The 68,659-nt window shown below is 57.9% G+C and overlaps 2 protein-coding genes across 3 annotated transcripts; both read left to right on the top strand.

Annotated features, from left to right (window-relative positions):
• The first annotated feature begins 17,022 nt into the window (after nt 1-17,022).
• Nucleotides 17,023-39,551, top strand: GNA11 (G protein subunit alpha 11). The gene is made up of 7 exons (XM_028126374.2): nt 17,023-17,322; nt 29,090-29,274; nt 31,580-31,734; nt 32,251-32,379; nt 35,249-35,378; nt 35,465-35,618; nt 36,997-39,551. The coding sequence occupies exons 1-7, from the start codon at nt 17,187-17,189 to the stop codon at nt 37,185-37,187; spliced, it is 1,080 nt and encodes a 359-aa protein (XP_027982175.1). The 5' UTR covers nt 17,023-17,186; the 3' UTR covers nt 37,188-39,551.
• A 7,040-nt stretch (nt 39,552-46,591) lies between these two features.
• GNA15 (G protein subunit alpha 15) lies at nt 46,592-66,618 on the top strand. Of its 2 annotated transcripts, none has more exons than XM_028126190.2 (7): nt 46,592-47,142; nt 54,135-54,319; nt 58,395-58,549; nt 59,141-59,269; nt 61,294-61,423; nt 62,515-62,668; nt 65,700-66,618. In XM_028126190.2, exons 1-7 carry the CDS (start codon nt 46,998-47,000, stop codon nt 65,924-65,926), a joined length of 1,125 nt encoding a protein of 374 aa, XP_027981991.1. In that variant the 5' UTR covers nt 46,592-46,997; the 3' UTR covers nt 65,927-66,618. The 2 variants fall into 2 exon arrangements, with proteins under 2 accessions (XP_027981991.1, XP_087874319.1); XM_088018193.1 differs by lacking the exon at nt 46,592-47,142 and adding an exon at nt 50,445-51,000.
• Nucleotides 66,619-68,659: the final 2,041 nt, after the last annotated feature.

Below are 68,659 nucleotides of genomic sequence, written 5' to 3'. Positions count from 1 at the left end.
CGGACGTGAATCTGATGGCGGCCTTAGGCTCCAGCGGGGTAGCTCCCAACCGGGGAGATTCTGCCTGCAGGGGACGTTTGGCAACATCTGGGGACCTCTGTGGTTGTCACACCGGGACAGGGCTCCTGGTATGGAGGGGGTGGGGCCAGAGACGCCGCTCAGTCCCCCACCATGCCCGGGACGCCCCCAGAGAGTGACCCTGCCCAGTGTCAGTGTCAGCGGCGCTGGGGTGCGGGTTCTTGCTGCTCTAATGAGAGACAAATGGCAACTTTAGAGAAGGAGGCGGCGGCGGGGAGTTTCTTTCCAGGAGGGTTTATAACAATGGCACTGACCTTGGCTGGAGGCCGGGAGGTTGGTGGGGAGGGCTTCCCCCGAAAGTGAATGATGTGGGGGTTACCTAGGCGACAAGTGATGAGTTGGAGGAGGCAGCTCGTGCCAAGGCCCAGGGGCAGCGGGAGGGGCTGGAGGGGAGGCGATGGGGAGAGGAGGGGACAGGCCACCCAGGTGCTTGGACGCTGTGTTCACTTGGAGGCTGCTGGGGGGCCACCGAAGGTTTTCAGGTGTCGCGAGAGGGCAACACGGTCCCCTTTGGCTTTCGAAACCTCCCTGTGGCTGCTTCCAGGAGAGCAGGATGCGGGGTGGCACCAGGACCTCTGCGGGTCCCTTCCTCCATGGATAATATTAAAGATGGTGTTTCACGGTGGCATTGGTATACTGACAGATATAATCCAGGGCAGATGTGTGATGATATAGTCATGATTATTGTATTCATCATTTGCCTCTGATTCTGGAGGAAATGAAAACATTTTCATGGGCCCCTAAACTATCATGAGCCCAGACACTGCCTAATGGACATGCTAGGCCGGCAGCAGTAGCCCCCCGAGAGCAGAGGGGAGCTAGTTCCGGCCGGGGGTCGGGAGGGGGCGTTGATGGAGATTCCGGATGGGCAGTGCTGGGGGGCACGGGTGGAGCTGCCAAGAGGCGGGGTGGCAGGGACAAATGGCAGAGCCAGCGCCGAAGCGAGCCGGCCTGGGTGGCTCCATCGGTCAATCATCTCACTGTGAATCTCAGCTCTGGTCTTGGTCTCAGGGTCGTGAGTTCGAGCCCCGCGTTGGGCTCCACGCTGGGTGTGGAGCCGACTTAAAAAAAAAAAAAAAGTCAAGGAAGGGAAAATTAGACACACAAGACTTCACAGAAATTAAAAACTTCTGTGCATCAGAGGACGCCATCAAGAGAATGAAAAGACGACTCACAGAATGGGAGAACGTTGTTGCAAATCCTGACATAGTCCATTGTCCGAAATATATAAACACCACCACAAAATAAACCACCAGTGCCACCGTGGAACACCATTGCCGTTGCGAGATTGGGCAGAGGACCTGAACAGCCATTTCTGCAAAGATGACATACGGATGGCCAGATGTCCCTGAAAAGACGCTCCACATCACTGGCCATCCGGGAATGCACTGAAACCTTAGTGAGACACCACTCCCCGCCCCCAGGATGGTTAATAGAAGAAACCTGAAAACACCCAGTGCTGCTGAGGATGCGGAGAAGTCGGAGCCTTGGTGCGTGGCTTGGGGGAGGGGGGCAGCTACTGGGGAAGACAGTCCCATGGTTCCTTAAAAAGTTAAGCATGGAGTCACCCTCCAACCCAGCGAGTCCACCCCTGGATATGGACCCAAAAGAACTGAAAGTAGGGATTCTGCAGATGCCAATATACCCGTGTTAGCAGCAGAATTATTTACAATAGCTTGAAGCAGAAACAAATATCCACAAATAGATGACTGGATAAACAAAAATGTACCATTTCAACCATTTTTTTAAAGTAATCTCTACACTCAAGGTGGGGCTGAAACTCACAACCCTGAGATCAAGAGTCCCATGTTCTATTCACTGAGCCAGCCGGGTACCCCTCAACCGTCTCTAAGCGCACAGCTCAGCGGCGTGAAGCACACTCACACGGTCCTGCAGCCACCCCCACCCTCCGTCTCCAGAACGTTCCATCTCCCCACACGGAGACTCTGTCCCCACGAAGCAAGGACTCCCCACCCCCTGCCCCAGCCCCCACTCCCACCCTCTCCTCTCTGTCTGTGTGGACGGGACTCCTCTGGGGACCTCCTGGGAGTGGGGTCCTCCTGTGGGATGTGTCCTTCTGGGTCTGGCTCCTCTCACCGAGCGCAGTGTCCTCGGGGTCCATTCACTCTGGTTGTTAGTACATTCACTGAGTTGTGCAACCATCACTACTGTCTAATTCCAGAACATTCCATCACCTGCAAGGAATCCCTTTCCCCAGAGTAGCCCCTCCCCATACCCCCCCAGCCCCCGGCCCCCACGAGCCCCCTTCCCGTCCGCGGATGAGCCTGTTCCGGACGTGTCACCCACGTGGACGCACACCCCGCGTGGCCTTCTGTGTCTGGCTCCCTCCCTGAGCGTCGTGGGCTCGGGTCCGTCCCCGGGGCCACGCGTGTGGGCGCCTCGCTCCTGCTCGCGGCCGAGGGACGCTCCTGTGGCGGTGGACACGCCGTGTGTATCCCTTTATCCGGGTTTTTTTCCAGTTGTAGGCTGTTGTGAATCCTGCTGCTGCGAACATGGTGGGCAGGTTTTTGTGTGGACACGGGTTCTTGTTTCTCTTGGGTGGACACCGAGGAGTGGAATCTGTGGGCCAGACGGACACCCCACGTTTTAAGTCTTTTGAGGAACCGCCCGACCGCCTTCCAGAGCGGCCGCCCCCTTGTGCTCCCCCCCCCCCCCCGCCCTGGGGAGGCTCCGAGGTCCCCCATCCTCACTAGGCAGCGCTAGCCCCAAGCAGTGCTCCCGGCTCTTGTGTGCTCTGCCTGCCACTGTGAGGACCAGGAGGGACAGACAGACGGCATTCATGACAACAGGGTGGCGTGACGGTAGGGTCTCCCACGGGCCTGGAGCCTCTCTCATCTTCTCCTCTGTGTCTTAATTCACTTACTCGTAACCCATTTTGCATATGTGGGCAATAGAGGCTCAGGGAGAGTGCGGGCCTGGCTGGCAGCCACCCCGCCAGGTTGGGGGCAGGGGGGGGCCCAAGCCTCTAGGCTGGCTGCCACCAGCCGGGCTGCACCTGACAATGACTGGGCTCTGTTTTTGTGCTTCCCCCTTTCCCTGGAGCTTCTGGCTGCGCCCTTGGGAGCCAGGCGTTGGCAGGGCCGGGAGCTGCTGTTGGGGTGCTTAAGGGCTTTTAAAAGGTATTCCCAGCATTTCCCTGGGGCCGTGGGGTAATTAGGCACAGCGATTAGGAGGCTGCTGCCAGGGGGCTGGTCTCTGGGGACATATGGGGACATCTGGGGACTGTGGAGCACAGGAGGTGTGGCCGCCCACCTACCCTGCCCTCCAGAGGCCCTCGCTGCCTCCCCGAAGACACCCAAGGGCCAAGTGTCAGCTGCAGCTTTGTGACTGGTGGGCTGTGTGGCTCTGGATAAGCGTCTGTCCCTCTCTGGGAGTCTTTTTCATCCATCTAGTGGATGAGAAGATAGTGCATCTCCCGCAGGACCCAGGGCCCCAGTCCTGGCTCCCTGGTGCCCAGATGCCCCCCGCCTGTCCCCTAAGCCCATAAACACCCGCTCCATCGTAAGTGGCCGTGGCCCACCAAGCTCACTCACATCCCCAGTGTTGTTCCAAGCGCTCGAGGTGGGCACGGTTTTCTCTCCCATGTTACAGCTGAGGAAACCAAGACCCAGGGGCCCAGAGAAATTGAGCCACGGGCCCCAGAGCACACGGCTGGTGAATTGAAGAGCCAGGATTTGAACCTCAGCCGCCCTGCTCGTCCCACCGGCCAGTGATCCCTACAGAACGTGGTCAGAGTCCTCCATGGTTTGCACATGCGCTGTGTCATGAACTGGGTCCCCCACCATAGGTTCGTGTGGAAACCCTGCCCCCCTAGTGGGACGGTATTTGGAGGTCAGGCCTTTGAGAGGTGCTGAGGGTCAGGTGAGGGCATGAAGCTGGGGCCCCCCAGTGGGATTAGCGCCCTGGGAAGGGGATGAGGGACCCCCCCCATGTGAGCACACAGCAAGAAGGTGACCGCTGTCCCCCAAAGAGAGAGCCTTCACCAGACACGGCCCTCCGGACACCTTGATCTCTGGAACCAAGAGGAGACAAATGTCCCTTGTTTAAGCCACTCAGCCTGGGTTACACCACCCAGCAAACTAGGACAAGTTATCTAGTTTAATCCCCGGAATAGCCCCAGGAAGGCATGGTTACAGTTTAGGAGACCCAGAGGCTCAGAGAGGGTAAGACACCTCCGTAAGGTCACACAGCTAGGAATTGACAGAGGTGAGGTTCCAACTCCAGTTGGCCTCATTCTCAGTCCCATCTGTATACCCACCCCCCAGCCCCGCCCCGTGACCTTCCCCAGGACCCTGCAGACCACTCTAGGGAGGCACGTTAACACCATGGTTGGTACACTGATGTGGGAAATCCTCACCCTGGCATTGTTTCTTCTTTCTTTTCTTTTTTTATTAAAAAATATTTTATTTTTAAGTCATCTCTGCACCTAACATGGGGCTCAAACTCACAACCCCGAGATCAAGAGTCGCACGCTCTTCTGACCAAGCCAGCCAGGGGCCCTCACGCTGGCCTTCTGCTTGCTGAGTGAATGGGCCTGTCTCCTCCTCTGCAAAATGGGAGTCATACAAGTTCCAGAACGTTGTGGGATGGAACGAAGTAAGGCCAGAGTGTCCCTTAGCCGGGGCTTAGCCCAGAGGTATGAGCACTTGGGCCGCTGTCCTCTCTGACCCTCAGTTTCTTCTTCTATAAAATGGGCATGTTGTCAGTGCTTATTTGAGTTGAGACTTGAGGCGATGAGAGTTCAGGGCTCAGAGCAGGGTCTGGTGCCGGTACGTCCTAAATATACAAGAATTCAAAAATGTGGGCCTAAATACACACGTGTCTACCAACCCACAGATGCTACAGCCACACACACGGACCCCTGCTGCCCAAGGACAAACGTCGGCTTTCTGTACAAACTGGGCTGTAACTCGGGTCACCGCTGGGCACCTGCGGCTGTTAGCCTGTAAATGTCCATGAATTGCAATGACAAGAAACTAGAAACTCGGTTCCTCAGTTGCCCTGGCCACATCTCAAGGGCTGGGTGGCTACGAGAGGCCAGCATGTGGGACAGCCTGGAGCTAGAATATTGCCATCCCAGGAGAAAAAGATGGTGGGCCACCCCAGGTGGAGACCCTCCCCAAGGTCAGGCAGTGCGTGTGCCATGACCGTCCACACGGGGGCAGCGTGGCACAGGGACCCGAGCATCCCCGGCTTGCACAGGAGCGGCCCGGGCACTGGACCCGGCGCTGCCAGCACAGTCTGGTCCAGGGTCCTTCCCTCCACACTTGGACCTTGGGGCCGGATGTCCTCTGGGGTGGGCACTGGGGAGGGCCGAGCAGCATCCCCCACCCACTCGATGCCAGGAGCACCCCAGTCGTGATGACCATGGATGTTCCTGGACATGGTGGCCCCAGCGTCCCCTGCGGGCAGAATCAGGTCAGAAGGTCACCAACATTGCTGACTGTCTCTTGGCAAAATCGCACTCAACAGAGAATCACCATTCTAGCGAATCAGCTCATCACACATGCAAGGATTAAGTTCTGAAAAAAGAAGCAGCGGGGGGGTGGGGTGGGGTGGGGTGGGGAGCCTTCGAGCTTTTCTTGGCCATGACCTCTCTCCTCCTAGTTAAAAATGTGCTCACATATACATATGCATACGTGCACTCGCTTGGGGTGCACATTTCAACACATGCGTCACCCCAGTAAGAGGTACACGAGACGCCCCTTGCCCTCGCAAAGCATGATGCACCAGGCTCATTTCTATTCTGTGTCATTTCCAAAGAGAAATGTGGGTCTTGACTGATTACGTTGATCCTTTGACCAGCAGATGGACAAAAATGATGGCTCGGTGTACAGGCTGGGACCCAAAGGGGGGGGGCCCAGCCCGTGAAGCCCTCCGACTGCAGGAGAGGCCAGTGTAATGGGGTCACCGCATGACACATCTTACATGCATGACGCGAAGGCACGCCGGCAGCCTGATGGCACATTGGTGAGGTTTGAGAGCGAGCCAGACTAACCCAGTTAAAACGCGGGTGAGGGACTTTTCTCCAAAGGGATCTACTCATGTCCAAGAAGCACATTAAAAAATGCTCATCATCATGAGCCATCAGGGAAATGCAAATCAAAACCACAGTGAGATATCACCTCATACCCACTGGGACAGCTAGAGTAAACAAACAAACAAACAAACAAAACCAACAACAAAAAAAACAGAAAGGAAGAAGGGTTGGTGAGGACGCAGAGTCCTGGTGCTGCATGGGGAACCATGCAGCACTGCGGGAAACAGTCTGGCTGTCCCTCAAAATATTAAACACAGAGTGACTCTCTGACCAGCAACTCCTCTCCAGGTATCTACCCAGGAGAACTGAAAGCAGGGACTTGAAGACATATTTGCACACCTGTGTTCACAGCAGCATGACTCACAGCAGCCAAGAGGCAGAAACAACCTCAGTGTCCCAGCAGGTGAATGAATAAACACAGTGCAGTCCGTCCACACGCTGGAACACGCTCCAGCCTTAGAAAGGAAGGGACCCTGACACCTGCCACGACGCGGAGGGACCCCGAGGACACCGGGCTCAGTGAGAGGAGCCAGACCCAGAAGGACACATCCCGCAGGAGGACCCCACTCCCAGGAGGTCCCCAGAGGAGTCCCGTCCCCACAGACAGAGAGGAGAGGGTGGGAGCCGGGGCTGGGGCAGGGGGTGGGGAGTCCGTGCTTCGTGGGGACAGAGTCTCCGTGTGGGGAGATGGAACGTTCTGGAGACGGAAGTTGGGGTGGCTGCAGGGCCGTGTGAGTGTGCTTCATGCCGCAGAGCTGTGCACTTAGAGATGGTTAAAGTGTTAAGTTTTATGTCATGTGCATTTTACTACAACTTAACAGTATTTTTTAAAAAATATTTTATTTATTTATTTGACAGAGAGAGACACAGCAAAAGAGGGAACACAAGCAGGGGGAGCGGGAGAGGGAGAAGCAGGCTTCCCGCGGAGCAGGGAGCCCGACGCGGGGCTCGATCCCAGGACCCTGGGATCATGACCTGAGCCGAAGGCAGACGCTTAATGACTGAGCCACCCAGGCGCCCCTACAACTTAACAGTATTAAGAAAAACTATCACATGGGGCGCCTGGGTGGCTCAGTCGGTTGGACGGCTGCCTTCGGCTCAGGTCACGATCCCAGGGTCCTGGGATCGAGCCCCGCGTCGGGCTCCCTGCTCCGCGGGAAGCCTGCTTCTCCCTCTGCCTCTGTCTGCCGCTCTGCCTACTTACGCTCTCTCTTTATCTTTGTTAAATAAATAAATAAAAAATCTTAAAAAAAATTAAAGAAAAAGAAAAACTATCACAAACAAAGAAAAAGCCCAAACCTGCTTGGGTAGGGGAAAAGAGCTGCGCAGGGCTGAGGGTTGGGTTTGAGAGAGGGGCCTGGGGCCGGGACTGCGGGGCCTGGCGCTGGGGTGGGGCGCGGGTGGGGCGCGGGTGGAGCAAGGACTTTGCCTGGGCTTCTGGCTGCCAGATGGACTATGGGGCGCCCAGTTAAATGAGCAAGGGATGTGCTTACACTAAAACATTATTCGTTGTTTATCTGAAGTTGCCATGTAACTGGGCGTCGAGTAGATTTTCTCTGCTAAATTCAGCAATCCTCCCCAGGCTGCACTGTGCCCACCCTGCGTGCCCACCCCCCTGGAACCCCTTGCAGGCCTGATTCTCGGGCAAGAAGGGAAGACTGGCTGCTTCCTGCGGCAGCGGTCAGCAGGATGAGATGCGCCCGTGCACACGGTGGTGGGGAAGGAGGCTGGCTGGCAGAACGCTCCGGGGATGCTTGCTGCGCCTGCCTGCTGAGGGCGCCGGGGTCGCGCTGCCCACGTGTCTGCCCTTATCTGCCTGCAGCTCCCCACCCGCCCGTGAACCTTGGTGACTTTTATTGCTGGACACAGATAAGGAGTCATAAGGGAAGAGTTTCAAAGAAAGCTCAGAACTGAAAGTCTTTGCAGCCACGCCCTCGGGAGTTTCCAGGCCGACCAGCTGGCTGGGGAAGGATGCTGGGCCAGACCCAACTCCACCCCTCCGTGCCTCAGTTTCCCTCCCTGAAGAACAGCGCGGGGGGGAGATGAATATCACCTGAAGGCGTGCAACATGTGCTGATTGCTCTGTGATGAGCAATGGTTATCCCAGAAGTGCAGCATTGATTCTAATGTATGGGGGGGGGGTCTTATTGTTTTGGGTCGTCATATAGTGTGAGGCAGGATGTATGTACGGTCCATGCTTGTGATTCACGGCAAAGTCAAGTTGCCGTGGACGCGGAATTAGTGAGTGCCGAAGAAGGGCTCCAGGAGGAAATTTGGCGTGAGCTTCCTATGAGCCCCTGGTTACAGCACCTTTGTCAACCCATCAGTATGTGAACTTGTGTCATACGTGTGTCTGTTTCAAGACTCCGTATTTAATGTCGGCTGTGGATTCATAACACTGAACCCACGGCCAATAGCTCACCACGAACGAAGCTTGTCCTAGGGCAGCGCTTTCTCAGTAAGCCAAGTCACAGCCTTCTGGAGTTTAGGGACACCAGCCAGCATGGGAGGTTTGGGGCCCAGTGCAAACAGCAAAATCACCCCCAAAAAAGCAGAAGGATGCAAACAAATTCAATGCACCATGAAAAGGAGGCTGGTTTACAGTCTGAGCTGAAAAAACAAGAGGGCAGGGACGTCCGGTGGCTCAGTCAGTGAAGCGTCTGCCTTCGGCTCAGGTCATGATCCCAGAGTCCTGGGATTGAGTCCCACATCGGGCTCCCTGCTCAGTGGGGAGCCTGCTTCTCCCTCTGCCTGCCACTCCCCACTGCTTATGCTCTCGCTCTATCTCTCTTTCTGATAAATAAATAAATAAAATCTTTAAAAAGAAAAAGAAAAACAAGAAGGCAGATTGTCACCTTTCTCCACCCCAGCTGGGAACGTGCATGTGGGGTGGCTCATGCTTTTTGCCGCTCTGCGCACGCCCGCAAATGACTGAAAAGTGCCTCGAGTTAGTGATTTTAGGGCTGCAAATAAATGTCGGCGAGTAGGTGAATTTGTGAGATGAGGACCGGCTGTGTATACATTTATTTCCATTGATATGTTCTCCAGTTCCATTCACCAAGAGTGCTTTGGGAGAGACACCCCAGGTGCAATGAGCACCCTTAACCCAGATGTTGGCCTCTAAATACCACCCTCCTACAAAAGGATCCTGGATTCATAGTGTCTTCTTTTTCTTTTTCTTTTTAAGATTGTATTTATTTATTTGAGAGTGAGCAAGTGGGGGGACGTGGGGCTCAATCTCATGATCCCGAGAGCACGACCCTGAGATCACGAGCTGAGCTGAAACCAAGAATCGGAGGCTTAACCAACTGCACCACCCAGGCACCTTGGCTTTTTTTTTTTTTTTTTCCTTTTTTTAAGGCAAAGTCTTGGCTCGGTTATTTGCCTGAGGTCTCGGAACAGCCAGAATTAGTAAAATGCAAGACCTCAGTCAGGCATTCTCTTCCTCCCTTCCTCCCTCCCTCCTTCCCTTCCTTCCTGTTTAGTATATTCCTTGATGCCCCTTCTGTGACCAGCCACGTGGTGGGCAGATCCTGAGATCTGGCCATTTGGAGAAGGCAGAACTGGACATGGATGCTGTTAGCTCGAAGGGGCAGAAGAGGGGCCCTGAGGCTAGGGAAACCCCAGGGAAGGAACGAAGCAGTTGTCAGAAGGAGACTGGCAAAGTTTATGCAGACGTGGGTACATTTAAGCTGGGGTTTTGAAGGGTAAATAGAAGTTCAGCACTTCCAGCTATTGAGAAATCCCTAGTCTGAGGGAGACAGGGCCAGTCACAGATGCTCCCAACCCTGTGGGGTACGGCCTGGAGCAGAGGGTGGGACTTGGGGCTGGGATCCTCAAGAGCGGGGGATTGGGTTCTGTGTGTGGGGGCTAAGGAGGGAAGGCTGCCTAGAGGAGAAGATGTTGGGAAGGAGCTGTTGGAAGTTGGCAAAGCAGAGGGGGTGAGGAAGATGCTCCAGGCAGATTGTATAACATATGCAAATGCTCAAGGTATGAGCCTGCACGGAGGGTTTGTAGGGACTGCAGCAAGTTCAATCTAACCGAAAAGGATGAGGCTAGGAGGGGAGTGTCTGGGGCATGCGAGGATGGTAACATTCTCAGGAGCCTGGTCATGCAGGGCTGAGGTGGAGGGAGGGTCTGAGGCTTAGGGAGTCTGTGGGGAAGGGATGAAGTTTCTGCCAAGCATTCGAGCTGAGGTTTTGAAGGATGGGTAGGAGTTTGCTAGTCCGGGCCCTGGAGTAGCCTCTGAACTAGGGAGGAAGTTTGCATGGAAGGATCCAGGACTGAGAAAGGGACCCAGGTGGGGAGCCGGGGGGGGGGCAGGCAGGGCTCTGCTTGCAAGAGTCAGGAGACTCATCCCTTCTGCAGTGTCTCCTTCCTGATACTGGCCCCAAGCTGAGGGCTGGGGACATGAAGATGACAAAGCTCCAGCCTTTGTCCTCCAGGACTCCGCCTGGGAGTGGACCTTGAAGGTTCCCCAGGAGGCGAATTGAGGAAGGAGGGGTCAGCGTGAAACGGATCCTGGGTTGACAGCTGTAACACTGGCACACCGAGTGGTGACCATCATCATCATCATCATCATCATCATCATCATCATCATCATTATTGTAACGGAAACCAACACTCGCAGCCTGTTTCTGTGGACCAGGCCTCATTTTAAGCATTTTGCATAAATCCAATCTCCTGACATAGGTAACTGCTCTATCTGTCTTACAAAAAAGGACATGGAGAGAGATTGAGTCACAGTCTCAAGGTCGTGGCTCAAGGTCATGGAGCTGAGATGGGAGCCCAGAAATTGTGGGTGCAGAATCTGGGCCATTACTGACCAGTCCACTTCCTGCCATTCCCAAGCCTCCTCCAGGTCCAGCCTCACCCTCACGCACCTGTACCAGCGGCAGAGTCGCCTCTGTCCTGATCCCAGGCTCCGCCACCACCGCGTCCGTCCTCCCCACTGCAGCCACCAGGCGGCGCCTGTGAGCACCTGAGTCACGTCTGGCCCTCCTCTGCCCACAGTGCTCCAGGGCTCCCACTTTCCTGGGTGAAAGCCAAATCCTCCCCAAGGCCCCCGGGCCCTGCAGGACCTGCCCCACCCCCTCCTGCCGCTTTCCCCCTTGCTCACTGTGCTCTATCCACATGGGCCCCCTCACTGTTTCTCCAACACTCCAGGCCCAGTCGTGCCCCAGGACCTTTGCACTGGCTCTCTCTCTACCTGGGATGCTCTTCTCATAGATACACTTGTGCCTTCCTCACTTCCTCAGAGAACGCTTCCCTAATCCCTGTATCTAAAATTCCACTCCCTTCCTAAGCCTCCAACTCTGCTTATTTTCTTCTCTTTAGTATGTACTCCTAACATCAATATACAGTTGACTCTTGAAGAACGAGGGGGCTGAGGGGGTTGACCCCGCACACAGTAAAAAAATCTGCACGTAACTCTTGACTCCCCCCAAACCTAATTACCAATAGCCTACTGTTGATCCAAAGCCATACTTATGATGACATAAGTCAATCAACACATATTTTGTGCGTTATATGTATTATTTACTGTATTCTTACAGTAGAGTCAGTGAAAGACAATGTTAAGAAAATCATAAGCAGGAGGGACACCTGGCTGGCTCAGTCAGTGGAGTGTGTGACTTTTGATCTCGGGGTCATGAGTTTGAGCCCCATGTTGGGCATAGAGATTACTTAAGTAAATAAATGGAAAAAAATCATAAGGAGGAAAAAATACATTTGTTATTATTTTTTAAAGATTTTATTCACTTATTCAGCAGAGAGAGCGAGTGCACAAGGAGGGGGAGAGGCGGCAGAGGGAGAAGCAGGCTCCCTGCTGAGCAGGGGGCCCGACGCTGGACTCGATCCCAGGACCCTGGGATCATGACCTGAGCTGAAGGCAGACGCTTAATGACTGAGCCACCCAGGCGCCCCAGAAAATACATTTATAGTGCTGTATTTATCAGAAAAAATCATGCGAAAGTAGACCTGCGCAGTTCAAACGGGTGTTTTTCAAGGACTGACTGTATTTTAATTATTTGTTTATTATCTGTGTGACTCCACTTAGAAAGCCAGCTCCCTGAGGGCAAGGATTTGTGTCCCCAGCACCCAGATCACAGCAGGTGCTCAATAAATGTTTGTTGAATAAAAACTGGCTTCATGATGTTCATTCAGCCCATTGTAATGGCAATTCTGAGCATTTATTGAGTACCTTCTGTGTGCGAAGCTATGTGGGAAGTTTTCTTTTCATCATTGATTAATATACATATTTTAAGCTGTAGTTTACCTACCATAAAATTCAGCATTTTATTTTTAAAGATTTTATTTATTTATTTCTCAGAGAGAGGCAACAAGCAGGGAGAACAGCAGGCAGAGGGAGAAGCAGGCTCCCCGCTGAGCAAGGAGCCCGATGCGGGGCTCGATCCCAGGACCCTGGGATCATGACCTGAGCCGAAGGCAGACGCTTAACCGACTGAGCCACCCAGCCATCCCAAAATTCACCATTTTAAATAGTACGATTCAGTGGGTTGTGGTATATTTACTATGTTGTGCAACCATTACCACTAATTCCAGAACATTCCATCACCTGAAAAAGAAGCCCCGTCCCCATCAGCCATCCCCCTCCCCAGCCCCCGGCCCCCACGAGCCCCCTTCCCGTCCGTGGATGAGCCCGTTCCGGACGTGTCACCCACGTGGACTCACACCAAGTGGGCCCTTCTGTGTCTGGTTCCGTCCCTGAGCGTCGTGGGCTCGGGGTCTGTCCCCGGGGCCGCGCGTGTGGACGCCTGGCTCCTGCTCGCGGCCAAGTGACGTGCCCGTGCGTGTGGGACTCATAGTATTTATACGCTCATCCTTTGATGGACACTTGGGGTGTTCCCACCTTTTGGCCGTTATGAATCATGTTGCTGCGAACATGCGTGTACACAATTTTGTTTGTACGACCGTTTTCGGTTCTCTTGGATAGATGCCTAGGACTGGAGTTGCTGGTGGGATGGTAATTGCACGTTTACCTTTCTGAAGAAAGACCAAATTGTTTCCCCAGCAACTTCACCGTATTCCATCCCCACCAGCAGGTGCACTAGGACTCAGTTTCTCCATGTCCTCATCAGCACTCGGTGCTGTCTGTCTTTTTTATTATAGCTCTCCTCGTGGGTGTGGAATAGTATCTCAGTGTAGTTCTGATTTGCATTTCCCTGATAAATAATGATATTGGGTATCTTATTTTTTTTTTTTTTTGAATCACACAAACCAGCACTCATTGGGTGTCTGCCGTGGGCAGAGCATCTTTTCACGTGCTTATCAGTCGGTGGAAATTCTCATCATCACCCCCATGTTAACAGAAGAAGAAACAGGCTCAGAGAAGGACAGCCACTTCCCAAGTGTCACACAGCCTGCAGGGATGAAGACAGTCTGACTCTCACCCACTGACTACTTAAAGTGGGACAGCCCTGAGGATCCTTGTGCAAATGTTTATATGGACAGATGTTTTTTATTTCTGTCTGTTCATTCTAGGAATGAAATGGTTAGGTCCCTTGGTAGGTAAATGGTTCACCCTTTTAGATCCCCCCCTCCACGTCATTTTCCACAGTGGCTCTACCACTTTGCATTCCCACCAGCTGCAGATGAGCGTTCCAGTTGCCCCCTACTCTTGTCAGCACGTAGGGTGGCCGGACTTTTTCATCTTAGCCATTCCGGTACGTGGCAGCTTACTGTGGTTTTAATTTGCTTTTTCCTAAGTGCTCCTGGGCCCTCTGTATGTCTTTCTTTGGTAAAGAGTACAAACTCGTATTTATGGAGCTGTGCAGGTGTTCCTGGGTGCCTCCTGTGGACCAGGCCCGGGGTTGGGTTCTGGAAACACAGCACAGACCCAGTCTTCGTGGACGGCACTGTCTTTGAAAAAAAAAAAAAAAGAAAAAGTAAACAAACCAATAGCCTCCATGATTGCAGGTTGGGGACAATGCCGGGGGCATGGCAGGACAAAGATGCCAGACTCCCCTAGTCTCCTCTGACACTAAGTGTCCACATGATCCGGGTGATTTCTTTAATAGAAAATCAGCATGGGGCCCTGGAGAAGGTCAGGCGCTTGGGTGCTGTGACACCTGCCGCCCAATCCTGGGGCTGGCACTCTGACCCTGGGGGCCCCTGCAACCTGCCTGCGCCAGCCTGGGCCCCCTCACCTTTGCTCTGTGCCGGGAGACGGCCTGCTCCCCAGCCTCTGGACCCCTCATAAAATCGAACTCCTCAAGGCATGGGAGGCCAACTTCCAAGGACAGAGGAGGCCAGGAGGCCCCAGGGAGCCAGGAAGGCGGGGCCTCCTGGCCATGAAGATGCGGCAGCCGCGGACTTTGTCTCCCTGGGCCTCTGGGTGGGGAAGCCAAAGTCAGTGTTTAGCAACTGGCTGGGCCCCGGGGCCCAGTTCACTATCTCTCTGTGGACCTCAGTTTCCTTATCCATCAGGGCCTTCCTGGTGCCTGCCCAGCTCCCGGCCCATGGTAGGCGTGCAGCAAATGGATCAGAAGGGGGAGGCAACCCCCCTCCCCAGATCTGCTCCCTGCCACTCCCCCCACTTCCTCCTCCGGGTGTCCAGGGCAGAGCTGCAGCGGGAGGGGGTGGTGAGGCTGAAGGAGCACACCGACTCTCCCTGCCCGCAACTGCAGCCCCAACCCTGCCTGCTCCTGCCTGGGGTCCTTGTGAACATGTAAGCATCTATTAAGCACCCACTGTGTACTTTGCAAGTACCACCTCTTCGAACATTTCTTGTTTTTGCAGCTTTATGAAGGCTTAGCTGACATGCAATGAATTGCCCGTGTTTAAAATCCTCAATTAGTGGAGTTTTGTCCTATGTCGACCCCTGCGCAACCACTGGCCCAATCAAAATGGTGAAAAACACCTGCATCACCCCAGAAAGTTTCCCTGTGCCCCTGCCTGTCCCCACCCCTGTCCCCAGGCAACCAGAAACCTGCTTTTAGTCACTATGGATTTCCGTATTTGGCATTTTCCAGAATTTTATTTTATTTTTTTTATTTTAAGATTTTATTTTTATTTCTTTATTTACTTGATAGAGAGAGAGGGAGAGGGCACGAGCATGGGGAGTGGCAGGCAGAGGGAGAAGCAGGCTCCCCTCAGGCCCTGCACGAGGAGGCCGACAGCAGCAAGGAGCAGGAGCGCAGAAGGGAAGAAAGGACAGTGATTTCTTCTTCTCCAGAGAATGAGGACAAGCGTGCCAGACAGCTGGGCTTCTTCGCTGGTTTCAGAAACATTTATGGAGCACCCACTATTTGCCAGGTGCTGTGTTAGTGCTGGGGGCACCACAGGGAATGAGATGGACAAAGCTCCCCGCACACATGGGCCTTGCACAATGGGTGGGGGATTCTGCTTGTCCTATCCACCGAGCACCGGGCGCACGGGCATGTCGCTGCAGAGGGGGAGAGGACCCCCTGGTGACCCAGACTTGCCCTCCTGGAGCTCACGGTCTGCTGGTCACGGGGGCGGCCCACAACACAGGGAGCTTCTATTTGTGGGGGGAGCCCCACGGACCCCCTCCCCCACCCTGGCTGTGTGTCCAGCAAGGTGCAGCTGGAAGCCCCAGAGAGGAGAGCTTCAGGGAGCGAATCTTCCCACACACCCACTCAATTAATAAATGGAGACTTTGACCCTCCCTTCACCTCATATCTCAAGATAGGCAAGAACAGCGTGTCAAGGTGCAGCTCGGAAGGTGTGTGATGGGGTCTGGGCACGGCCAGGTGGGGAGAGGAGGTGGGGGCGGTCTCACCGGGTCAGGGCTGGGAGAGGTGCCATAGCAGGGAACCGTGCCTAGTGGAGCCTCAGCTTCCCCGTCTGTAAAATGGGTTTGCTGCGCTGGGACCACTTCAGGCTCTTTTATTCTTTTTCCATCACTCAAAACACCTTGATTGAGTATCTTCTCCGTGTTTGAACCTTGTTCTAGGTCTCTTTCTGTATGAGGCCAGATGGTAAATAGTTTAGGGCTGTTGAAACCACAGGACTGGGCGGGTGCAGGGTGAAAGCAGCTCGGCTCCACATGTAAATCGAAGGGCTTGGCTATGTTCCAGTAAAATCAACCGGGCAGTAGGGTTGGTTTAAAGGGCTTAAAGCAGCGCTTGGTATAAAGTAGGCGCCTCATTAATGCTTGTTCCCTGCCTGGAATACAGCAGGCACTGCATGGACGACTCGTACGTGGCCAGCATATAACAGGCGCCGCGCCTGGCTCGTGCCTGGTTTATAGTGGGCATTCCGTTAATGTGCTTGTTTCCTGCTTGGCATACAGCAGGCACTGCATTAGTGCTGGGCTCCGGCCCCGTATACAGGAGGCGTTCCCTTAATGCTTAACGGAGGAGAGGAAGGTTCGTTTCCGGCCTGGCGATGCCAGGGCGCCTCCCGGGAGACCGTGAGGGCTGATGCCCTAGCGTCTCGCGGGGGGCCGAGGTCCCTCAGTCCCGCCGCTGCAGCGGCGGGGTCCACACCTCTCGCCCCGGGGCCGAGCGACCCGAGCGGGGCCGAGCGGAGCCGAGCGCAGACGAGCCGGCCCGCCGAGTCCGCCACATTCCCACAATCCCGGGCGGCCCCGCCCGGCTCCCGGCTGCGCGTCCCCCTTCCCACGTCGGCGCAACCTAACCCGCGGGCGCGCCCGCCGCGCCGCGCTCCGCCCCGCCCGCGCGTCGCCCCGCCCAGCGCAGCCGCTAGTCCCGCCTCCGCAGCGGGCGCGCGGGCCGCCGCCCCCTCCCATTGGCCGCGCTGCCCGCCCGTCGGCTCTGTCCGGGCGCGGGTTAGGTTGTGCACCGCTGTCGCTTGGTCGCGGCGGCTGCGGTTGGCGGCGGCGGCGGCGGCGGCGGCGGCGGCGGCGCGGGCGCGGGGCAGCTGGGCGGGAGTGCGCGGCCACGCGGGGACCGGCGCTCGCAGGTGGCCGAGGTGGACCGGCCGGCCCGGGGGCCGAACGCCGAGGGCCAGGCGGGCGCGGCCGGGGCGGCTCCGGGCCAGGGCCGGGCCGGGGGGCGGCGGCGGCGGCGGGGGCGGCCGGCGGGCTGCCGGGGCCGGGACGATGACTCTGGAGTCCATGATGGCGTGCTGCCTCAGCGATGAGGTGAAGGAGTCCAAGCGGATCAACGCCGAGATCGAGAAGCAGCTGCGGCGGGACAAGCGCGACGCCCGGCGCGAGCTGAAGCTGCTGCTGCTCGGTGAGTGGGGCCGGGCCTGCCGGGGTCCCGCGGGCCAGCCGCGGGTGTCGGCGCGGGCCGGGTGGGGCCGAGCCTGCCGTGCTGCCCGCGGCCCGTGCCGCTCCCCGCCCGTGCTGTGTCCGCAGCACGCCCCAGGCTGCTGCGGGGCCGGCCCCCGCCTGTGCTGGCCACCGCCAGCCCTGGCCCCTGGGCGTGTGTGTGGGGGGCGGTGTCAGCCCTGACTGTGAGGTCCAGATCCGGCCCGAGGTTCCTCCAGCGTCAGCCGTGCCTGCGCTGCCCATGTGGGGCTTCCGGAGCCCCCCCAGGGCCAGCCCCTGCTTCTGCTGTGCACATCAGGTGTCCAGGCCCTTGCGGGGTCAGCCCTGCCTCGCCTGTCCAGATCAGGCTCCCGGCTTCTTCAGGGGCAGGCCCTGCCTCTGCTGTCCGGGGTGGGGGGGCGCCCCAGAACCCTCGAGGGTCGGCCCTGTGCCACTTCTCAGCCAGCGAGCCCCTTGCCCACCCAGGGCTGGCCCTTTGTCCCTGCCCTACTGGCTGTACCTCCTCGCTGCCCCAGCATCTGTTCAGGGCCAGACCGCTGGGCTGCAGTCCGCAAGCTGTGCCTCTCACCTCCCAGGATCTTGTCTTGGTTCCCCCCAGCAGGTGGAGCTCTGTTCCTGCGCCCGCAGGGTCTGTCCCCCTCTAGCACCCCATTCCCTCTGCGGGAAAACCGTTTCCCTCCTGAATGGGGTACACCCCTTGCGGGAGAAGACAGCCTTTCCTTCCCTTGGGGCTCCTGTTTTAGGCGGAGGCCAGGGCGGGGGGGGGGTCCCCCGCAGGAGCCTCTGCTGGTCCTCAGAGCCGGCCAGCTCACCACCCTTCCCCAAACCGTTTCCTTTAGTCTCGGTGGGAGCCGCTCTCCCAGGTCCTCTCCCTCCTGGAGAAAATTCCTGTCGCAGTCGCCAGGGTCCCGGTCTCCATCTCCCCAGGGCACACCTGTTGTAGGGAGCACGTCGGCCCAGCTGTTGGCAAAGTGCTGTCGCTCAGAGGAGGGTTGTTGAAGGACTCCACTGCCAAAGACAGGAAGGTCGCTTACAAAACAGAAACCCTTGCCCTGCCCTTCTCCTGAGCTCGGCTTCATTCCTGCACTGCAGGGAAGGTTGGAAATGCTTACCCGCCCTCGGAGGTAGCTTGGATGGGCTCCAGGTGGGAGGGGGCGCTGTCACAGAGGGGCGCGCTGGAAGGGTGGTGGAGGGTTCAGAGGAGCGGAGCTTGCAGGTGAATGCGCCGGGTTGGTGGCCCTGTGGGAGGCCACAGGCCTTGGCGGGAATGCATTGCTTCTCCTGCCTGCAGTGGCCCTGCTGGGCCCTCCATTTGATGAAGTACCTTCCCTGTTTTGTTTTGTTTTTTTACAGACGTGTTTCATTTTACTTAAAGACTATATAACAGGCCAACTTTGCAGAAAAGACAGGCAGAGAGTAACCTTCAAGTTTGGAGGAGACTTGCAGTGGGTTCTGGGGGGCCTCTGGGGGGACAGCGTGGCACTGGCTGGTTTTGCAGTGTGACACAGACTTGATTATGGGACAGGGACTTTAGAAGTTACTGGCGTGTTAATGATATTGCCTGACAGCCTTTGCCTAGGGGCTGCGTGACCCTCCAGATGCCCCTGCCACCTGTCCTGAGCACCCAAGGTTTGGATTGAGCTGGGGTTCAGGGAGGCAGGTCTGCAGCTCACGCTTCTGCAGCCTTGGTGTGTGTCTGCCTGTCTCCCTGGATTGGGAGACCCAGCATGGCCACCTGCCCAAAGTGTCTCGTGCCCGTCTGTGGGCTGGGATGTCGGCAGCAGGAGTATCTGTCTACGGTCCCACACTGCCGCCGCCCTGTGACCCTAGAGAGGCACCCAGCCCTCCCCCTGCCAGCCTGCACTATGGGGAATCATGCATCCGTTTCAGGGGGTTGGTAGGTTCTAGGTATCGGGGGGCAGATGGAAAAATGAGGAAGAAGTGAGCTTGCAGGTCCAAAGTGGAGGTCTGTGGCAGGAGGAAGACAGCTGTCAATGCTGGGGTGGGGGCTGAGCAGCATCCCTGGCCCGACCCACTAGATGCCAGGAGCACCCCCAGTCCTGACAGCCACAGACTCCCCCAGATACTGCCTGCCGTGCCCCCCTCCCCCCAGTGCCCCGTGGTAGTGCACGGTATCAAATGCGCCTCGTAGAACCGGGGTATAGTCAGTGGATGTTTCGTGGATGCTTACGAAGTGGGTACTTTTGTGTGCGCGTGCAAAGCCGTGTATGTGTGTGTGTGTGCGTGCAGTGTGTACTGTGAGTATGAACGTGTAGAAGGCAGGCATTCAGCTCTGTAAGGTGCTGTTGTTCCAGGCCGAGTTCTTATTAGCATGTTGTCTGGTTGGGAACGGGAGTAGGGGGCATGGCTGTGCAGTGAGTGCACAGTCCTGAGAACTCACTACCATTCTCCCATTTTAGGGAAGAGAACCCTGAGGTCGGGGGTGGGGAGGGATGCTGCAAACCCAGTTAGGAGCTCTTGGGGTGGGGGTCCCAGGCCGGCCCAGCTGGCTTCTGCCTCCCGTGACCTCTCCTGTACAAGTCCTTTGCTGTCGTGTTTCTGTCACTTGGTAGAAAACCACTGAGGAGGCCCCTTGTCTGTTCCTTAGGGCAGGTTTCCTGTTTGAAGATTGAGGTCTTCCATGGGAACGTTGGTTACTGGAGGTGCAGCACGCTGGCCCGGCTGAGCCGGCGCGTCTCTGGGATTTCTAAATAAAGCAGGGCGGTCAGTTCCACAGGCTTCCTGTCGGCTGTGCCGGCCCCCAAAGGGCAGTGAAAAGGCCCGGAATCTGGCATGGGGTGTGGTGGCTCTAGTGGGAAGGGCGCGCCTCCCAGTGCTTTGAGGCGCAGAGTGGAGTGTGGTCACTGGCTCCAGGCAGAGTGGTCAGGCTGCATCCCCTAACGCCTGGGAGAGCGGGAAGCACCCTCGGGGAGCCTCTCGTGCACCCCTGGAGGGCCCCTGAGCTGTGTTAGGACCGTGACCTGCCCCAGGATGTGCCTTAGGCCCCTTAAATTTAAATTAGGTTTCTTTTCCCCAGACGGTCCACTCTCTTTGGGCATAGTGCCTGGAAGTGCCGTGGGATTGCTCTGAGACCGCCCTCTTCCCTCAGTTTCCCTGCATGTACCCAGACGACGCCAGTGCCTGCTCACGGCTCTCTCTCCGCCTTGCCATCGGGCCTGATAGAGGTCAGCTAGCGTGGGGCCCTCTGAGCTCGGCCACCAGCGGCCATGTGTGTCCCGCCGCTGGGGTCACAGGTCACTGGGGGTCACTGGGGCCAGCGCCAGACTCTGAACTTGCATTGACACAGATGATCACAGTACTCCCCGGCTCTGCTCCCTCCCTGCGTGCCCTGGACTGGACTGCTGGTGGGCCGGTCGCTGCGGTGGGACGTGAGGAAGTGTTCCGTCTCAGATATTTAACCACAGAAGGTTTCACTTTCGTATTTTTGCGGTGGAGCCCTGCCCCGTGCAGCCCCAGGAGCATGGCCACCGGCATCGCTGCTGGTGGCCCCTGGGTGTTTGGAGCGGCGTGCAGCGAAGCCAGGCAGGAGCTTCCAGGAGACCTTGGGGAGGAGGGCTGGGGGGGTGTGTTTGTCCCTCTCTGTCCCAGATGGCGCTGGGTGCAAAGTTCAGCCCCGGGTGGGCGGGGTGGCCGGAACTGGACAGCAGTCAGGCATCCGTCGGGAGGAGCGGTCCCATCCCTGGTGCCCTGTCGGCTGCAGTGGCCTGTTAACCGAGGCCCCTGCCAGCTGGGGAGGTGAGCGGCGTGCCACGGCCCGGGAGGCGCTGCATGCAGGCTGGTCTGGGGGCGGGACTCGGGCTGCTCACAGACCCGGGATCCGGGCCTGGATGCGGGCCTCGGGCTTGCTGGTTTGGGGAGTTTGTGCGACCACTCACAGGTGTTTATAGTTCCTGTGCTCCTGGGCCTCTCTGTCATCCTGGGGGCCACCGTATCTGTCCTCTGGAGGGCATCTGGCCGGTCGTCATCGTGGCCCCACGTTGAGGCCACTCAGCTGCTGTGCGGGCTCCTGCTCGTTCCCGCCACTGCCCCCCACCTTCGGGTTGCCGCCACCCTGGCCCACAGGGCAGAGCCGTTGGCCTCAGAAATGTTTGCTGAGTGACTCCAATTTGCTTTAATCGAATTCAGACCCCCCAGGGAAGTGGGGTGGGAGTGACTTGGCATCACCGCCGCCCCAGCTTCTGGTGCTCACAGCCCGTCTGGACACACTGCTCCCTGCTCGGGCGCGCCTGTTGCCACCTGGCATGTGGCGCTCTGCTCTAATGTGAGCAGACAGGGACTCCAGGGGACAGAGCTCACAGTGGCCTTCCTCGTGAGGCCCTCCTGCAAGTGGGCGTGGGGGGCTGGATTTGAGGGCTCCCCCTGCTCTGGGGCGAGGCCGTGTCTCCCGTGCTCGCTTCCTCGTCCATCCTGTGGGCTGGCGCCCTGGGCCCGAGGCACAGTCATAGGGTTCAGTGTGATGATGCCGCGGAGGCCTGCGATACGGCGGGCGCTCGGCAGGCAGAGGGAGCTGTTTTGTCCCGTCACTGCTGGTGACGGTCCCTGTGAAAGCCACTGCGACAGCCCTGGGAGGTGCACGTCCCCACCAGCACCGAGCCAGAACGTGCTGGAGTGGGACGTCTGTTCCCGTCTGACTCCCGTGACGTGGAGATAATCACGGTGACCTTCTGGGATGATTGTGAGGGTCAGACGGGGCGGGGGGCGCCACCGGGATTGTCTGCGTCCGACCACACTGTCCGCCCTGGTCGGCGGTCCCCTCTGCTCCTGAGCAGGGCCTCCTGTCTTGAGCTTGGTCCTCAGAAAGGAGGGAGTCTCGATGCCTTTCCTCGTTGCCGTTTCTGACTGCTCGCGGCGGGGTGGCGCGGTGTGCACCGCGTAAACCCCTCCGGCGGGACCCAGCAGGAGGTGCTCTTGGCCGGCGTGCCTGGGGGCCGCGGTCACGCTGCTTCCTGAGGCCTTTGGGGCAGGGGCGTCGGCGGGAGGCAGGTGGGGCTCCAGAGGTTCTCTCCGCCTCTGCCCTCTGTCCCCTCATCTGTGCCTCCGTGAAGGAGCTCTGTCCTCAGCCCCCAGCTGGTTGGATGGGGGTCTGGGCAGGACTGTGGGCTCACAGTGTCCTGACTGTCGGGGTGCCCCAGGAAGGGCTACAAAAGTGGGGGCTCAGAGGACACGTGTTGAATGGAGGACACTCATCGAAAGCAGCAGGGACAGCCAGCCCCACCTTTGGGCCTCAGGGTACAGTAGGCGTCATGGCCCAGCTGAGGGGCGGCTAGTGTCTGCATCGCAGGGGCCCTGGCCGATTCGGCCAGGGTGGCCAACTGCCCTCCCCTCTCCGGGCAGGTTCCCCCTGGCGGCCTTTGCTCCCTCCGGAGGCCCTGCCGCTGACGCTGCACCCGAGCACCGAGGCCAGGTGGCCCCCGTCTTTGAGGTTGCTGGCTGTGTGACCTCAGCGGAGCCACTGACCCTCTCTGTGTCTGTGTTCCCGCACCTCCCCAGAGGCAGCGTGCCCTGACAGTTGTGTCACCCAGTGAGTGAGTGAGTAGGGGCATATAACCACCATCCTCAGCTGCTCTAGGGTTTTCCATGTTCTCTGTCCCCGTGGGTGGAGGACAGTGTCCCATCTGTGATCTCGGACCTGTCCACACGGCTCGAGGTCCCTGTTGGGTTTCTGGGAGTCCCAGGTCCCCCGGTGGGGGGGTGCTCCTATCGGCCTCCCGTGGTCCTGGCGGCTCCTGGCTTCACTGCCCACACCCCACAGTCATGGGCCACCTGGCTGCCTGCCCCTGGGGTCCAGGATAAAGTGGCCTACCTTGAGTCTCAGGGAGATGAGACAAGCCTCATCCTTCCTGCCCTGGAGGCCTCGGCCCTTGGAGTCTGGAGTCCCTTCCCTGCCCACCTGGGTCTGGGGCTCAGGCTTCCTTCTCCCCGGCCCCCCCTCCTAGATCTCAGGCCCCGAGGAGGGTGGGACAGCGGGTTCTCTTCCCGCTCTTCCTCTTCTTCAGCTAGTCTCTGCTGGGCATAGGTCAGACTTGGCCCTCCAGAGGGTGACGTGTCAGCGCACGCCCAGAGGGTGTCCACAGGCTCCCAGCCCATGCCATGCCCCATCTGACCCTGCGGGGCAGGTGCCAGGCTGGGCTGTACCCTCCAGGCCCCCTGTTCTTGGAGTAACGACCCATCGAGTCCCCTGCCCAACACAGGGATGCAGAGGACCCATGGGGGATGCTTGACGGAGCCAGTACGTTGGTTTGGGGCCAAGCTCGTTCTCTTCATTCATAAAACACTTGTGCCGTACTTTCCGTGAGCTGGCCTGTGCTAGGGGCCAGGGGCAGGGGGCTGTGAGCAGAGCCCCAGCCCAGTGTGCAGACACATGGGGAAGAGCAGACCTCACAGAGGGGTGACTGGGGTGGCGTCCTCTGGGGAAAGAATGGGTGGGGCATCAGGGGTGCTGGGGGCACTTCTTGGAAGCCCTGAAATTGAGTGTCTATGCAAAGCACCAGTTGTGCTGGGCAGGCGTGCTGGGATAGCTTACATTTCATGGTGGCACAGGGCCCCGTGGATGTCTCTTGGAAATGACCAGCAGCAGGCGGACCAGGGAGCCCACAGCTGGGACCTGGAGCTGCACGGTTCCTTCTGGGGAGGTGCTGCGATTTCATCGCTTGTCCCGGTGCTTGAGCCCCCCTACCGCAGGGACCCCCCTGTCACCCTTCTCTCCACGCCCCCCCGCCCCTGGCGCCCAGCAGTGTGTCCTCCATGCCATCGCGTCAGTGGTGCCGCACCGTGTGTGACATGAGTGCGTTCTCCCACGTGGCAGAGTCCCCCGGGCCCCATCCGGCTGTCCACGTGTCCACGGGGGATCCTTTTCAGTGCTGAGTAGCGCTCTGCAGTACGGCTGGGCCATTGTTGTGGCCATCTGCCTCGACCTGAAGGACATCTGGGCCAATGCCACTTCTCAGGGGCTCCGGGAACGCTGCTCTGAAAGTCACGCATGAGTGCTGGAGTGGACGTTGGTGTTCACTGCAGCGAGCGACTTGGGAGCTCCTGGGTCCCGGGCAGCTGCCCCAGCATGGCTGGGGGCAAGGTGGGGTGCTTTCGGTGGCTTGTGTGCATAGAGCAAGGCTCAGTCTTGGGAGTGTCACACACTTGGGCTTGAGGCGGGGCCTTGCTTTTTTCCCTGCTTTTGAGCCAGAAGGGCACGTGTGACCAGATCTCTTTGAGGGGGAGTGTGACTAAGGTTGGGCAGGTTGGGTCGGAGGCTGGAGACTGAGGGCCAAGGCCCCGCGCGGGTTGGCAGGAGAGCCCCATGGGAGGCGGGGCATGCTGGGCTGACCGGGCACCGGGGCATCGGCCAGGGCACAGGGGCCGGGTCAGTGGCTGGTTGCAGAGGGGCCCAGCCATGAGGTCCAGGCAGGCCTTGCCCCCAAGACACTTCTAGGCAGGTGGACATTGGGTCAGGTGCATGGCAGTTCCCGGGGCCAGGGATCCTGTCAGAGGCCCGAGTCCCAGCTCCCAGGGGACAGATGTGGCTGTGGCTCAGTTGGCCCAGGAAACAGGGCATCTGGAAAACTAACCTGGGTTGCTCTGGCCAGCTCAGCCTTGCACTGAGCCTTGTCCCCCTCCCTCCCTCTCGGACGCTGTGGTGGCCCGGCGCCTCATGGGCAGTGGGCCTGGCCCGTGCCAGGGCAGAGGGCCGTGCTGGCGCCTGCCCGCTGTACCGCCACACCTGGCCTCACGGGCTCCCTGCTCACTGGACGGCAGCCCGGGGCTTACACGACACGAGACATGCGCCTCTTTCCTCCGAGGGTGTCCGCTCCCTCCCTGCACCCGCCCCCTCCACACCCTCCCTCTCTGTCCTTCCTGGCAAGGTGGTGGCTGCCCCGGGCAGGGTCACTGATCGCCCCGTTTCCCAGTGTGCCTGGTGTTCCCTCTGGCTTCCTTCTTCCCCTCGGCTTTATTGACGTTTGATTGACATTAACATCGCGTAAGCATACGGGGTACGACCTGATGATTCGGTGCATGAATGTGCCATGAAATGATTGCCTCATCAGGTCACTTAGCACGTCCAGCACTTCACACCGTCGTGCCTTGTTTCTGTGCGTTTTGGATTTTCTGGAGCTTGACCACGGCCGTGGTCTTTGCTGTGGCTACTCTGCCGCGGGGGGGCATTAGCAGACTTGCCAGCAGGGCTTGGTAGAGACCCATGTGACCTCGGCCACACCCCTTGTCCAGGACCCCCTGACATCTCCAGGGGCTGATCCCGCAATTCAGGCTTCAGTTTTAGGGCAGTGCCCTGGACACCCCCTGTTCTCCCTTGGCCCGGCTTCTTGCTAAATGTGAGGCTGCTCTCTGGCTCGGCATCGAGGGCCCCTTCACAGACATGCCCCCCTACACCTCCCGTCCCCTCCTGGGGCTCACAGCAGGGTGTCATGCTGGTTGACAAAGTTGCTCGTGTGTGTGTGTGTGTGTGTGTGCGTGTGTGCGCACGCTCGCGCACGTGTGTGTTCACATGTGTGAGTGCATGCACGTGTGTGAGTGACCCCCCTCAGCATGTCTGCATCGTCTCTGGAGAGCTGCAGTGGGGGCTGGTTCTCTCTTTTGCCTTCATTTTTAATTTTATTTTATAAGATTTATTTGAGAGTGTGCACGCACGCTCACGCACATGAGAGGGAGGGGCAGACGGAGGGAGAGACAGAGACTCCCAAGCTGACTCCACGCTGAGCTCAGAGTCCGATGCGGGGCTCGATCCCTCGACCCTGAGATCACAACCTGAGGCGAAACCAAGAGGCAAGCTTAACCGACTGCACCCCCAGGTGCCCCTCGAGTTCCTTTGTACAAAGCGGGTGTGAGGCGGGGCCCTTTCTCCCCTGGCGTGCACAGACTCTCCTCCCTGGGTCGCCCCCACACCCTGGGTGAGAGCGTGGCCTGCCTTTCCCATGGCGGGCACCACATTGGGGTGGCGTCGGGGGGCTTCAGCATGGAGCCTGCCCCGTCTCCCCCTCAGGCTGACCTGTAGGGCTGCATCTCAAGATTTGGCTTTCGTGTGTGCGCTGTTCAGCTGTGGCCTGGGAGGAACCCTTCCAAACGGACCAGCAGGGCACTTTCCTTCCTGTAATAGCGTTTTGTCAAAACTAGGGGTTCTCACTCAGGGCCATTCTGCCTCCCAGAGGACCATGGATGGTGTCTGGAGATGTCTGGGGTTGTCACACTGGGGGTGCTCCTGGCATCCTGGGGTGGCGCTGGGGACGCTGCTCACCCCCCACAGTGCCCGGGACGTCCCCCCTCCCCCAAAGAATAACTGTGCCTGGTGTCAGCAGCGCCAAGGGGGACAGACCCGGGTCAAGAGGAAACCACAGTAGAAATCGCATTCCTGGCGTGCGTGCCCCCTCCCTGCAGCATGTGGTAAGGGAGCAGTGTGGATCCCTCTGGGGGTACGTGACATCGTGGGCACACCCCTTCCACTCCCTCCTGCCCCTGGAACTCTCGGGGGGGTGTTGGTTGGAGTGAGCAGGTGGCCTCGTGTCGCTTTTATAGCAGAGGTGAGTTGTTTGAAGTAGGACGGACGGGGGATGGCGTGAAGGTAATTACCTTCCTTGATGATGGACCCGGAGTCATTTTATTTATTCTGGGAAGGATCTGAGGTAGTTGGTAAAAGTACCAGAACGGCACGGGCATTGCAGCCCAAACCCCTGCTTTGTGATGTCGGGGTTTGTGACTCGGGTGTCCCCGAGTGTAGTCAGTTACTCGGATGCGGGCCGAGGGCCTCCAGGCTGCAGGACAGGGTGGACACGTGGGGCCCACAGAACCAGTCTGTCGCGGAGGCCCCGGTCCGTGGAGGAGGCCGGCAGCAGACGCTGGCAGAGAGGCTTCCCCCTCAGCTGGGGGGGAAGGCTCCGGGGGCAGGGAGGGCTGCCTGCCCGTGGGGCGCGTCACAGGTGTGTGAGCCAGTGGCTTCCGCACGGGGAGCCCCGCTCAGGCCAGTGCGTGGACGTGGGCAGACGCGGGCCGACTCAGAGGCAGAGGGGTGGAAGTAGGCCTAGAGCGGCAGGTGGGGTGAGTTTGGGGGTTTCTGAGCCCCCGGGAGGAGGCTCTGGGGCTTCAGCCTGTGAGTTAGGGGTATCGGCAGTCGTTGGAGGCGACGTGCTCTTAGACGGCGCAAGTTCTCTCTTGCTGTGTAATCACATCACCCCACAGCTTAGCCTCACCCAGCAGACACTCAGTCTCCGAGGGCCAGGAGTCCAGGCGGTCCAGGCTCCGGGTCCCTCATGAGGCTGCAGAGCACGTGTCAGCCGGCGGGCGGCTCGGCGCCTCTCCCCAGCGCTGGTCTAGCATCCTCGCAGCCTGGTGGCCGCCCCCCTACCCCCTCCGCCAGTGGGGCCAGATGGTGTGGAGCGAGCTGCCGTACCTCTTGTGACCTAGTCTCGGAAGTGACCCCCACCGTCTGTCCTGCTCTGCCAGTGGTCGCTGAGTTGGCCTGCGCTCACTGCAGGAGGGGTCCGTCTGCACACATTGAAGGGGGTGCGGCCGAGGTTTGTGGGTATAAAGAACCCACTGTTGCTGTGCCTGAGTGTGGGGTGAGCCAGCTGAGGAGACAGGCTTGCCGCTTGGCCCCTGGACCGGGGTGGGGAGAGGCCGACGCAGGAGGGGACCCTGGGCTGCATGGGGCTGGATCGGGGCTGGAGCGGGTGCAGAGCGGGTGCAGAGCGGGGCTGGCATGAGGGCTCAGTGGCCAGGTGGCCCCTTTCCAGATGGCCTTCCCGCTGACTTGCCGATCCTTCTGATCCCTCGAGGCTGAGGGGTCAGCGTGCTGCCTGGTGAGCCCCGCATCCCCTCACGCCTGCAGAGGGGAAGGGAGACGGGACGATCTGGTGTTGTGTGCGCCAGGGCAGTGGGCTGGGGTGAAGAGAGCGGATGCCCGGGCTGGTGGGGAGCTGGTGGGGGGCCCTCTGCGTGGGTGTGGGCTGCGAGGCCTGGACTCGTTCAGGTGCTGTGGTCGCTGTAGGTGAGCTCGGAGTGCGCAGCAGGCGGCGTGATGCTGGGTGGGTTTATGAGCTCACCGCCAGCTGGGAGGGAGCTTTTGAGGACCGTGGTGGGGGTAGGTTCTGTCCTGAGGGGGCAGATACTTCCGTGCAGACACTAAACTTTTGCCCCCAAGTAAGGTTGACTCTGGTGGGGCTCCTGGAAGAGGAACGTGGTTGGGGGTCCACAGAGACGTTGTCCAGTTGGACTTGCTGTCCACGGCGGGCGTGGGCAGGTCCTTAAGGGGCTGGCATCGCGTGTGGGGCGTGCCGAGTATGGCCCAGAGGGGCAGTAGCTGGTCAGCCTGACTGGTCGAGGAGGCAGCGATGCCTGGCGGAGACACACGGCTCTGTGCCTCACCGCAGCCTCTGAGGTACTGAGTGTGTGCTGAGGCCAGTCACCTGCTGTCTGACTAGGCGGGACTCTTGGGGTACCAGCCTGCTTGGTACCTTGGTGCCAGATCCCCCCCCCGCCCCCGCTGAGCTTCACCTTCCCATTGTGTAGAAGGGTAGTATGCTTGGGAGCATGACCAAGCCAAAATGGGGGACCCCCCTCGCAGAGTGGCTGCCTGCTGGCCAAGCCTGTCCCACAGCCCCTCAGAGGGCTGAGTTCTAGAGCTCTGACCCCCCAGCGACCCTTCTCTGCGGGGTGGGGCTGCAGGCCCTGGCTCCGGACTTGTTCTCACGCGCCTGCTTTTGCAGGCACGGGCGAGAGCGGAAAGAGCACGTTCATCAAGCAGATGCGGATCATCCACGGGGCGGGCTACTCGGAGGAAGACAAGCGGGGCTTCACCAAGCTCGTGTACCAGAACATCTTCACTGCCATGCAGGCCATGATCCGCGCCATGGAGACCCTAAAGATCCTGTACAAGTATGAGCAGAACAAGGTGAGGCCTGGGGTGCCGTCGGAGAGGGGCCGCCCGGGGCACAGCATGGTGCCTGGCTTCCCTCCCTGCCAGGACCTGCCTTCTCGGAGCGCCTGCAGCAGGCACGTCTGGCCAAGCCTCAGCCCTCCTGTCGGGTAGCCCTCAGTGCCCCCTCCGACAGCAGGGAAGCCGGCCCAGGGGTGGGTAGTGTGAGCTCCAGCTCCTGGCCCCTCACACACTGTGTCTGCCGGTGTGGGTGATCCCGGGGGGCGGGGGGGCACTTCCCTTCCTTTTTCTTGAGTAATGGCTTATTGAGACCAAAGTCACTCACGGGGCAGGTCTCTCCTTAAAGTGTGTAATTCACAGCTTTCTAACACACACAGCTGAGCAGCCACCACCACTGTCTAGTTTGGGAACATTTCATCACTTGAAAAACAACCCCGTCCCCGTCAGCTGTCACTCTCCCCTCCTCCAGCCCCTGGGCCCCCGCGAGCCCCCTTCCCGTCGTGGATGAGCCTGTTCCGGACGTGTCACCCACGTGGACTCACACCCCATGTGGCCTGTGTGTCTGGTTCCCTCCCTGAGCGTCGGGGGCTCGGGGTCCGCCCCCGGGGCTGCACGTGTGGGCGCCTCGTTCCTGCTCGCGGCCATTGTCACGTGTTTGTCTGTTCACCACCTGATGGCCGAGTGACGCTCCCGTGTGCGGGGGGACACGCAGTGTGTGTCCGCTCCCCCGCTGATGGACGCTTGGGTTTTTGCAGTTTGTCTCCTTGACGCCTGCTGGGCTGACTTTCACATGCAGGTTTCTGTGTGCACACCTGTTGTCACTTCCCCGGGCCATGTTTCCGGGACACAGGGGTTCACACGGCAGCTCGGGGTTTGCCCTCGGTAGGAGCTGCTGGCCCGCTCTCGCCGCAACATTCCCCCCAGTCATGCACCAGTGGGCTTTCACTGGTGGCCTCCCTTGGCTTTGCTTTTGTAGATCTGTTTTTGGGGGTTTCTCATTCAACCCCGGAAGTTTGCCCTGGGCTGACATGAGGCACGGGAGTCCATATTTATGCAGTAGCGGTTTAAGTGAATCCATTGCTTTGAGGCTTAAGAAGGTCAGTCAACCAGGTTGCTGATACATCTCCAGCTGGCACCTTCCTCCCTGTATCCCGGTGCATAGCTGATCGGGGACCCGCAGCAGGGCCTGGTGTGGGGTTGGGGGGCCTGCCGGAGCCTCTTGCCCTCTGGGTCTGGGTTGTATGATCTGCTCAGCTGAGACCCTCTCCAGCATCCAGACCATACAGTCCAGCTGGTCTGGTGTTTGGACCATAGATGTCCATCTGCATCTAGAACAGCGGTGGCCTACCTCTGTTGTGTTCTTGTAAATACAGTTTTATCGGTTCACGTGATGCCTACTTGTTTATGTATCGTCCTTGATGGCTTTTGCTGCAGTGGCAGCGATGGGGGCCACAAAGCTGAAAACGCTGTTCTCTGGGCTTTTATAGAAGTGGATCCCTGATCCCTGATCATCACACATTGACAGTCAGGGGGGGTTTCCGGGGCTGGTGTCTTCTTCCATAGGTCCAGACTACGGGGCAGGTGAGGGCTGGGGGCCACAGTTGGGGGGGTGGGCAGTATGGGGCAGCTCTCCAGCCCAGGAGGGGCCCACTGGCTTTCAGAGCATGGGCTAGGGTTCCCTCGTTCCCCATTTTGGCTTCTGCCCAGGTGTGTCCTTCCCAGACCCTCTGCTGGTGGCCGGTTGTGTGGCTCAACCACCCTGAGGACGACAGGCACGTGGAGAAGTGGGGTCTCCTGAGTCATGTGCCCCGAGTGGTTCCTCTGGCCAGCGCCCCGCCCCCAGTCCACTCTCCCCTCAGAGATTGCTGGGGTTTGAGGAGCTGCGTGCCAGGAACGGGGTGCAGGCCAAACAGACTTCTGAGGTGACTCCTGTTGCCTCATCTGTGAAACGGGGACAGGGGAGCTGCTGATGGTGGTGTGTGTTCATTGCTCTGTTTGTTCTCTTTTGGGTCTGGCCCTCGGTCACTTTTTAAAGAGTCTGCTTGTTTGTGCATGTGGTTGCTTCCAGTCCTGCCTGCTGCTCCCCAGAGCTGCACCCCAGCGCTGGGGCGCACCGCAGCTGCGCAGGCCCAGCCCCAGGAGCTGCCTTGCTCTCGGGCTCTGCCTTGGGGACCTCCCACTGAGGGACGGCCACCGCGGCTCACTCTCGCTCCTTCCTGACGTGCGCGTGCTTCGCTGGGGCAGCGGTCCCCCCTCGGTCAGGTGCCCCGCGGGGGCCCGGGCGCCGGCGAGCCCATGGCTGTCCCTGCCCGCCCCACAGGCCAATGCGCTCCTGATCCGCGAGGTAGATGTGGAGAAGGTGACGACATTTGAACACCGTTACGTGCACGCCATCAAGACCCTGTGGGATGACCCTGGCATCCAGGAGTGCTATGACCGCAGGCGGGAATACCAGCTCTCAGACTCCGCCAAGTAGTGAGTAGGGCGCCCGCCCCGCGGACCCGGCCAGGCCGCAGGGGGCGCCGTCGGGCATGCGGACGAGCGCGGGCTCGCTGCTCGTGACAGGTGGGCCGGGCTGGTGTGAGATGGTCGCTGCAGGCGGCCTGGCCTGGTCGGAGCATCTTGTGGCGCCTCTTCTGTGAGCCTGCACCTGTGCGGAAGCGGGAAAGTTCATTTTGAGAAGTCAGCTTCCAGCCTGGCCGCCCAGCCAGCCCCCTTTCTCCCGCCGCAGCGGCCGTCCTCGGACAGCCCTGTGAGAGAAACCCCCAGAGCCGGCCTGACTTCTGCCTGTCCCGTGAGAGCCAGGGCAGGGGCAGGGAGGCCTCTGCCCGACCCCAGGTCTGCCTTGTCCCAAGCACTCGGGGCTGTTCCGCCCCTGCTGGTGAGGCACAGTGCCGGGCCCCTTCCGGCTGCTTAGGGGGACCGTGGTGGCTGAGCTGTCCCCCACCCTTGTCTGTTGGCCTGAGCGGCCCTGTCCTTGCTGTATTGCAGCTACCTGGCCGACGTGGACCGCATCGCCACCTCAGGCTACCTGCCCACCCAGCAGGACGTGCTGCGGGTCCGTGTGCCCACCACTGGCATCATCGAGTACCCTTTCGACCTGGAGAACATCATCTTCAGGTACCTGTGCCCTGGGGGTGGCCATGTGCTGGGGCTGCATCAGGCTCTGTGAGCTGCAGTGGGGGCTGTTCGCATCCCAGCCCCCAGGCACCTGCTGCGGGGACAGCGACGGGTTCACTGGGTCCCGGTCTTTGCTCTCAGGGGGCTTCCAACCCGGGGTGGGAGATAGGCTCATAAATAACTGTCACCAGCCCTCAGAGTGAGCCGTGTCCTGGGGGTGGTACGGGCCGTGATGGAGCTGGCCAGAGCTGGCCTGGAGGGGAGGGCTTTCCGGGGGCCTCTGTGACGGGCCCGTGGACGAGGGAGGATGCCAGCACGTGTCAGCGGGGCAGGTGGTATGGAGTTGTGGCAAGAGCCGGGTATGCTGTGGGGCGCTGGAGAGGTCCTGGTGGCCCCGGGGACCCACGCAGAGCCAGGTGACAGGTGGTTCCCGGACTCTGGCTCTTGGGCCCACGGTAGCTCCTGGCATGTGGGCAGAATGGGGCCCAGTCCTGGCAGGTGGCGCAGCCGGAGTAGACTAGGTGCCGTCCTTTGAGGACACGGGCCCTGCCACTCAGTGAGGCCATGGTGGATCCAGAGCTGCTGAGCGGCAAGGGCAAGTGTGTGTCCCCTGGGGCTGCCGCAGCCAATGACCGCAGATGGGCGGTTTGAAAACCAAAGGCATGTTTGCTGTCCCCCCTCAGGAGGCCAGAAGCCGAGGAGCGGGGTGTGGGCAGGGCCGGTTCCTTCTGAGGCCGTGAGGGGGAGTCTGTTCCCCGTGTCTCCCGGCTCCTGGGGGTCGTTGGCCGTCCTCGGCGTCCCTCGCCCCATCCCTGCCTCCGTGGTCACGTGGCCTGTGCTCGTGTGTCTGTGGCCAGACATCCCCTTTCCTGTGAAAACACTGGTGATTGGATAGGGCCACCCCACTCTGATGTCATTTTAACTGATGACATCTGCAGGGACTTTGCTCCCAAGTCAGTCCCGTCCCCAGGTTTTGGGGGACACCATTTCAACCCAGAGCCCCAAGGCCCGGGCTGGGGCAGGTCCCATCTGCCAGCTGTGAGCCCGCCACTGCCCGCAGTGCCCCGTCTGGGTGCCCTCTGCTCCCCCAGCGCAAGCTCACGCTGGGGAGGAGTTGACGCTCCTGGGGTGGGGTCCCAAAGAGGTGGTCAGCCGTGGCACTTTGCCACTGTCCTGTGGCTTCGAAGCGCCTGCTCTGGGGAGCACCCGAGGAGCCTTTTGGGTGTGCTTCCAGGTGCCCTTTGGCCCAAAACCCGCCCCGCCACAGGGACCCCCCCCCCAGAGCTCCGCCAGGGGGGCCACCTGCCCTCACCCCTCCCTGCCCTCTGCACCCTCTCTCACCCGCCGGGCCCCTGTCAGAAGCCCTGTGTGGTTCCCCGGAGTCTCGGAAGCTGTAGGCATCCACCCTGCACGGGTCTGATGCACGTTTTCCTTTCCTGGTGAGGGGTCAAGGTTTGAGTTTTCTTTCTTGTTTAATTGGATCCTTGATGGGGCTGTAACCTCTGAATTCAGAGCTGAGCCTGCGGAGCACGGGCTGGGGCTTGGGACGAGTGCTGCCCCCCCCCCAGCCCCCGTCGCAGGGTGTCCTGGCCTCACCCTGACCGCGGCATGGCCTGTGCCTGCCGGGTCCTCTGCCTGGGATGCCTGGCCCCCTCCCTCCCCTCCCCGAGCTTGGACTGGCCGGCATCTCCCTGGTGCCCCCTCCCCGCTCTGCGCTCTGCTCTCTCGTGGGCCCCCACCCTCTGCCGCTGCTGGTCCTCTGCCGGCCCACCCCTTCCTTAGCTGGGCACCCATGGGGGCAGCCTGGGGACCCTGGCCCTGAGCTTGTGGCCTGGCCCCTGACTGGAGCGGGGAGAGCATTGAGTAATGGCCCGGTGGCCCCAGTGTGTGAGGAGATGAGCCTGGTCCCAAACAGGGGACTTTACTGGGGAGCCTCCTGCTCTGGAAAGGCTGTGGCCCGGGGGCCTGTCCACCGCAGTGGCATTCCCCAGACTGGCCACAGCTGTTGCTACAGGCCTAGTGGCCTTGCACGGGGCCCTCCTGTCCTTCAGTGTCACCCTGGCACGTCCACCACCCACCTGTGCTTGCTGGAGTCTCCTCAGTGCAAGCTCCGCTGGGCGGCCCCACTCTGTCGGCCGTGCCCGGGACAGCCCCGACGTCAGCCCCTCCCCGCGGCCTCCACCCCCCCAGGCAGGGCCCAGCCACGGGGACCCCTGCCTGAGGGCCACTCTGCTTGCCTGCTGTTGTTTTTCTAATCAGAGAAAACTGAAGGAATTCACCGGTAGCCAGCGGCAAACCCCTGTCGTGAGTCCAGTGTGACGGGGTGTCTCTGCTGCTCCCTTCCCCCGGCTGCTCCCTTCTGCCCGGGAGCCCATTGTTCGGACTGTTAGGTTGCACGTGCTTCTCGTGCTGGACAGGAAACTGCCACCTGCTGTTGCTCCCGGCAACAGGGGAAGCCTGTCGCTCCGTGAGCCACCCCCTTGCGACGCTGAGGCGGGTCTGTCGCATGGCTGTCCTCGGGTTATCTCGTTCTCCCGTGTCCCACAGACAGTGCTGTGGCGGGCATGCGTGCACGTTGCCCAAGTGAGGGGGTGGGTCTCCAGATGTGGGACCTCAGGTCCAGGGGGCAGCCTGTCCCGCCCCCCCCTCCTCCCCGGGAGCACCTGGGTTCCCGGGCTCCCTAGTCCTGTGACTCCTCCATCAGGTGCGGGTGTTCAGACGCAGCGTGTTCTCCTGGCTCTAGCGGATGTGGGGGGCAGGGGTTCTCCCGGGGGCCCCCTGGGCTCTAGCAGACGCCGGCCGTGCTGGTGGAAGGGGCTTGACAGCGGACCGCGGTGCTGAGCCCCCACGGGGCTCCTGTCTCCTGCAGGATGGTAGACGTGGGAGGCCAGAGGTCAGAGCGGAGAAAGTGGATCCACTGCTTTGAGAACGTGACGTCCATCATGTTCCTTGTGGCCCTGAGTGAATATGACCAAGTGCTGGTGGAGTCGGACAATGAGGTGAGGCACCCCTCCCCACGCTCTCCCTGCCCTGTGGCCCGGGGTTGGGGGGGGTGGCGTCCGTCCTCACGTTTTCCTTCCCACAGAACCGCATGGAGGAGAGCAAAGCCCTCTTCCGGACCATCATCACCTACCCCTGGTTCCAGAACTCCTCGGTCATTCTCTTCCTCAACAAGAAGGACCTGCTGGAGGATAAGATCCTGCACTCCCACCTGGTGGACTACTTCCCCGAGTTCGACGGTGAGCCAGGAGATGCAGTGGAGTGGGGGGAGCACCCAGGGCAGGGACTGGGCCCCCTGTCCCTCTGGGCCCCGTGAGCCTGGCGGGCAGGGCCAGGTGCCTCCAGCACGGCCCGTTCACTCTCTGGGCCTCGCTGTCTCTGTGATTTGGGGGTACGGGCCCTGACGGAGGCCGGTGGCACGGTCCGTGCGAGCCGGGGAGCTCCCGTGCTCCACCCCCCCCCCCCCGAGCCTCAGTGAGCAGAAGGGTCTTGTGTCCCCAGGGGGGGCGTCCTCCTGGGGAGGGGATCTCTCACGGTCTGTGCACAGCCGCAGGAGGGATGCACGGGGACACTTTGCTCCCATGCCCCCGCTTGTCCAGAGCCTGAGTGGGGAGGAGCAAGGCCCTGGGAATGAGGGGTGGCCCAGGACCCTCTTCCCCTCCCCGGGTTAGCCTGAGCTCTAACAGAAGGCAAAACTGAGCACAGACCATTCCCAGCTCCCTTTTCGGCACCCCTGCTGTGTGAGCATCAGCCACAGCTGCCTCTCAGGACACAGGACTCTAGGGCACTCTGGGCCTGGCCACCCCTCCCCAGCAGCTCGGTCCCGGCTGGCCCAGAGCCTCGGGGACGTGGTTGTGGCCCGATTGCCATGTGCACACAGCAGGGACGGTAGCCGGGCAAGTGTGCACGTGTGTACAGGAGCGCATAGGGCCGTGAGGACATGCGTGTGGGCCCCTGCCCGTGTTTGGATGTCAGTGTTGGGGAAGTGGTGGGAGCACAGTGGGGTGAAACGGGGCTGGGCAGGAAGCTTGGCACAGTTGGGGGGTGGAGGGGGTGTCGGACGTGGGCAGCAGCTGGCTGAGAGGCCGAGGGGCCGCACAGGGGGGCCAGGGCCCCGGGTGGAGGCGGGGGGCGGCCGGAGGAGCTGCCCCTGCTTGGCCAGTGCCCGGTCCGCGCCCAGCAGGTGTCTGTCTGTGCATGGCTGGTCTGCGCATGATCAGTGTCTGTCCGCAAACTGCAGGTGCCCTCATAAGGCCGGTCCGCGCTCGGCGGTGACTGTCCGCGCCGGGCAGCTGTCTGGGCGCACCATGGGTGTCTGTGCACCTAGGGCAGGTGTCAGTCTGAGCATGGCGGGTGTCTGGGCGCACCGTGGGTGTCTGTCCATGTCCGGCAGATGTCAGTCCGAGCCTGGCAGGTGTCTGGGCGCACTGTGGGTGTCTTGTCACCGTGGGTGTCTGTCCGCGCCCGGTGGGTGTCTGGGCGCACTGTGGGTGTCTGTCTGCACCCGACGGGTGTCAGTCCGAGCCCAGCGGGTGTCTGGGCGCACCGTGGGTGTCTGTCCGCGCTCGGCGGGTGCAGGCTGGCCTCGCTTACCTGCCTCTATGTCCGCCTCCCCAGGGCCACAGCGGGATGCACAGGCCGCCCGGGAGTTCATCCTGAAGATGTTTGTGGACCTGAACCCCGACAGCGACAAGATCATCTACTCCCACTTCACGTGCGCCACCGACACGGAGAACATCCGCTTTGTGTTCGCGGCCGTCAAGGACACCATCCTGCAGCTCAACCTGAAGGAGTACAACCTGGTCTGACCCGGCCGCCGCCACCGCCCCCAGGGGACAGGGACAGCCGTCGGGCGGGCCTTCCTCCGGGCGCCGAGCCCGCCCGGCTCTGCCCACAGACGAGTTGATTTTGTTTTCCTATTTTTAACAAAGGGTTTTTATTTCACAGCTATCAGGGGACGTATGTGTTTCTTTCTATACACCCCCGTGCACTTTCTCATCTGTGTCAGCGGCGCGGCAGCCTTTTCCTGGCCTTGACTCGTGGCTCGCTTTTTTCTATTAAAAAAAAAAAAAAAAAAGAAAGAAAGAAAAAAAGGAAAAGAAGGAGACAAGACCAGCGGAGACAAGACACGTGAGCACGCGCGCCCCCACTGCAGGCCGGCGGCCCCCTGGCGCCCAGCGGGGACAGAGCCACCCGCCGGCCCGCCCCCCTTGCTCCTGGCCCTCACCACCGAGGCTCCCCCCCCCAGACTATGACTTCTCTTTCTCTCGCTCCCTAAGTTATTGACGTCCTGGACTCCAAGAAGTGGGGGTGGGTGGCGCCCCCCGCTGCCCGCCCTGGGAAGTGCCTAACTTTTTTTTTTTTTTTTTCCGGGTGAGGAAAGGAAGGCAGTGAGCTGGCTCCCGGGACGCACAGGCTGCTGTCCGGACACCCCCGAGGGGCCAAGGGCGCCCCACTGTGCCCAGGGAGCTGGGAGAGGGCCCTTCTGGATTGGGAGCCACTTTTGATTAGTTCTGTTTTGAAACCAGCTTGGAAACAGTGAGCGTGGAGTGGGGACTTCTTCAGAATATTCTCAGGTCTGTCCCCGAGAGGCAGAGAGGGGAGTCGCCCGCGGCGGTTCCCGGGCGCGGCCTCTGGCGCAAGCCCTTGTCCCACATGCCCCACTTCTGCTCCCGAGCCCCCTGCCCCGGGAGGTGAGCACGCAGCACGACGCGCACTTTGCCCCGAGCCATGGAGGGCCAGTGGCTGCTGGCACTGCGGCCCCGGGTGGCTTCCAGGCCTGGCCACGGCCATGGCCACGCACTGAGCCAGAGCCACGGGCCGCCTTTCCCGGGCCCCCTTCTTCCAAGGGGCTCGGAGGGTGGGAACAAGCGGGGGGGGGGTTGTGTTTTCATCTGATGTGGACTGAGCACTACAGTGTTTTTCTGTGGGTTGTTTTGATTTGCACAATGTAGCGGGAATGAACTGCCAGGCCTTGGCCCCACCCGCTGCATCTGGACACGGCCCGGTCGCGGTCTGTGTGGCCGCTGCTGGTCTGGGCCGCCAACAAAGAGTAGAAACGACTCGGACAGCAGCCCCGACGCTGGCGTCCACTGTGCCTGGCCCCGCTCCCTCCGCTCACCTGACGCAGGGGCCGGCCTGCTGGTGTCGGCGGAGAGAGCCTGGAGGGGCCTTGTGGCGACTGGGGAGCCCCTTCAGGGTGGGGCGGTGACATTCCTAGTGCCCAGCCCTCTCTGGGGGCAGGACGGGCCCTCACGGTGCCACGTGTCTGCATGGGAGGGGGCGTGCCATAGCCTCCAGCCTGCACCCTCAGTGCCAGAGCAGATGGTGCTGCTGGCGGGGGGCCTGCCCAGGGGACTCGGGGTCCTCGCAGGGTGCGCATCGCCATGTCCCAGCACCTCTCTTGGGCCCAGATCGCAAGGGAACTGGATTGGGCCTCGGTGGGGGCGGGGGTGACCTGAGCCTGTGAGCCTGGGCACCCCAAGTATTAATTCTTCCCAGAGGGAGCAGTGTGCCAAGCACCCTGGAGCCAAAGCCTGGCCGGAGCACCATGCCACCCCCGCCCAGCGCTTCTGAAACCCTGAGGGCCCAGGACCGGGGGGCGGGGACACCGCTGTGTGCCCTAGAGGGTCGGAGACCGCGCTGTGCCGGTGGGGCCTGGGTGGTCCGGGCCCCTCCCTCGCCCATGGTGTGAGGCTTGTTTTTCTCGTTTTCCACCCTGGGGGGGCTCCATCCTCCTCCCACTGTCAGGTTCCCCCCCCCCCCCGCCAGAGACGTCCCAGTGCCAGCGCCCCCGAGCGGCAGTGCGGGAGGTGCGCCGGCCGCCAGTGGACCTCCTCTGGTTATACTTGTATATTACACAGTCCTGATTTCAGACGGTTTCAACCTTAACCTATTTTAAAGAAGAATATTATATAAAATACTGTTTTTAAACTTTTTGTCATTTGAAATGCATGTATTGTTGTGCGTGCTGGGGGACAGGCCCATTAGCTCTGTGCCAACCTCCCAGGGCCAAGACTGCCATGTTGGGGCAGGGGTGGGGGGCGGCGGGCTTCGCTCACCGTGTCGGGGCCCTGACCCCTTAATCCAGAGATAGCTGATGGAAATTGACTTTTCATATCTTTCTCCTGAAATGAATTCTGTTTTAAATTGGAATAAATTTTGTTCCTAAATGCTGTGGCCCCCTCTGGCTTATTTCCGATTGCTGGCCATAGTGGGTGGGTGGTGGGCAATGCAGGGGTGCCCGAGCTCTGGAGGGTCTTGCCTGGTCCTCGTGTGGCTGGCTGGTGTGTGAGCTCACGGGAGCGGGGGCCACGGCTGCCCCGGGATGTGCCTCTGGCCTTGGCACCAGGGCCCCTGCTCTGAGGTTCCCCGACTTGGCCCTGACTTCATTTGTCTGTACTGCTGGGCCAGACCATCCGGCAAGAGAAGTGCCTCCTGACTTGGTCGGGGACTGAGGAGCCCAGGTTCTGGACATTCTGTATTTATTTCTGTAAACTGAGGAGGTTGGGCTTGTCTCTGCAGTCTTCTCTGGGGCTTTTTTCCTTCTTAAAAAGTGGTAAGTAGGGCGCCTGGGTGGCTCAGTTGGTTAAGCGACTGCCCTCGGCTCAGGTCATGATCCTGGAGTCCCGGGATCGAGTCCCGCATCGGGCTCCCTGCTCAGCGGGGAGTCTGCTTCTCCCTCTGACCCTCTTCCCTCTCGTGCTCTCTATCTCTCGTTCTCTCTCTCTCTCAAATAAATAAATAGAATCTTTAAAAAAAAAGTGGTAAGTACACATAACATAAAATTTACCACCTTCTAAGCGCACAGCTCCGCGGCGTGAAGCACACTCACACCATCCTGCAGCCACCCCACCCTCCGTCTCCAGAACGTTCCGTCTCCCCACACGGAGACTCTGTCCCCACGAAGCACGGACTCCCCACCCCCTGCCCCAGCCCCGGCTCCCACCCTCTCCTCTCTGTCTGTGTGGACGGGACTCCTCTGGGGACCCTCCTGGGAGTGGGGTCCTGCGGGATGTGTCCTTCTGGGTCTGGCTCCTCTCACTGAGCAGTGTCCTCGGGGTCCCTCCACATCGTGGCAGGCGTCAGGGTCCCTTCCTTTCTTCTTCAGGCTGAATAATCATTTTATGGATGAACCACTTTGTGCTTTACTGTTCCTCCATCAGCGGACACTTGGGTTGTTTCTACCTCTTGGCTATTGTGAATCGTGCTGAAGTGAACATGGGTGTGCAAATAACTGTTCGAGACCCTGCTTCCAGTTCTGTTGGGTATAGACACAGAAGTGGGATTGCTGGATCATATGGTCGTTCTCGATTTAACTTTTGGAAGAACCACCAACCCCTTTGCCAGTATCTGCCCCGTTTCACACTCACACCAGCCGTGCACAAGGGTTTCAATTTCTGCACATCCTCCTCTGGTTTTATTCCCTTGTTTGTCTGTCGGATACTCCTTGAAGGCCCATGGTGCCAGGCACCGTCCCAGGCACTGCGGTATGGCAAAGGAGGTAGCACTTACCACCAGAACTTAATCTATGAAGAAAAATAGAGCGGGAGGGCAGGATGAGTAACAATAGTGACAAGAGGAGAGGGCATTGCAGGTAGCGGGCACAGCCTATGCAAAGGTCCTGGGGCAGCACTGGGCTTACATGTTGGAGGAACAGCCAGGGGGCCTGTGTGGCTGGAGCAGAGTGAGTGAGGGGTAGAGAAGGAGGAGGGGAGGGCCGGCGGAGGGGACAGGAGCAGATCGTGCAGGGCCTAGGGGACCACGCGGGGAGGACTTGGGCCCCAGGGAGGTGGGAGTCCTGGAGGGCTGTGGGCTGAACAGGGCGGGACCTGACTCGGGTGCTCACGGACGCCCTCTGGTGGCCGCTGAGGGGAGGGCGGCGGACTTGGGGGCGGGGGCGGGGCTGGGGACCAGGGTGGAGGGGACTGCGTTGGTCCTGGCGGGCGTGATGGCGGCGGACCAGGTGGAGGCAGTGGAGTGGCAGGATCCGGGAAGCGGGCGGCGGGGAGGAGCAGGCCCCGCCAGACTGCCAGCGCACCTGGACGTCATGACCCCCGCGGCCGGCAGGTGCCGCTCGCCCGCTCTCTGGCCACCCCGCCCACCTGCAGCCCTAAGCGCGTTTTCTCCGGGGGAGGGCCTCTCATCCCGCTCTAATAGGGAAACCAAGGCACCTAGTGGCCAGTTCCCTGCCCTGACGGTAGGCCAGCGGTTGCGGGACTTGGGCACCAGCCGCAGCCCGTCCAGCTAGGCTCAGGCAGGGGCTAAATGACAGCGCAGTAGGAGAACAGTAGGAGAATTTCAAGTCGGAAAACCTGCAGGGCCAGGTTCGCACACCCACGAAGCCTGCCCTGCTGACCTGTCCTGGATTGCTTCCACCTTTTGGTTGCCGTGAAGGATGCTACTATGAGCACAGGTGTGTAAGTACCTGAGTTCCACTTCCCGTTCTTTGGGATATAAAACTAGGAGTGGGAATCGCTGGATGAAGACTTTCTTGTCTTATCCAAATAAATGATTCATCGGTTAAAAACCTGGGATCCCAGCATTGCCTTCTGGCCACTCCTGGGGGCGGGCATGACCTTAGGTGTGGCCAAGGACAGGGTCCAGGGAGGGACAGCCATGGACTCCCGGCATCTGAGGAGTGGGAGGTACTTGGAAATGATGTCAATATCCTATTCTTCATTAAGCAGAAAAGACATTTTTATTTTTATAAAGATTTTATTTATTTATTTGAGACAGAGAATGAAATAGAGAGAGAGAGCATGAGAGGGGGGAGGGTCCGAGGGAGAAGCAGACTCCCCGCCGAGCAGGGAGCCCGATGCGGGACTCGATCCCGGGACTCCAGGATCATGACCTGAGCCGAAGGCAGTCGCTTAACCGACTGAGCCACCCAGGCGCCCCAGAAAAGACATTTTTTAAGAGCTTTATTTATTTTAGAGAGAGAGCGTGCGTGCGTGCATGCGCAAGTGGGCGGGGGGGGGGCAGAAGGAGAGGGAGAGAGAATCCCAAGCAGATTCCCTGCTGAGTACAGAGTCTCACATGGGGCTCGATCCCAGGACCCCGAGATCATGACCTGAGCCAAAACCAAGAGCCAGATGCCCAACCGAGGCACCCAGACGCCCCGAGCAGAAAGGAAAATTTTAATACCAGAGAAGCAGAAAGGAGCATGTCATCTGTGAATGAAGGAGACGGGGAGGGAAGGAATGAATGCATCCCATGAAAACTCACCAGAGCTAGTGGGAGTGTAAAATGGTGCATGCACTTTGGCAAAAGATAGTATCTGGGAAATAGCTCATAACCTAGCACTGCCACACAGAGGTATTATTCCACAGAAAGTCAGACAGACGGTCACCCAACGGCATGTGCTGAGTGCCCGCAGCCTATTTGCTCAGTGCAGCCCTGAGCTGAAATTTAACCAGACACCCGTCAACAGTACGACGGGAGGATAGCGAAGCATGGGGATCGTACTCAACATATCTGAAAGCTGCTGAGAGTAGATCTTAGGCTTTTTCATCACAGGAAAACAGAATGTGATTACATGTGGGTCCAGACGTTAACTGGACCCCATTGTGGTGATCATTTCACGATATAACACAAAAATTGGGTCTGTGTGCGGTACACCTGAAACCGATACAAAGTCATGTCAATTAAACATCACAAGTATCAAATGCTGATCAGAAAAACAAAAGAATGGATGAAGAGACGGTGGGCTACTCCGCCGTGAGGACGGAGGACTTAACAACCGCGTGTGGCAGTACGTTGTGTCGCAAACGCAACGCGGAGTCAGGGGTAGAAACCAGACTCTCCAGAGTTCATCTTGTGCAACTCTACTCAGATAAAGTTCAAAACTGGCAAAAATGAAACACGATATTTAGGTTTCTTAATTCAGTTGTGAATTAGTAAAGAAAAGCAAAGAAGCAAAGAGGGACTTTACCTAAGAGAATCAACTCACCAGAGGAGAAGATGGTTCAGGTGGGGGTGCACGGGGTACACAAGGCAAGACGTGGAGGGCCTGAAAGGAGATGGCAGTTGACAGGCTTCTTAACAAATGGTGCTGGAACGACTGAACGCCCACACGCAGGAGGAGAAAAGGAGGAGGGGGAGGAGGGGGAGGGGAGGAAGAACCTCAACCTACACAAAAATGAACACGAGGGTCATAAATCTAAATGTAACATGCAGGGGCGCCTGGGCGGCTCAGTCGTGGAGCGTCTGCCTTCGGCTCAGGTCACCGTCCCGGGGTCCTGGGATCGAGCCCCGCGTCGGGCTCCCTGCTGGGCGGGAAGCCTGCTTCTCCCTCTCCCACTCCCCCTGCTTGTGTTCTTGCTCTCGCTGTCTCTCTCTCTCTCTCTGTCAAATGAACAAATAAAATCTTAAAAAAAAAAATGGGCATCGAACAGCATTGACATTTAAAACTTTTGCTCCATGAAAGACACAGTTAAGGGGATGAAAAGCCAACCTACAGGCTAGGAGGGAATATTTGCAAACCACACACCCAATAAGGGACTTGTATCAAGATCATACAAAAATTTCCCAAACGCAGTCATAAGACAACGACGCAGTAAAAGAAACGACAAATTACGTGACTAGATCCTTCCCCGAGGAGGATACACGGAGGGCGCCTAGACACCGTTAGTTCTTCCGGGGGACGTGGATTAACTCCCTAAGGAGACACCATCACGCACGTCTTAGAGTGGCTAGAATGAAAAATACGACACCACCACGTGTTGAAGAGGACGCCGAGCAACAATGGTGTGTCATCCATCGCGGCTGCCCATGCGCAATGGTGCGGCGGTTTGGGGAAGCCGTTCACGGTGCCTTGCAGACCCTGGCCCCACAAACCCCGCCTGGAGGGCTTTATCCTGGAGAAATGAACACGTGTGTTTGTAGCAGCCGGTCTTCACGATCACCCTGCATGGGAAACAGCGCCCCGGCTTCTGTGGATGAACCTTGCTGGGCAGTGCCCCACAGCCGCTCAGTGGTCAGAAGGAGGCCTGGGACCCCTGCTTGAAGACGTGAATCTCAAACCGTAAGGGAGAGAAGCCAACCTGAAAAGCTACATAAGAGTAGGCTTGCCTTGATAAGACATCCTGAGAAATATTTTAAAAATCATGGCAATGAAGATCAGCGGTTTCCAGGGACTGGAGCTGGGGTGAGGGTCTGAGGACCCAGCGGGGGGGTGGGCACCTGGAGGGAGATTTTCAGGGGATGGAGCCACCTCTTGGCCACTGTGCGGGTGGTAATTTCCACGTCTGTACCTCTGTTGAAACTCGTAGAGCCGCACACCCAAGAAAGTGAATACGACGCCATGTAAATTTTAGAGATGAAGGGCAAGATAAATCTTATTACCAAAAAGTGCTCCCTGGACACAGGATACCGTGGAATTCGGAGCCGTATGGGCCGCTGGGCAGAAGGAAGGAAAATCTGGGCACCCTCCTGGGGCTGACGACATCCTTCCTCTTCACCTGGGTGCCAGTCACGTGGTTGTTGGTTTCACAAGAATTTATTAGGTTGTATATTCATGTTTTATGCGCTGTGTGTGTGTGTCTTAAAAATATGCACCCGGGCGCACCCTGGTATTCCCGAATGAACTGAAATGTGACAGATGTCCCGCACGGCGGCTGGCATGGGGAAAGGAAGCAGCTCACCTGTCAAAGCTCCAGAAAGGAGATTTATTTTGAAGCTGGAGAGATTCTCAGAGGCTGGGCCACTAGGAGGGTGGGGATGGAGGAGCTGGTTCATTTTCTCTGAGGCCCCTGGCAGCCACGGAAGATGGTAAGCCAACGTCCCCACACCCTGGTCCTGTTGTGGCCTGTGGGGGCCTGGTGTCCCCTTGGGGAAACACTCGGCAGAGGGGGCCCCTCCGTGTCCTGTGCGTCTGTGACTCAGCCCGGCCTCCTGGTTTTGCCAAGCTGGTTCTTTCTGTTCTGCGGCCCTCCCGGCTCTGCCTGGGTCAGACCTCTTTCTGCTTTTCTTCAACGGCCGCAAGAGTGGGAAGTCGCTCAGGCCTCCAGCCTTGGGCAGCACCTCTCCTCACAGCCATCCGGTTGTGGGCGGGAGGGCGGGTGAGCAGGGCAGTGCCTACCAGCCCCAGTGACCCAACAGGGGGGCCCCCTATCGGACTTCCCATCTGCCATTCGTTATGAATCAACAGCAAAGAAAACCGCACAATCTCGCCGGCCGTGCATGGGGGAGAGCTGACGGTTGCTGCTGTGTGATCCAGGCTCTTCTCTCACCCTCTCTGAGCCTTGCTACCGCCATCTGAGAGGTGGCCAGAGGCTCCCGAATTATGCGTACCTCCAGGGGGGAGGGGTTTTCCAGAACTTTCTAGAGCTTTCTAGAACCTCTCAAAGGGGGTTCTGCACCCAAACAGGGCAAAGATCTACGGGATTGGAGACAACCCGAGACCTCCCCTTTTGCTGCGAGCGTCCATCCAGGAAGCGGCCGTGCATTCCCGCTGCTGTGTCACCAACCTGCTTCTAGGGTCCTGGGGGCTCAGGGGGTAGGGTCAGGTGGCGCCGTGGCCTCACCCGGAGAGTCCCTGAACTCTCCCTGAATGGCTTCGACTCCCAAGGTCCCCCTACGCCCAGGCTGCCTTTTCAGCTGCGGGTCATCTGGCCATTGTGACCTTCCTTGACCCCCTATTTAAAGCCCCAGCACCCCAACGTCCCCTACCCCCTGCTCTGCTTTATTTTTTTTTTGTTCAGAATAAACGTATCACCCACCCAACAGGCTGGAATATGTTTAAAAAAACCTGTGTTTCTTCATCTGTGTCTCTGTCTGAGATGTTAGAGGCAGGGAGGCCCGGGATTCTGCCCTTTTGTTTCCTGTCATGCTTAGCACTGCGCCTGGCACACAGTAGGCGCTCAATAAGTATTTGCAGGAAGAAGGAACAGCCCCTCCCCAGGGCTGCCTGCTCAGCGCTTAGAGCCTGGGGCCCTGCAGACTCCCAGCCCTGTCTTGTCCTTCTGCAGCCGCTGTCGGGGCTGTCCCGGCGAGTCACTTCCTGGCTCTGTGCCTCAGTTTGCTCATCTGCACATGGGGGGTAACAGGAACTGTCCTGCACGGGAGCCCCTGGCCTTCACTGTTTTTTGAAAAAGATCGTTATTGGCATTCTGATGATGTCTTCTAATTGGCTCCGTGGAGGGGAAGAAGGGGTGGGCCTGGGGCCAGCCCAGAGGTGGCGTCAGAGGCCCAGGGAGGATGGAGTCCACCCCCTTCTCCAGAATGAGGAAGGAGGGCCCAGCGGGCGCTGCGGGAGGCTGACTGTGGCCAGGGCCTTTTCTTGCCGGCAGCCCGCCCTCCCCGGGGGCACCCACCCTCAACCAGTTTGGCAGGGCCGGGCGGGCAGGTCTGGAGATGGGCGGGGAGCCCTGAACCTCCACACCTTCTTGGGCTCCTCCTCCTGCCCCCACCCGCCTGTGCCGGGCACTCAGGCCTTGCCGAGCCGGGCGCCCGGTGCCCGAGGCCGGGAAGTCAGGCGTCCCTGGGGGTGATCCCCCCCAGAAGAGCGCAGCCCCCCCGCGGGCGGCGGCCAGGAGCCCTCCCCGGGGCCAGCCGGGCGGGGTGCCCTCCCCGGGGGGCCGGGGTCATGCCGCCTCGTGCCCGCTGAGGCCCCCACCATGGCCCGCTCGCTGACCTGGCACTGCTGTCCCTGGTGCCTGACCGAGGATGAGAAGGCGGCGGCCCGCATCGACCAGGAGATCAACAAGATCCTCCTGGAGCAGAAGAAACGGGACCGCGGGGAGCTGAAGCTGCTGCTGCTGGGTGAGTGGGGCGGGCGGGGACCTGGGCGGGGACCTGGACGGGACCCCCGCCAGGCTGGGAGAGTCTGGGAGCCCATTTCTGGGCGCGGAGACTGAGGCGCAGAGACATCCAGCTCCGGGCGCCTGGCAGGGCATGTGCCGGAGCGGAGGTGGCCCGGGGGCAGCAGGCCCCGCACGCCCTACCAGATCCGGCTGTGGAGTCAGGGCAAGGGAGTCATGAGCTCAGGTCTGTGGCCGGCCCAGGCCTCGCCGGCCGGCCACCCACACGAGCCCTCCCGCCCTCTCCCGGCCACGCGGCCCGCCCCACGGAGGGCTTGACTGTCTGCGGAGTCCCCTGGGCAGAGCACCGCCACTCGGCCCTGCCTGACTGACGGACGGGTTGGCTCAGTCATTCAGTCAGTCCGTCAAGAAACAGTGAATACCTCCTGGGGCGCAGCAGCTACGGACATGGGCAACGTCCCGGTCTCCGTGGACCGCATCTTGCCATGAGGGAGACAGACGTTAGCCCATAAACCAACGAGCAGATAAAATAATTTCCGGCGGCAAGAAGAGCAAGGAGGAAAAGAAAACAGGGCGGGCGGGAGAAGTGAGGGGCTCGGTGGCTTGTAAGGCTCTGAGACCGTGGCCCCGGGAAGCTCCAGGTCTTGTCCTGCTCGCGTGTCTGCCCCCCACGGGCCTTGCCCTGCACGGGACATCCTGAGCCCCAGCTGGGCGGCGGGGGGCGGGGGTTGCGGGGAAGGTGTCGGGTGTCCCCTGGGCCAGGAGGCTGGCCATCTGGGCGCTGGCCTCCCTCTCCCCTGGCTCGATGGGCAAGGACCCCAAGGGCCCCGAGGAGTGAAAGCATGGGGCCCCCGGGGCCGCACCTGAATCGGGGCCCTTCTCACTCTAGTCTTACACGCAGTTCCGGTAAAAGACACCTCCCCACCACCCCCCTCCCCGCCACATTTAGTTTTCCAAGGAAGCTGGCACGGGTATGGCCTGTCGGGACCAGGCTCCAGCCCCATGGCCTCTCAGACCCCAGCTCCGACTCCCTCCTCCCATAATCCTTTGGTGGTCACTTGGCTTCTTTGCTTTCTTCATGGACTATTTTGTTTTCCTTAATCTTTGGTAAAATCTGGGGCGCCTGGGTGGCTCAGGCAGTGAGGCGTCTGCCTTCGGCTCAGGTCATGATCCCGGGGTCCTGGGATCGAGCCCCGCGTCGGGCCCCCTGCTCCGCGGGAAGCCTGCTTCTCCCTCCCCCCCTCCCCCTGCTTGTGTTCCCTCTCTCCCTGTGTCTCTCTCTGTCAAATAAAACGAAAAACAAAACAAAACAAAAAAACACCACTTTGGTAAAATCACCAATGAGGCTGTCTGAGCCTGGAAGCTTTTAATTAAGAATTTAATTACTTTAATAGCTATCTCTGATTTCTTCAGACCAGGTAGGCTATTACAGTAATAATAGGTATGATAGATGATGTGTGATTGATTACTTTTTAATAATAATATTATGAGGGCTAGCTAGGCTATTTCTTCTCGCGTGAGTTTTGGTTGTCGGTGCCTTTCAAAGCACTTGCCCATTTCTTCAAAGCTGTCAAAGGGATGGGCATCCAGTTGTCTACCACAGGCCCCCTCATCATCCTTTTCAGGCCCGGAGCCTTGGTGGTGGTGTCCTCTCTTTGGTTCCATCTGCTTGCTTTTCCTCCGTCCAGCAGGCTCAGGTTTATCAGTGTCGGTGATCTCTCCTTGCACACCTCAAGTTCATATACCCGAACCTCAGGGCCTTTGCACGTGCTGTTCTCCTGCTAGGACCTGTCAGCCTCACCCACACCTCTGCACAGCTGGTGCTCTCACTTCAGGCAGCATGGCCCATGTGTCTCCTCCTCGGAGAAGTCTTCCAGGACTCGCTGGCTACAAAGGTCGTCCACCCTTCTCTTTCCTCCACTTGATCCACTTGATCTTTCTTCTGAGCACTCACTCACTGAGATTCTCTTAGACTTGTTCACTGTTCTTCATTGTCTGTCTCTCCAGGGACACAGCAAACAGCACAAAGGTGGGGACCGTGTCTCTCTCGTTCATTCCCGGGGTCCCCAGCATCCGGCCCAGGAGCACGGTGACCCCGACAGAGAGCAGATGCCCAGAGCAAACTTTATAAATGAATAAGGGAATGAATGAGTCCTGTTTCAGGGGTGATTTTCCCTGGAGCTGCGCCAGAGCTGGGGCGGTCCCTTGCCCCTACACGGCTCTGACCACTGCGGGGCCAGCCCCGCATCAGGAAGCCCCTTCTGCTGGTGTCAGGTGGGGGGAGGGGAGGTTGTCCACGTCCCATGCGCTGATGGTGGCCCTGTAGACCGCGCTGTGGACTGTGGTCTTGACTACGCCCCCCCAACCCCCAGCTCCGAGGGCGGCCTTCACACCACCCTCCCTTCTTGAAAACAGGAATTGAATCCAAAAGTTATTTTTTCCTGGAGGTGGCTGATCTTTTTGAGGAAGCAGGCTGAGGGGCCAGGGGTCTGCCCGGGACAGGAAGCGACTGGCTGTTGGGGAGTGGAGGGCATCAGAATGAAGCCATTAAAGGAGCCAGCTCTGTCCGCAGCACCTGATAGGTAGATAAGATGGGGAAACCGAGGCCCAAAGAGGGGAAGCAATTTGCCCAAGGTCACACAGCCAGGATCAGAACCTAGAATTCTGGTTCCAAAGCCCATGCATTTGACCTCCCTGTGAATGTGCCCCTGGAGAGAAAAGCCCCAATTCCCCAATGACAGATGGGGAAACTGAGGCCCAGGGAGGTGACAGGATTGGGCTGGGGTCGGCAGCCTGTCTGAACCTGAGCTGGACATGGACGCCAAGCCGCCTGCCCTCCAGCTGCCCAGGACTGGCTCCTTGTGACCCCGAGGCCCTGTTTCCTGGAGCGGCCACCCACCAGGGAAGGAGGTGCACGGGTGTCTCGTGATGCCCGGGGTTGGTACAGCCCCTCCCGGTGTCTGCGAGGTTCCGCTTCCTCACCCATCCCCAGAAGGAAGCAGTCACTTCCCTCTGACCCGCCAGGTGGACAGAGCTCTCCCTGCGGCCCCCGGCCCCACAGGGTGGGGGTGTCCCGAAGCCGACCGGGAGCCTGGGGCTGGAGAAGTTCCAGAGTCCTTCCTGGCTTCAGGATAGCCCTGGGCTGCAAAGAGGGGCTTCCACCCGCTGGAGTGCTCAGACTTCAGCCTGTGACCCATCCGTGAGTCACACGATCCATCTTTTTTTTTTTTTTTAAAGATTTTATTTATTTATTTATTTGACAGAGAGATAGCGAGAGAGGGAACACAAGCAGGGGGAGCGAGAGAGGGAGAAGCAGGCTCCCCGCAGAGCAGGGAGCCCGACGCGGGGCTCGATCCCAGGACCCTGGGATCATGACCTGAACCGAAGGCAGACGCTTAACGACTGAGCCACCCAGGTGCCCCCCACACGATCCATCTTGTGGGTGGTGACCAGGATTTTTTTTTTCCTTTAACGAAACAGAAGAGAAGAGAAAAAAAGCAAGTTAGCTGCTGCTTTGTGAGACCTGTGATTGCTCTCCACACTCCTGGGGGAGACAGGTCTGAGAGGGCAAAGGGCGCAGTCCCCTGCGCTGGCCTCAGTATGCCCCCCCTGCAGGAGCTGTCTAGCTTCCGAGTGTCTGCGGCCGGATGACGTCATCTGATACTCAGATGATGTCGTCTGATACGCGGGTGACGTCGTCTGATACTCGGGTGACGCCTGACCCGGCTGGCTGGCCGTATCCCATTTTGTTGGCTCAGGACCTGTAAGGGCTTGAGTTTACTGCTCTGCTTCTCCTCTGGCTGTGTGACCCTGGGAAAATCACCTCACCTCTCTGATCCTTGGGTGTCTTCTGCGGATGGTAAGCCAGTGGGAATCTTTGTGGGGATTGACCGAGGACAGGCACGGACTGTTTTGGCCCAGGGCCGGGCAGACGCCAAGAGTTAAATCACGCTGGCTGTGATTATCTTTATGGGGAACTTTCTGGTATCCTACTTAAAACTCAGGACTCAGATGGAACGAGGTTTACGTCCTAGCTTGGCCACTTATCAGCTGCATGGCCCATGGCAATCCCATCAGCCTATCTGGGACTCAGTTTCCCCATACGAAGAGTGAGCCAAGAGCCGTCCCTCAGTCCGGGCTCACGGCCACCGCCGCCATGCTGTGTTGCCGGCGCTCTGGGGGCTGGGTGTTCTCCCCCACCCCCCACCCCGGGCTCCTCGGCTTGACCCCGGCTGTGATATTCGCTCGGACATTCCCCCAACAGGGACATTCAGTGAGCTGGATGCAGCCCTTCCTAGAACCCAAGAAATTCCGTAATCTCAGACACATACAGCTCCACGTTGGAGAGTTTCAGCCTGTGGACCCGTGGCGTGGGATGTTTGGGTGTTTTGGGGAAACTTTTTATTTTGGAATAATTTTAGATGTACAGGAAAATGGCAAAGGTAGTACAGAGGATTCCTGTCAACTCCTAAACGGCTTCCACTCGAGGTCACATGTCGGAGAGCACAGCACGTTTGTCATGGCTGAGAAATTCACGCCGGACTCGGAATGTGACTGGTTTTCCGCTGGGGCCCTTTTTCTGTTCGGGTGTCCCCTTCAGCAACCTCACTTTTCAGTTTGAGATACTTTCAGACCTCGCGGAAAAGTGGCGCCCGATTCTTCTGCAAATGTTGACATTTTACCATTTTCTCTCTGTCCTCCATCTCTCTCTGTGTACACACTACGTATCTGGATATGTGTGTATATTCATAATTTTTTTGTATATTCATAATTTATATAATGCATACTTATATTTATAATTTGTTTTATTATATATTCGTGTATTTAATACAATACATACTCATTTTTTATTCCCCTGAAACGTTTGCAAGTAAGTTGCAGGCCTGACAGCTTTTTACCCCTAAATACCTCGTGGGTTTGAGTCCCACCACAAAGCAGGGACCGTCCCAGGACGAGGATCAAGAGCAGGTGATGAGTGCCCTGCAGAACCTTCCACCAGCCCGGCCCGCACACCTGACTCCCAGCCCGGCCACTCTCCCCTTTCCCTGCCGATGTCCCTCAGGGCAAGAGAAAAGCACCTCTTTCTCTTGGACCTCGAGTCCAGTGGACTTAACGAATACCTGGTGTCACCCCGGCCTGCCTTTGTTGCCCTGAGATATGTGGGGACAGGGAGCTCCCGGGGGGGGGGGTGATGCAAGACAGCACCTCCTCCTCTTTCTGCTTCCCACCCTCCCCTCCCTCTGCTCCCTCTGCCCCATTTCCTCTTTCTGGGCTCCAACCAGACCACCCCTTCCTTTTCTGCTCCTTCCTGTTCCTCCTTCCAGTCTGCCACCCTGTCCCTGGAAGGACCCCCTGCCAGTGTCCCCCTGGAGCTGGGCAGGGCAGGAAGGTGTTGGAGGGGCCTCCTGGTCCCACACCTCCTGCCTGGCTGTCACACTCACTTGACAAAAGGGGAAACAGAGGCACCCAGAGAGGGAGAGTCCAGAGCTCAGACAGTGGGGGGTTGAGACTTGGTCTCTGAGCTTCCAGCCCCGGGCTATTGAAGATCCAAGTGTTACTGTCGCAAGCCCAGGGCCGGCTTCCTGGGTGTGAGACGGGGGCAGGCCCACAGCGCCCTGGGCTCAGAAGGGCCTCATCTTGCCCTTGGATCCGCACATTGTGTAGCTGGCCCTGCAAGGACCCCTCTGGTCCCTCAGCAAGGTCTCGTTGAGTCTGGCTTCCAAATAGCTCTCAAACGTCCCCTTCTCTCCCACCTGGGTGCAGCCCCATCATCACTCAGCTAGACCTCGACCCCAGACCCACTGCTCCTGCCCTTGCCCGCCACAGTCTGTCTTCACTGCCAGAGGATGCCTGTGAGGACCTGGGTGAGGAGTACCACTCCCCACCGCCCTCCAGGGCTCCCACCTCCCTGGGGTCAGTCAAAGTGCAAGTCCAAGTCCTCTCCATGGTCCCCGAGGCCCTGCACCACCTGCCCCATCCCCTCCCTGACCTCCCCTCCTCCCTCTCTCTCCCTCACCCACTCTGCTCCAGCCACATGGCCTCTTCACTGTTCTCCAACACACCAGGCCTGGTTCTGCCCCAGGACCTTTGCACGGGCTGTGCCCTCTGCATGATGTGCCCTTCCTCCACATCTTGGCCCAAGAGCAACCTTCCCAGACTTCAGATCTCAACTCCACAAATCACCTCCACTGAGAAGCCTTCCCTGACGTTCAGCTATAGTCAGCTAAACACTATTTATTCTATTGTATTGCCTTCATAAAACTTTCTCTACCCGAAATTATCATAGCAAATAATAATAACAGCAATTCTAACTAGAGTCATTGCTACTGCTGCTGAGCATAGCGAACGCCAGTGTAGCTCTTACTGTGTCCAGGCATGCTGCAGGCCAGGGCTCCACGAGCTTTTCCTGTACAAGCAGTTGGTGAATATTTTCAGTGCTGAGGCCAGGCGGTCTCTGTCCACCTGCTCAGCTCTGCTGTTGTAGTGAGGAAACAGCCATAGTCCATTTGTACACACACAGGCATGACCGTGTGCGAATAAAACCTTATTTATGGGCACTGACGCATGAATCTCATATCATTTCCACATGTGATGAAATAGTCTTTCTTTTTCTTAATACCTTTCCATCGTTTAGAAATGTAAAAACTACAACCGTAAAAAGTATTAGAGATGCAAAAGCTACCATACGGACTGTAAGAACTTGCTGGCCACGCAGAAATCGGCGGCTAGCTGGATCGCCCGACAGGCCATAGTTTGCTGACCACTCCCCCCCCCACCCCGGGAGCCCCTTACAGTGAGCTCCTTTCCTGGGAGCTGGCGGGCAGGGTCTGTTGTGAACCCCATCTTACACCTGGGGAAACTGAGGCCCAGAAGGTAAAGGCGCTCGCCCAGGGTCACAGAGTGCGGCCCTGGCTGAGCCGGGATTTGAGCCCTGGAGGCTTGGGTGGTGGGTGGCGGGAGTCCCAGGGCTGAGCTGCTCGTGTGCCTCCCCAGGGCCCGGTGAGAGCGGGAAGAGCACGTTCATCAAGCAGATGCGCATCATCCACGGGGCAGGCTACTCGGAGGAGGACCGCAAGGGCTTCCGGCCCCTCGTCTACCAGAACATCTTCGTCTCCATGCGGGCCATGATTGAGGCCATGGACCGGCTGCAGATCCCTTTCAGCAGGCCCGAGAGCAGCGTGAGCATCCTGGGGCCTCTCCTGCTGGGCTTCAAGCTGGGTGGGACCCTCTGGACCTCAGGGTGGGACCATGTCCCTTCGGACCTCCAAACCCAGGCTGTGTCCACTAGGACCCGCAGGGCAAGAGTGTGCCCTCAGACCTCAAAGTCCAGGACCATGACCCTTCAGACCCCCCAGGTCAGGACCATGTCCACTCAGACCCTCCAGGTCAGCACCTGGGGCATGGCCGTGTTTTTCAGGCCTGCAGGTCTTGTTAGGTTCACCCCAGGACTTTCCTGGGGGTTTTCCGTGCATCCCAGGCAGCTTGGCATTGGCTCCCTCTCATGCATGGACCTCCGGGCTGGGTCATCTCTCCCTGGACCCCACGATGCCCAGGGTGGGAGTCCTGAACCAGCCCCCGTTTCGCCGTGGAAATGTTTGACTGAATCCTGCCCATCCTGCTGCGGGGAAGGCCGCTGTGCATGCACGTGTCACATCCCTTTCTTACTAAATTTTATTTGGTAATATTTCCCACGAGCTCTACCCTTGTAACCCATCTCGGTGTGCACGGTGCAGGGCTGGTAACAGCAGATCTCTGGAACACATTCACCTTCCTAACTACAACTTCATGCCTGTTGGATGTCAGTTCCCCGAATCCCCCTCCACCGGCCCCATTCCACGCTCTGTGTCCGTGGGGTTGCCTTTTCTAGATGCCTCACATGAGTGGGACCCTGCAGTGTTTGTCCTTCTGTGACTGGTTTATTTCCCTTAACACGATGTCTCCTGGGTTCACTAGTGTTGTTATCTATTGCAGAATCCCTTTCTTTTTTAAGGCTATGTAATATTCCAGCGTGTATGTGTGCGTGCACGTGCACGAGGACACACGCGCATGTACACACCACTTTTTCACTATCCAATCATCTGTTGATGGGCATTTAGGTTGTTTCTACATCTTGGCCGTTGTGAATAGTGCTACGGGAAACATGGGAAGCTAGTATCTTTTCAAGATCCTGATTTCAATTCTTTTGGTTAGACACTCAGAAGTGGAATTGTGGGATCACAGGGTAGTTCTATTTTAATTTTTTAGAGGAACCTCCATGCTGTTTCCCACAGCAGCTGCACCAGTTTGCATTTCCCCCAACAGGGCACAAGGGTTCCAGCTTCGCCACATCCCCGCCAGCACCTGTCCTTTGTTTGGTGTTTATAATAGCCATTCCAACAGTTGTGAGGTGACATCACCTTTCTCGAATCAGAAAGCTTGTGATTTTGAATCTGAGTTGATCCAAGGACCTCAGAAGAGCAACTGGGGCTGGTAGAACCTTCCTCACAGGGCTGATAGAAGAATGTGATCTATCAAAAGTGCTGAAAGCTCTCACAGTGGTGCCTGGAGTGTAGTAGGGCACAGTAAGCATCGGCAGAAGGGACAAAACCCCTTCTAGCTGGGTGCCATCGTCCCCATCTCCTAGATGAGAAACAGGAGGCTCAAGGAAGTGATTCACTTGACTCAATTTTCACAGTCCGCAAGTGGAAGACCAAAGAGAAGCACCCACCAACCAGGCCACCACCTTTGGTTATGCTGCTTTGCTTTATAGAATGACGTTTTTTATTGCGATGTAACACATATGTCAAAGAAGCCAGCTTGCGAGCTCAGTGAATCATCACAAAGCAAAGACACGTGTGTAACCATTGCCCAGGGCGAGAAGCAGAACATGTCCCCAGAGGCCCCTTCCCGACATGGCTATCCCCCCCCACACCCGGGGCTAACCACTATCCCATCTCCCATCAGCGTATTGCCTATTTTTGAACTTCTCCTGCATGGAATTAGACGGAATGTTCTGCCACGTCTGGCTTTTGGCATTGCACAGTGTATCTGGAATTCTTCCATCGTTGGGGGCATAGTTGTGATTTGTTCCTTTCTACCATATATATTTTATGCCAATCTGTGCATTTCCGTTGGGTATCTGCATAGAAGTCGATGTGGATAATAAAGTGGATTAGGTAAGGAGGAGACACCAAACTGTCCCCAAGCAGCCGCGTGTGAAGAGTTCTGCTTGCCCCAAATCCTAGCCAACACCTGATGCTGTCCCCTCGTTTTAGCCATTCTGGTGGGTTCTTGGTCGTATTTTATTGTGGTTCTGATTCGCATTTCCCTGGTTAATAAGGAGGCTGCACAGCTTTTCATATATGTGTTGGACACTTGGATATTCCATTTTGTGAAGCACCTGTTCAAAACTTTTGCCCATTTTTGTTTTTGTTTTTAGTTTTGCCCATTTAAAAAAAAAAAAGTATTGTCAGTTTTTTTCTTACTGATCTGTAGCAGATTCTTTGTAGGTTCTGGATATGAGCACTCTGTTATGTATTTTGCAAATACTTTCTCCCCATCCGTTCCTTGTATTTTCACTGTTTTCATGGTGTCTGGATGAATAGCTCTTAATTTCAATGAAGTCCAGTGTGTCAATCTTCTGGTTAATAGTGTGTTGTTGTGGTGGGGGTGGGCGGGTTTGGAGCCAGACTGAGATGTTTTTCCACTCCAAGCTCATGATGAAACTCTCTATTGCTGTCTTTTAAAGGGAGCTTTGTTGTTTCATCTTTAGATTTACATTCCACTTGGAATTGATTTTTGTGTAGGGTGTGAGGCAGGGATTATGTTTCTTTCCTTCCACTCCACCCTCACCCCTCATTCCCCCCAGGACAGATACTCAATCGTGCTAGTGCCTCTTATGCTTTTCCCACTGTACCATAGTCTCATCTTGGTGATAAATCAAGTGTTCAAATGTGCCTGGACCTGCTAATGCTCTTCTGTTCCACCGGTCAATTTATCTACCTTTGAGTGAATATCACTTCATGTTAATGATTGTAGTTTCCTAATATCTAGGCTTCGAGCCTGTTAGTGTAAATCCTACCACTTTATTTTTCTCCAGAATTGTCTTGGCTACTTTGGGTCCTTTTGCATTTCTACATAAAGTTTAGAATTATCTTGTCAGTTTTTGCACACACACACACCTTCATACTTTTCTGGGATCTTGGTAGAATTGAATGGAATCTGTAGATTAATTTGGGGAGAATCGGCAGCTTAAAAACAATGCTGAGTCTTTCAATCCACGGGCATGGCATAGCCCTCCGATTATTTAGATCTTTTCAATTTTCCTTGGTGGTGTTTTCTCCATTTCAGTGTAGAGAGCTTTCACATCTGTTGTTAGATTTATTCCTAGGTATTTGCTATCTTTCAGTACCACTGTAAATGGGATTCAAATTTTTAAAAATTTCCACTGATTCGTGGTTAATATATAGCCACCCATTTGAGTTTTGTTTATTGATCTTGCATTCAGGGACCTTGCTAAGTTAACTGGTTTATTCTGATAGCTCATCTCTAGGCTGTTTTGGATTTTCTACATAGAATCATGTTACCTGTGAATAACCACAGCAGAACATGCTCCTTTCCAAACCTGACACCTTTCCTTTCTTTTCCCTGTCGTATGGCACTGGCAAGGACCTCAGTACAGTGTTAATTAGAGATCGTGGACATCTTAGTCACATTCCCAGTCTCAGGAACACACAGATCCACACAAGCTCACATGCATGTGCCCAGATGCACACCCATACACACGCGGATTCACAGGCATATGCAAGCCCACATGCACACATGCCTACATGTGTGCCCACACCAGCGCAGGAGTCTGATCAGCACTGATGACTTCTTGCTGGAAGGGAAGGAGAGATGGAGTGGAGGTTGCTGTAAGGAAGAAGGGGAAAACGTGGGGCCACCGGGCAGGAGGCTCAGGCTGCACGTGCCTCTACCTCCCCGAGAAACCGGGCCACAGGGCTTCATTGCATTATCTAGTCTGTGGTGGGGGCACCTGTAGCGACTTGCCTCATAGGTGTCCAGGAACCAGAACTGACATCCACCTGTGTTCTCTGCAGCCCCTCTGCCCTCCATCTGGGGACAAACTCGTGTGGGAGGGAAGGAAGGAGCCGAACAGAGGGGTGGAGCAGGACAGCAGTGTGCAGGGGGCTCCATCGCAGAGAGAGGAGGTGGCTTGCAGGGATGTGTGTAGGGCGGCCCCGCCCCTGATGTGCCCCGTGCATCCCTCCGCAGCACTATGCCAGTCTGGTCATGAGCCAGGACCCGTACAAAGTGACCACTTTCGAGAAGCACTACGCCGTGGCCATGCAGTGGCTGTGGAGGGACGCCGGCATCCGGGCCTGCTATGAGCGCCGCCGAGAGTTCCACCTGCTCGACTCGGCCGTGTAGTGAGTCCGGGGCCCACAGGTGGCAGGTGTGGGGTGCAGGGTGCGGCTGAGAGGCAGCCAGTGATGAACTCCTCCCAGGGACTGCTCTTGGACAGACAGGGCCCAGGCTGGTGGGCTCCTGATGTGGGACATGCTGTGGGGTGGGCTGGCTATGGATGGTCTTGCTCCAGAGTGATGTCATTCCTGGGGAGGGGGGGCACTGACCTACAGTGACATCATTCCTGGGGTGATGCTGCTCATCATCAGACAGTGACACTGTCCTGAGTACCATGCTGGGCATCTAGGGTGATGTGACAGCTGGGACTTTTCTTGGGACCCAGCTGTCACTGGGTGACAGCTCCCCGAAGGTGACCCCCCCCGCACACAGTGAAACTGTTCTTGAGTTCACAGTGTCCTTGAGGTCCTGCTGCTCTGAGGGTGAAACGGCTTCTTCCCGATGTTCCCACAGCATCAGGGTGATGCTTCTGGGCTACCTGCAGACCCAGAGATCCTGGCCCCTCCCCGAGCAGGGGCCTCACTGGGCTTTGGGTGGGGGGTCTGAGAAACAAACTAAGTCTGCAAGGCTGGGCCTCAGGGCTCCTCACTCCACAGTTACCTGTCTCACCTGGAGCGCATCACTGAGGAGGGCTACATCCCCACAGCACAGGACGTGCTCCGAAGCCGCATGCCTACCACCGGCATCAATGAGTACTGCTTCTCCGTGCAGAAGACCAACCTGCGGTGAGCTCACAGCCCAGAGTCGGGGGAAGCTTCCTATAGGCAGGCAAAGGAACTGGGGCCCTGAAGGATGAGTAGGAGTTTCCCAGTCCCAGTCCTCAAGTGGCTTCCAGGATGAAGGGGGCAGAGCTGGATCTCGACACCTTCAGCCCCTTTGCAGTCAGGTCTGAGACCTGGAAGAGCCCAGAGTGGGGCGACCGGAGCTCTAGGAGGGCAGGTCTTCCTAAGGAGGGGACATTGGTATTAGGGCATTGAAGGATGAGTAGGAGTTCACTAGGATAAGTCTTGAAGGGCTGCTAGGTAGGAGGAGACAGAGACTGTGTGGTCAGTGATATTCCGGAGGGATTGATTCAGGGCTGGGGAAGCTCAAAGGGTGATCTCCTTGAGGGGCTGAGGCTGGAGGTCAGGAGACTCAGGAGGAGGCAGGAGCCATGATCCAGGCAGGAAGTGTTGGTAAGGGCCAGGGCAGTGGTCATGGGGATGGAAATGAAGGGATGGTGCAAAAATCATTTTGGGTGTAAAACGGGCAGGACTAGATGAGTGTAAAAATCCGAGAATCAAGGTGATGGGGTCAATGTGTGGTGGCAGCAGCATGGGGGTATTCAATTAGACAACGAAGTCGTTCAGGGCACTAGAGTCTGAGGGATCTGGGGCATCTGGGAGGTAGCTGGGCATACACAGGCCTGAGCTGCGAGGCACATGTGTGAGTGGCCAGTGCAGCACGGGGTCATCCAGGCAGAATGATGACCAGTGTCAAAGACTAAGGCGAGATCAGAAAGAGTACACTGAGAGCAGTGATTTCTGGGATTGTGGTGAGGGGGTCATCTGTGACCTCAGCAAGCTCCCTGTCTGTAGGTTCATGGCAGGGAACTGTGGAGGGTGCAGGGTGAGGACTGGACACAGGGGTTGTGTTCACTTCACCCGTATTGAGTCCCATGCTTCCCTAGATTGACCCCCTGAACATGCCCCTCTGGCCTTTTCATAGCCCTTACGAGGATGGTTCATAATTTTCTGTTTGCCATCGGTCTCCTCCCCTGATGGAGAGCCCCAAAAGGCCAGGGGATGAGTTTGATTCTCCTGCTTTGCTAGTGATGGTCAGCTCAAGATCAGAGTAGAAGTTGGTGAGGATGATTGGAAAATGGAAGGATGGATGAGTGGATGGATGGGTGAGTGTATGTAGGTGTAGATGTGTGGAGGGTGGGTGGATGGGCGGGTGAGTGGATGGATAATGGATGCATGCACGGGTAGGTGGGTGGGTAGATAGATGGATAGATGGGTGGATGGATGGATGAGTACGGGGGTAGATGGAGGGATGGGTGGGTGGAAGGACGGACAGAAGGATGGGCCGATGGCTATGTGGGTGATGAATGGATACATGGGTGGGTGGATGGATGGGTGGATGGGCAGCCTTGGTTTCCTGTCCATACAAAGGGGCAAGTCCCTTCTTGCTCTGGGGCTTCTGGCATTTCCTGTTGGCTGCCTGGGTAACAGTCCCATCCCTGGGGAAATGATGCAAGCCTTGTTATCAGTGACCCACATTTCTTAGAGGAGAGAAGAGGAAGGCGGGAGGGCTCAGGCTTTTGTTGCGGTGTGTGGAGGTGGAGGCTGGGCCCTCACCCTGGGCCACACACAGAGGGGATGGTGTTGGCCCGTCAGAACAATGCGCACATCACGGATGGGGAAACTGAGTTCTGGACATGTTCGGCAGTTTGCCCCAGGTCACCCGCCGGAACCAGGGCAGACCTCGGATGTGTCTGACCTGCCGTCGTCTACCCTGGGGTGAAAGTCAGGCAGCCCAATGCAGAAGCTCAGCAAAGTCTCCCCTCCCGTGCCTCCATGTGTAAATAAGTCAACAGTAACATCTGCCTCATGGGGCTGAAATGCAGTAACACAGCAGAGGCCAGAGGCTGCCCCCAGTTCCTGCTGCTATTAAATATTAATCTGGACATGCCTCAGACGGGCCTGGGGTCTGGGGTGCCATGGCAGGGGGTCCTGATCAGGCCTGACAGGGGGGTGATTCCTGGCAGGATCGTGGATGTCGGGGGCCAGAAGTCAGAACGCAAGAAGTGGATCCACTGCTTCGAGAACGTGATTGCCCTCATCTACCTAGCCTCGCTGAGCGAATACGACCAGTGTCTGGAGGAGAACAACCAGGAGGTGAGGCCACCGCGGGTGCAGGGGCGCTGCCTCCTGCTGTCCCCGGGATGCACAGCTGAGCAGAAAACCCCCCTGCCACTCTTGAGTGGGTCTGTGTGCATATGGCGTGGCTCTGAGCTCCACCCTCCACTCTTCCGTGGTCAGAGCATTGAGTCCAAGACACAGATCCACAAGCACCCCGGACTCTCTCTCTCTCAAAGGGATGCTCGAGCCCCGAGACGTGGCCCCCAGGAAGCACAATGCAGCTGGCCTGGGAAAACGGGGCATGCTCCAGGGACAGTGTCCTGCTTTTATTCAGAAAGGCTGGGCATTGCTCTTTTTTGAACTCTTCTCCTAATTAGGACCTGGCTTGTTTCAGACGTTTGCACTTTTAGGGGTTAAAATGTCACACGCACAGTCTGGAGACCCAAGGGTCAGATGCTAAAATTTTGACTCTCAGGCCAAATGAAACAGATTGAATTTGAGGTCATTCTGCCATAGATCTTGCTTGAATGCAGCCACCCGTCATGTGCTAGTTTGCTGGGGCTGCCATAATAAAATGTGAAGTTCTGGGGGCTGGAGCTACGGAGACATCTCCTCTCCCAGTGCTGGAGGCCACACACCCCAGACCAGCATGTTGGCCAGGCTCGTTCCTCCTGATCCTGTGAGGGGGACTCTATCCCTAGCTCTCCCTGCTTCTGGGGGTCGCTGGCCATCCTTGGGCCACGTCGCCCCATCTCTGCCTCTGTGGTCACATGGTCTTATCCCCCTGCATCTGTGTCCAAATGTCCCCTCTTTATAAGGACCTCTGCCATTGGAGGTGGCAATCTACTATGACTTCTTCTTAACTAGTTACATCTTCAAAGACTCTATTTCCAAATAAGGTCCCATTCTGAAGTTCCAGAGGGACATGAACTTGTGGGGGACACTAGTCAAGACAGCAGAGGCCACACAAAAGCATGGGCACACCCCCTCTGACCCAGCCAGAAGCTGGGGAGCCCCAAGCTCCTGGACGTTAGGCTGACAGCCCCATCTCCACATGGAGGGGGAGGGCTCCTGTCTGGGCCAAGCCAGCCATTGGAGCAATGACGTGCCTGTTCCGCCCAACCCAGAACCGAATGAAGGAGAGCCTGGCCCTGTTTGGCACCATCCTGGAACTGCCCTGGTTCAAAAGCACATCTGTCATCCTCTTTCTCAACAAAACTGACATCCTCGAGGAGAAGATCCCCACCTCCCACCTGGCTACCTACTTCCCCAGTTTTCAGGGTGAGTGGTTCTAGAGCTCTCTGTAACCTTTCGCCTCCCGAAAGCAGCTCCCAAGAGAAATGTTGGTCCAGACTACCTCAGCTGGAGTCAGTGGAGTTTCAAATGGGATCAGACAGACCTGAGTTCTAGACCCAAGCCGTGAGTCTCAGTGTCCCCCTCTGCAGAATGGGGAGAAAGTGACAGCCACCATCTCTCTTGATGCCGTGGCTTCAAGCAGGGGGCTCCAAGGAGGCAGGTGTTGTAGATCTCTTGCGTGTGGGCCCACTGTAGAGTTCATTGTCATAAGCCACACCTGGAAGGCGTCAACAACCATTTCCAGAATCTGCCTCGATTTCTGAGACTTCTTTTTCGATCTTTCATACTCATCTTATCTATATCTAAGATAGCAGATTCAAAAGGAAACCGGTGCCTGACCTTTGGACAAGTCCTTCCAAGGCACATGGCTCGGTTTTCATAAATACAGCAACCCTCTTACATGCGGTGCTGGTAGCCACGGTCGTGTCTCGGCGAGCACGCAGGAATCAGGACGACTAAGGAGCCCGTTTGGGAGGGAGCCCTCAGCGCAGCCCGAGGGGCAAAGGGCCTGGCCTTCTGGAGAGGAGGATGGGGGAGTTGGCCAGGGCACCGTTTAGCATATCCTACAGAGAAGGGAGGTGGGGTTTGGGTGAGTCCCAGGAACGGACGATGTATGGGCTCGCGCTCTCCCTGGAGGGCCGCTGTGAGGGGCTGGTGGAAATATCCCAGCTGAGCTACAAACTGCCCCCCAGGTTAGGGGCTTAAAGCAGCCCTTTGACTTTGCTCACATTTTTGTGGGGCAGGAACTTGGGAAAGGTTGAGGTGGGTGAGTTCATCTTTGATGTGTATGGCATCAGCTGAGGTGGCCGGGACTGAGATACCCCTCCAACTTCTAACACCGTGTGTCTGATCGCTCTGCGCCCCTCTCCCTCCCTGCCTCCCCCTCCTTCCCTCTGCTGCTTTCTCCCCCATCCCCGCACCCTTCCCTGGCCCCATCTGGTGTCTCCTAATCCAGGGTCCCTTCATGAGGCTTGGGCTTCCTCACAGCATGGCTGTTTCACGGTAGCCAGGCTTCAGCCCCGGTTTGGGTGGGGGGAGCCTCAGAAGTCCCAGATGGTTAGAGATGCCTCACTCTATTGGTCAAACAAATCACTCAGGCCAGCTCAGACTCAAAAGGAGGCAAACAGACTCCCCTCTTGATGGCCAAATGGCACCCACCTACAGGGAGGGGAGTAATGGCGGCCGTGCAGGAGACAAATTGGCTTCATTTCCTGGGGCCACAAACTAGGGGGCAGAAAACCACCGAAATGTATTCCCCTCAGTTAAGGAGGCCAGAAGTGTGAAGTCGAGATGTCAGCAGGATTGGTTCCTTCTGGAGGCTCTGAGGGGACATCTGTGCCAGGCATCTCCACTAGCTTCTGGTGTTGCCTGCAATCCTTGGGGTTCCTTGACTTATAGACACATCACTCCGATCTCCTCAGTTGTCATATGGCCTTGTGTGTGTGTGTGTGTGTGTGTGTGTGCGCGTGCGTGCGCGTGCGCGCCTGCCTTTCCTCTTCTTATAAGGACTCCAATCATTGGCTACCGGGCCCACCCTAATCCAGTATGACCCCATTTCAGGCTAACTAATTACATCTGAAGACCCTATTTCCAAATAAGGTCATATTCTGAGGTTCTGGGTGGACAGGGACTTGAGGGGATGCTATTCACCCCAATACACAAGCAGATGCAGCTCTTAAGTTTGGTGACATCACCATGGGTGTGACCCTTGGCCTTGTTAGGGCTCAGAGCCCATGTGAGCCCCTCTCAACCAATCAGATCCAGAAGACTTGGGGGCCTGAGAGACAGATGTCAACCTATACCAGCATGGCGGACAGCCCTTACTCCTTCCCCAGCTGAGCAGCCTTGGGAACGGGAACATGGTGTGGAGAATTTGGGGATGGGGTTAAAGTGGACAGTTTTGAAGGACTGTTTTCCTTCCCATCAAAGGGAACCTTCATGACTCACCTTTTTCTCCCAGCCAGAGGCTTGAGTACTCTTTGCCAACTTCTGGCACTCAGTCCTTCCCTCTTCTGTACTAAATAACATCTGTGATTATAACAAGAGCTCAGGCATCGAACACCGTTGGAAGCTCCCTGTGCAGTGGAATTCTTTCTTCTTACCACCACAGAGATGGAGAAACCGAGGCACAGGGAGGTGCAAACGCTCCCCAAAAGCCACACAGCCAGTGAGTGGCAGAGGCAGGATTTGAACCCAGGCTGTCTGGGTCAGGAGCCACCAGCCTTACCCGCTGGGTACCCTGCCTTTCTGGAAGAGTGATGATAACATTCTGGTTATTGAGTACAGAGCCCTCTACATGATTGCACTGAATCCTCACAGCTCTGAGAGGCTTGGGCCTGTTAGGATCCCCATTTTACAAATGAGGCAACTGAGGCTCACAGCAGTTGCATGGACTACCCTCTAAGGCAACCCAACTAGTAAGTAGCAGAGCCAGGTCTTGGGCTCCAAAAGCCTTAGCTCACACTGTGCTTAAGACAGAGAGACACAGACACAGAAAGACGCAGCAACAGAGAGGCTGCGCATGTCAGCTGCCTCCCCAGGGTGGCCGTCCCTCCCTTCCTCTTGGCCTCGGTTTACCTATCTGCACTGCTCAGCGAGGTCTTTCTCTGCCACTCCAGGTGCCCATCCCCTCCGTTACAAGCCCAGCCAAGGGAGAGGGTTTCTTTCTGCCCAAAGTCCCAGAGCCAAGTCTTATTGCTCCATCCCAGTCATGTGACTCATTAGCGTCCATTCTTGAGGCTCCCATTGGCTGGACCTGATGGTCATGTGACCCTCTAGAAAGACAAACGATGGCGCCGGCCTGCACGTGGTGCCGGGTCCCTGCGGCCCCTGTAGCCCTGATGTAGTCCCCGTCTGGAGCAGGGTCTCCAGATCCCCCTCTGTGGCTCAGCGGGGAGAGAGTCTCCTGCATGCCCCACGAACCGCGTGCCCTGACTGCCCACCCCTGCTCCCCCAGGCCCGAAGCAGGACGCAGAGGCAGCCAAGAGGTTCATCCTGGACATGTATACCGGAATGTACGCCGGCTGCGTGGACAGCGCTGACGGGGACAGGAGGGGTCCGCGCTCCCGGCGCCTCTTCAGCCACTACACGTGTGCCACGGACACCCAGAACATCCGCAAGGTCTTCAGGGACGTGCGGGACTCGGTCCTGGCCCGCTACCTGGACGAGATCAACCTGCTGTGACCCAGGCCCTGCTGCCCCCGGGCTCAGACCCGCGCGTGGCAGGCGGGACCTGCGAGCGGACCGGTGCTCAGTGAGCCCAGACGCCCCCTGTCGCTCAGCCCCAGGTCCGGGGGGCGGAAGGGCCGCGAGTGAGTCGGCGGTTGAAGGCCGGTCGCCGCCCCCTCCTTTCTCTGACCCTCACCAGGACAACCCCTGCGTTTGCCCTCCCTTGACTCCGTTTACCTCCTCGGAAAGGGAGCACAAGGGCCACTTGGGATGGCAGGGTGGAGGAAAAAGTGAAGGGAGCAGAGGATCGAGGACTTGCCCCACCCCTGGGGAGGTCCTCTCCGGGGAAGAGGCCGCGGACCCCCACCGAGGTGATGCGCCAGCCCAGCGATGGGGGAGCGGGTCTTCAGTCCGAGGGAACCGGACTCTGGCGCCCCCTAGCGGACAGGAGGCGGCATCCACCAGCCTGAGGTCTGGGTGGCGCGGGGACCTCCCGTTCCGGGCGGCAAGAGAGAACGCTGTCCCTTCCAGAGTCTGTGCCTCAAGGTGTGTCCTGCCCTGTTTACAGACGAGGGAAACTGAGGCCCACAGGCATTTCCCCCACTTCCCAGTCTGGGGGCCCGGGCGCACTGCATCTTACAACTTTTCTGTATTTATTCCCTCCCCTTCTGTGGGGCCCCTTGCAAGACATTAAAGACGTGTCTGGAGACCTGTGATTTCTTAGGGGCGTCCGGTGCCTCACTGCGCGGCCCCTTCTCAGGGCGACTGTCCCAGGTTGGGTAGCCACGTGGAGAAGGAGGGGGGAGGTTGGTGTCGTCCGTGCACCCGTGCAGGGCACGTCCTGGGAGCTGTGTGGGACTGATGCACTTGGAGCCGGGCGGTGGAGTCGGGGTCTCTCCCTGGCCTGGGGGAGGGGGCGGCATTTGAGCCCAGCCTGTGTTGCTACTCATCCCAAATTCCAGGAGCCACCACCGCCTCGGATGAAGGTGGAGATGTGGATGGGGACAGCTCCCCTTACCCCGGACCGCGGTCCCCCACCGTCCTCAGGGCCGTGTCACAAGCCAGCCCACCTCTGTTTTCAGATGGGGAAACTGACACAGAGAAATGCACTCGTTTGACTGAGGCTCCAGCCTGCGGGATGGCAGAGCCAAGATTCTGATTCAATCAAGCCTTTTCTATTTTTTTTTTAACTTTTATAAAAGATACACTTTCTTTTTCAGAATAGTCCTATTTATAGAAAAATTGTGAAGATACTTACAGACAGTTGTCTTATGAAACCATAGCCAGTTTCCCTATTGTAAACACCCGACATTAATGTGGTACTTTTTTTTTTTATAATCAATGAACCAACATTGACTCGCTATGACCTGAAGTCCACCCTTTATTCAGATTGCCTGTTTTTCCCAAGTGTCCTTTTGCTGTCCTGGGACTCCAGCCAGGACACCTCGCGACCTGAGGCTGTCATGTCTCCTGAGACGCCGCTGGGCTGTGACAGTTTCTCAGACTTTCCTCATTTGTGATTTTTAAAGAACTTACTGGCTTTTTTCCAGAGATTCACGAATCAGGGAGCATCCAGTCTAGCGGATAGACAGAAGCTGCCAACTTCCCCTGTTTTTGATGACCCCGGTAGTTTTGAAGCCTGCTGGTCAGGGATTGCATTCATTTCCTCCAGCTGCTAAAACAAAGTACCACAAAGTGGGTGACTTACATAGCAGAAATGTCCTCTGTCCATTCTGGAGGGCAGAAGTCAAGGTGTGGCAGGGTGCTCCCTCTGGAGGCTCCAGGGCAGGATCCTTCCAGCCTCTTCCAGCCTCCAGGGGCTCCAGGCGCCCCTCCGTCTCTGCCTCCGCCTTCACGTGGCCCCTTCTCTTGTGTGCGTCTGTCTGTGTCTACATTCTCCTTCCTTATAGGGGCGCCGGTCATAGCGAATGGGGGCCCACCCTAATGACCTCGTCTTAACTTGATTACGTCTGCAAAGACCCTGTTTTCAAAGAAGATCACATTCCCACGTCCCAGGGGTTAGGACTTGACCGTATCTCCTGGACAGTCCCTTGGCGGGGGCTTGCCTGGCATTTTCCTCATGACTGGGCTCAGGTTGCGGATTTTAGGGCGGAGGACCACAGAGGCAAAGGGCCATTTCCGCCGCATCCTATCAAGAGCACGTGCGGTCAGCCTGCCGCCACTGTGCGCCTCGGTCACCTGGCGGAGGAGTCACCCAACTCTTTTGAAGGCCTTTTTTTTTTTTTTTTTGTGGAAAATATCAAACCTACAAAAACAGGGAGGCGAGTCAGGGCTACACCTGGACATTCGTGGGCTCAACGTATGTTGCCTTCGTGGGCCTCCTCCTGCATAAGCAACCGTTAACGCTGATTTTCTCACAACAGTGTTGGTAGAAAGACCAATTCATGATTGCTGTATTCATTTTATTCTTCTAATCTCAAAAAGAAATTAAAAACATTTGCACAGGCCCCACAAAGTGTCGTGGACCCTGGGCCTAAAGGGGAAGCTGCCCTGAGGCCAGGACAGAGACCCCAGCCCTCCTGAGTCAGTACTGACCCCTCCCCGGGGCCACGAGGACAGTGTGTCTCATCGCTGATGGGCATAAGTCACAAATGTTTGCTCACAAACCAGGCCCACACGTGGCATTTGGCTGCTGTAACTCTCTTCATCTGGAAGCATCCCCCAACTTTTTTTTCTTGGTCATTTATCTGTCTAAAAACCCAGGTCATTTGTCCTGTAGAGTATCCC

The sequence above is a fragment of the Eumetopias jubatus genome, unplaced genomic scaffold, assembly GCF_037043125.1.
Source record: "Eumetopias jubatus isolate StellerSeaLion01/CBP00866 unplaced genomic scaffold, mEumJub1_p1.0 scaffold_1, whole genome shotgun sequence".
NCBI lineage: Eukaryota > Metazoa > Chordata > Mammalia > Carnivora > Otariidae > Eumetopias > Eumetopias jubatus.
Note: the sequence above shows the minus strand (reverse complement) of the source record. Positions and strands in the feature narration are given on the sequence as shown.

Excerpts from the sequence above, each read along its gene's own strand:
- GNA11 (XM_028126374.2), top strand. The coding sequence starts at position 17,187 with ATGACTCTGGAGTCCATGATGGCGTGCTGCCTCAGCGATGAGGTGAAG. Across the intron at positions 17,323-29,089 it reads GCTGAAGCTGCTGCTGCTCG|GCACGGGCGAGAGCGGAAAG; the intron begins GTGAGTGGGGCC and ends CTGCTTTTGCAG. Across the intron at positions 35,379-35,464 it reads TGGTGGAGTCGGACAATGAG|AACCGCATGGAGGAGAGCAA; the intron begins GTGAGGCACCCC and ends TCCTTCCCACAG.
- GNA15 (XM_028126190.2), top strand. The coding sequence starts at position 46,998 with ATGGCCCGCTCGCTGACCTGGCACTGCTGTCCCTGGTGCCTGACCGAG. Across the intron at positions 54,320-58,394 it reads TCAGCAGGCCCGAGAGCAGC|CACTATGCCAGTCTGGTCAT; the intron begins GTGAGCATCCTG and ends ATCCCTCCGCAG. Across the intron at positions 61,424-62,514 it reads TGGAGGAGAACAACCAGGAG|AACCGAATGAAGGAGAGCCT; the intron begins GTGAGGCCACCG and ends CGCCCAACCCAG.